At 43.1% G+C, this 70,370-nt stretch overlaps 4 protein-coding genes and 1 long non-coding RNA gene across 6 annotated transcripts in view; 3 read left to right on the top strand and 2 right to left on the bottom strand.

The window, feature by feature from the left end:
• Window positions 1-6,541, bottom strand: part of LOC116859032 (dynein heavy chain 3, axonemal-like) — a 9,336-nt gene extending 2,795 nt beyond the window's left edge. The window contains exons 1-4 of the mRNA XM_032844026.1: window positions 6,186-6,541; window positions 5,234-5,319; window positions 713-817; window positions 1-176 (exon numbers count right to left, since the gene is read on the bottom strand). The exon at window positions 1-176 is cut by the window's left edge and continues 47 nt beyond it. Of these exons, the coding sequence (XP_032699917.1) occupies window positions 1-176; window positions 713-817; window positions 5,234-5,319; window positions 6,186-6,210 (392 nt within the window). The 5' untranslated portion in view covers window positions 6,211-6,541. The remainder of the gene's footprint in view (window positions 177-712; window positions 818-5,233; window positions 5,320-6,185) is intronic.
• A 6,408-nt stretch (window positions 6,542-12,949) lies between these two features.
• Window positions 12,950-28,504, top strand: TMEM159 (transmembrane protein 159). 2 transcript variants are annotated; one of them, XM_032843975.1, is made up of 4 exons: window positions 12,950-13,219; window positions 18,419-18,587; window positions 20,218-20,356; window positions 23,424-24,322. In XM_032843975.1, the coding sequence occupies exons 1-4, from the start codon at window positions 13,124-13,126 to the stop codon at window positions 23,503-23,505; spliced, it is 486 nt and encodes a 161-aa protein (XP_032699866.1). In that variant the 5' UTR covers window positions 12,950-13,123; the 3' UTR covers window positions 23,506-24,322. The 2 variants fall into 2 exon arrangements, with proteins under 2 accessions (XP_032699866.1, XP_032699867.1); XM_032843976.1 differs by lacking the exon at window positions 23,424-24,322 and adding an exon at window positions 28,438-28,504 and having other exon boundaries at window positions 13,021-13,219.
• An 8,886-nt stretch (window positions 28,505-37,390) lies between these two features.
• Window positions 37,391-50,905, top strand: LOC116859004. Its single transcript, XR_004381067.1, has 5 exons — window positions 37,391-37,477; window positions 49,070-49,157; window positions 49,244-49,342; window positions 49,539-49,587; window positions 50,818-50,905. It is a non-coding gene; the product is annotated as an uncharacterized LOC116859004 (long non-coding RNA).
• Window positions 37,521-49,315, bottom strand: ZP2 (zona pellucida glycoprotein 2). The gene is made up of 18 exons (XM_032843973.1): window positions 49,254-49,315; window positions 49,076-49,164; window positions 47,753-47,836; window positions 47,274-47,368; window positions 45,537-45,689; window positions 44,691-44,740; window positions 44,173-44,317; window positions 43,345-43,441; window positions 43,069-43,250; window positions 41,969-42,095; window positions 41,145-41,332; window positions 40,970-41,061; window positions 40,744-40,868; window positions 40,399-40,588; window positions 39,650-39,785; window positions 39,482-39,578; window positions 38,779-38,862; window positions 37,521-37,666 (listed from the first exon to the last, which is right to left on the bottom strand). The coding sequence occupies exons 1-18, from the start codon at window positions 49,313-49,315 to the stop codon at window positions 37,521-37,523; spliced, it is 2,142 nt and encodes a 713-aa protein (XP_032699864.1).
• A 9,598-nt stretch (window positions 50,906-60,503) lies between the features above and the next one.
• Window positions 60,504-69,299, top strand: ANKS4B (ankyrin repeat and sterile alpha motif domain containing 4B). The gene is made up of 2 exons (XM_032843974.1): window positions 60,504-60,725; window positions 67,266-69,299. Exons 1-2 carry the CDS (start codon window positions 60,562-60,564, stop codon window positions 68,338-68,340), a joined length of 1,239 nt encoding a protein of 412 aa, XP_032699865.1. The 5' UTR covers window positions 60,504-60,561; the 3' UTR covers window positions 68,341-69,299.
• Window positions 69,300-70,370: the final 1,071 nt, after the last annotated feature.

The following is a 70,370-nucleotide window of genomic DNA, read 5'->3' as shown; positions in this document are numbered from 1 at the left end:
ACTGGCTGGTAAACCTTCAGCAGGTCCTTCAACTTCAGGTCTTGGGCCGTCAAAGAATAGTTGTTGGCAATGGAGTCGCTGGGTCCGCGGTAGTGGTGCTGCTCTTTGAAGGGGGCAGCCAGGGTCCACGATGTGCGTTGCATCAAGGGGGGATAAAAGCTGTGTGACATGACGGTCTGCAAGGGAAGATATACAGAGTATGATGTGGGGAATGACACCTCTTGGAGAAGCTTAAGCTTCACTCATGTGGATACTCAGGGAGACCCATGTGCCTTATGCTGTTTCTACCTTCTACAAACTCAGGCAAATGTTTCCTGGATGGTCACCAATTACTCTTCTCTGTCGACTATGAGCATGATTTCTGATGTCAAGGACAACAGCTGGCTTTCAATAAACCGTGTATCTGTGAGTCAGGTAATTTATTTCCATTGTCTTTATTCTTTACAGACATGGCTATAAGGCAGAAATGATGGAAGATGCAGAAGTTTGGAAAGGTTCAATAGCACAGAGAAGGGAGAAGGCTGGATCTTAACTCACCTTTGTGCTACGGGATAGCTTTTTTCCCCCACACAGCTGGAGTCTTTTCTGGTAGCAGAGGTGACCAAAGAGCAATTGACCTCACTTGTCAAATCTGACTGCTTATCCTTCACTCCCCTCCCCCACCCCACCCCTGCCCAGTAACAGTAGAAGACCAGTAGCTAGATGAACATACCTGATAGAGTTCAGATGGTTCCTCTCCAGCAGAAGCAGGCAGAGGCGGCAGTTCTGGCTGCATCTGGGAGTGGCTCATATGATGTATCGAGTCACTCTTGGTGATCTGTGGGAAATGGGAACAAAGCCACTCTTTAGGAATTAGGAAAGATTTCCAAACCTCTAGGTTGGGCATGGAGTAAAGAGATCCCCAAGAAAGGGGTTAGAGAGAGTTTTGTCCACTAAATGCCCTTCTCACCCCCATCCATCCATCCATTCATGGTATAGGTTTCATTTTTAAATTAGCAACCTATCTCTCCTCCAGTGTCCTTTCCTTGGGCACCTCTCTATGAGCAAATTAACATATATTTTCCCAGGAAGACCCCAAGTTACCCTATCTTGGGTCATGATTCAAGGGGCTAACTTTAAAAAATGGACTCTTGCATTTCACAAATACACAATTCCAAATAGAAATTTGCTTATGCAGGGGCATTGTGAGTATAACATACACATGAGCAGCTCTCTGCACTTCCTGTAAAAAGAAAAAAAAAATCACTTTAATGGTATGGGTATCTGAGTCCACCAATCCCTTCAGTGAATGTGCACTTAGGGGTGACCCTCAGGTAGGGGTGAACTTGTAGCTCCCATGGCCACTCTCAGTTCCAAGCACCTGAGCAGAGTTGAAAGCGAATGCAGTGTTGAGCAATTCTATGTGTGTTTCTGTCCTAGGACCCAGCCCGTGCATGCACGACCACTACTTACGTGGGGCTGCGATGGAGAAAGTGCAATGTGTTCCAACATAGAGGAAAACTGCAGGGCTGGGATTAATTTAGAGGTGTTTCTACATGGCTCTTTAAAGATGGTTTAGGGGATTTTCAAGGGCACTTTTGACTCTCCATGATTTTTCACCTTAGGCAATGACTTTGGACTGAACTCTGTAAGATGAGACATTACTGGATTGATTTGATTTACTTGAGTCAGCAAATTATGTCATGCAGGGTAACTGGCAGGGGTAGCAGACAGGGGATATATGAAGCAGATGTCAGCCACCCTCATGCCCTAACCAACTGCTCACTGATGACTCAACCTCAGAAAATATTAGCAATAATAACACTATCATTATTCTGAATTATTTCCTTCTAGCAACCTAGAACCCTATGAGTTTTTTTATACCCATGTTCAACCTGAAAAAAACTAAAGCTCAGAGAATATAGGTAACACATCCTAGCCACACAGAGGTGCTTTTAAATACACATGACTCCATCCCAACACACTGGAAACGGCAAGTATCACTAACAGGACAAGTTGTTTTAGGAAGTTGTTAAAATGAAACGAAAACATGCAAACCCATAAACACAGATATGGAGCAAGCCTGAGATCTTTAAAAACATACAACAGGCCCACTGGTCTGATGCTCCAGTTATTCTCAAAAATGGTGGCACACCAGACTCACCAACAGAACTTCATTAAAAATCAGGTTGCATGGGATTCAATTTAAACAAGATGAGTTTGAGACCTACAGACTTTGTTTGTAGCTTGGAGAGTTCACTTTGTTGATTTAAATAACTCTATCTCTCTCTCTGCTCTTGACCTCAATTTCGAGGACCTAAGAATTGATCAATTATCTCCAAGATGATTTTCTCTACTGAAATCAGTATCAGAGGGTGCCTGGTAGCTCAGTGTGTTGAGTATTAGACTCTTGGTTTGGGCTGAGGTCATGATTTCATGGGTGGTGAGACTGAACCTTGTTTCGGGCTCCATGCTCAGTGGGGAGTCGGCTTGAAGAGTCTCTCCTTCGGCCACTCCCCTCCCCCCACACTCGTGTGCATGCACGTGTGTGCACATTCTCTCTCGCAAATAAAATGAATCTTAAAAAAAATTATTGTCAGATCTGCACCAATCAGTTGAACAAAATGAGAAAACTCTGACATCAGCCTGAAAAGAACCTGGTCATGCAAAGTGGGTACCACACCATCTGGGGCAGATTTTGACAACACACTTCTAGCACCATGAAGTTGTTTATGATTTCCTTCAGGACCCCAGATGTACAACATATACTGATTGATAAGTTACAGCTGCCTGTTTTTTGTCTTTGCAAGCAAGGTTTTGTGGTCCATGGAAATCTTTCCCCTTAGCCTAGCTTTTAAATCTGTTTCAGATAAGATGTCTTCATTAAACGAGCAAAAAGCAAACACTGAAAGTTTCAGACATCTTGAGTAAGTGACCAGCAACGGTGGTAACGAGTAACTAACCCCCAAACCCTGACCTTTTGCAGTCGAGGAGGATGTTAATATTATTCAGGAGATGCCTTGGCCTTCACGCTTCTGCTCATGGTGGGAGTAAACGTGACATCAGCCCTGACACCAGTTGGGAAGTTATTCTTCCTACCAAGAAGTAGAACACAGCCATAAGTGGACATAACTGGCTCTTCTCCAATTTCAGTCCATGTTACACAATAGGCTGATCCCAGCCCCTGGCTACAGTGAAGGACATGTAACACAGGTCTGGCCAATCAGGGCACTCCGTCCTCCTAGACACAGTGATTGCCCAGGGACAGGCATGTGACCCAAGCTGGGCTGATCAGAGTCTTTCCTGACACTTTCACCAGACCTACTGAGAGAGAGGCACTCTCAACACCCATCTCTGCCTGATGCGGGAATAAAGCTCTCCTTAAAATAAAGCCAACCTAGAAGGAAGCATTAACAACCAGAAGGTGAAAGATGGACGCCCAGTGACATCAGCTGACTCCGGGATCCAATTTGGACTTCTCAATTACTTGAGCCCAGAGATTCCCTTTTGGGTTTGAGCCAGATTGAATTATATTTGTGCTCCTCCATACTGAGAGATGGTCACCCAAGGGGAAGACACAGAAGCAGCTGAGTCATCATACAAAGAGATAAACCACTCTTGGGAAAAGAAAGAAAAGCAAAGCATTTCGCAAGAAAGCCAACGTTAAGAATTTTACAGAACGTAATAGAGCAGAACCTCGGAAGCAGAACCTCTGAAGAACAAATTAAGTTTGAGCTAGTTTATAAGCACAGGCTAAGACTGACACACACAGAGCCAGAACTACTCTGAGAGCAGAAAACATCTCAGTGCATGGGACAGGAAAACCTATACACACAGCATCAGCAGATCTGGAAATCAATCCCAGAACAGAACAAAGATACTTTTCTTTTTTTCTTTTAAAGAGTTTTTATTTATTTATTTGACAGACAGATCACAAGTAGGCAGAGAGGCAGGCAGAGAGCGAGGGGGAAGTAGGCTCCCCGCTGAGCAGAGAGCCCGATGTGGGGCTCAATCCCAGGACCCTGACCTGAGATCATGACCTGAGCCAAAGGCAGAGGCTTTAACCCACTGAGCCACCCCAAAGATACTTTTCTTGATTGACCATACCTGGCTAAGAACTCTCTGTGGCATCTTCAAGGTGAAAGAGACAGTGATTTTTGTAAGAACTACGCAGTATGCAAAATGGTTTGTTAAAAATGTTAATGCTTAAGTGTTTTCTCTGGTAAACTGTAGGGAGTTTTCATTTTAGTAGTAGATTCAGCTATTACCAACAAATCCACTTTAATTTCATAAAGATCCCATTTAAAATGATCCTTTGGGCATGTTAGTGTATGGCAACCTAGTGGATCTTGGCTTTTAAAATCAAGATTCAGACACCTAGATCAGGAGGAACTATTACTTTCAGAGGGCTGATTTCTGACTTCAGATGTCCTTTGCACATTCTTCTTGGGGGCCATTCCCAAATGCTCACCTGCTGTAACAGGAACACTCAATTCTTAGTTAAAAATACAGATTTGGGGACCCCACTGCAACCCTTCTGGATCAGAACCTTTGGAAGTGAGGCTAAGTCTCTGTTTTCAAGAGGCTATCTAGGATATTCTAATGCACACCCAGTGTTGGGAATTATTGGATGGAAGAGATCATCTAATGGCCTTGGAAGGGAAGGGAAAGGAACAAGAGGCATCTGTTCCTAAAATTTACACAGCAAAACCTGAGGATGTTCAAAAGCCTAATTCAGCAAAGAGCATATTTCAAAGGACACACATAAAAATGTGGCAAACACACTTGCTCAGTCCAGGGGATCTGACATGGCAATTAGTAATTAGTCTACCATTGAAATATCCCCTTCCCGCCCACCCTCCAATTTCCTACATATTGAAAATACAGGTTAAAGAAAAAAAGAAGAAATACACCTCAAAATTCATACCTACCTTTGGAGATGAGCAACCCATGTCACTCATATTGTCCATTCTCACTGGACCTATTACAATATGGATAAAGAGCTCTCAGTTTCTTGGGAGACGATCCTCTCCTACCAGTGGCTCTGAAATTCACACTTCCTTATAGCATAATGGGGATGACACAGAAGATGGAACTTTCTAAATGTTCTGAAAGCTCTGTTCACAGGGCTGCCTCTCTGAGGTCATAGACTTTGGCCCCCTGGGGAGCTCCCTGGTAGAAGAAGAAAGGGAAGCTACAGAATGAAGGGACAGCACTGGGGCTCTGCTGGGGTTTTCTGCTATGGTTCCCACACCTCCTGGTCTGGGCAGTCTTTCCTTCCACTGAGCAGCTCCTCTCTTGGAACTTTTCCAGGAACACACCGAGTTCGCTGTAGAAAAACTGAAGCAGGGTTACATATTAATACAGAGAAGAGGGAGGAAAAACCCTACCAAACAATACCCTGGCAGCCTGAACTCTTCTCTCTCCTCTTCTTTGGGCTGTTTTAACACTGGAGGTCCTTGCTTACACCCAGGCTCTGGGGCTGTAACCAGGCTTCAGCGTCTGTTGCTAAGGAAGGAGGGGCCTCAGCTGTGCCCAGATACAAGACGGGGCTTGATTCAGCTGGTGTCTTCCTTTGCTGGAGGCCTGGCTGGGCAGCAGAAATTGTTGATGACAGAAGGGAAGATGGGACGGTGTTCAGCAATGATTGGGCATGTGGAGGTGAATGGCAATAAAAGACTGTGGTTTTGGTGAAGTCTAAAGGCAAACAGTGTGGTGGTTAAAGTCTTGGGCTGGGCACAGCTAGGTTCAGATCCCACCCTTCCCATTAATTAGCTAAGCTGCTTGAGCAAGTTGTTAATCTCTCTGAAGTGTCCTTTTTAAACAGAAGATGGCAACCATGTGAGTACCTGCCTCATAGGGTAGGTTTAAAGGTTAAGGAGATAATGTCTGTAAAACAATTCGCACATAGCAGGGGGATGACCAACTTGCCCCAGTTTGCCTGGGATTTTCTGGGTTTTAACAGTGTAAGTCCTGCATCGTGGGAAGCCCCTCAATCCTAGGCAAAGTGAGATGGTTTGGTCATCTGATACAGGACGCACTCTATAGACGTTGAGGCTAATGTAATCCTTATTATAAATGCAGAAAAACACATACCTTTGCACAGATGTGTACTCACAGGTTACAATATTAGGGGCTGCCCAAACATTCAAAGTATGTGTTCCTTGGTCGCATTCAAAGTTCTCTCAAAACCGGTTTAGACTTACTGAGCTCTCTTGGGGTGCCATGCATGCATTTCTGTTATTTCATTCCATTTTTCTCCAAACTCCATGTTGTTCCCATTTTGTGGATGAGAAAATCAAAATCGAGCAAGATACAGAACTTTCCGCAGTTGATGCGAGTCCTAAGAAACACGGATCCAAGTCGAAGCCTGTCCTCATGACCCCAGTCCTGTGCTCTTTCCACAAAGGACCTGCCCAGAACACAAACATTTCTGAGATCCTACCCTGAGCACTGTACAGCACCAAGTACTTCCCTTGCTCCTTTTTCTTACTTCTTCCTCAAAGTTGGGCACTCCATACTTTCAAAATAACCTTGTGCTTGCTCACCTCTTGCATTTGTAGTCTCTATCATCAGGCAAATACGTAGAGGCAGGCTTTTAGGCGAACAGGCTTGGGCAATGGCATGTAGGCGGGGCCCACAGCGACCCCCTCAGAAGACCCAGAATATCCACAGGCTCTAACTAAACAATGGGCTACTTACAACCAGACACAGTTACCAAAAAGGGGAGAATTCTGTCCCCACACCTCCCTCACCTTCCCCCTTTAAAAACAGCCCCCACCCACTGGCTCCTTGCAGACAGCCTCTCCTCTGCTGTCCCTGTCCCACCTACCCCTCCCTTGCAGTGTATTCAATAAACTGCTATCTCCTTTGTTTTGCTTCAGGAGGATTCTTTCAATGACTATGCCACCAGCTTCCACCTGATCGTCACCCCATATCTGGGGGCCCCTATCCAATCAGACACCATAATATATACAGTTTCAAATAGTATCTGGAATAAAGGAATTAGTGACAGGGTTTGAAACTTTGGTTTAGACAGAAATGGGGTTATAACCAGGCCTCCTATAACAGGGCATGAACCCAATGTCCCACCAAAACCAGCAGCTGTAACTCAACAAAGTGAATAAGTAGAAAGGGACTGGTAGGATGCTAATGAGCCTCATGATCCTGTGGGTGAGTAGGAGACATGTCTGCATCTGAAAGTCAGTGTACTTTAAGTCAACCTGTGTTCAAAAATAGAAAAACAATGATTATGGCTTTTATGTAGTTGAGCTCTATGTATCTGCTGGCACCGCGCTAAGCACTTAATGAGCATCATCTTTCCAAATCTACCCAATAACCCAGAAAATAAGTAAAATTATTATCCCAAGTTTTATAGCTGAAGAAACTGAAGCACAGAGAGGTTAAGTAACCAGCCCATAGTCACTCAGCGAGGTCGGTGGCAAAGTTGGGATTTGAACCTGACTATGGAATCTGTTCCCCAGCTTTAACCAAAAACATACATATGGTCTGAAGAAAGGTAGAAAATAAATAAAATAGCTACTAAGGAGAATGAAAATGCCATGTCCCCCCGCCCTACTCCAAACCTTGCTTACCTCATCTGCACCAGAATTGTCTGACTTAACTTTCTATGTAATGATTCCCTAGAGGGATGCAGGCTTCAAGTCCCTCAATCCCTCAACTCCAAGTACACAGGGTTGCTAGATAAAACACTGGATACCCAGTAAAATTAGAAGTTCAGGTAAACAACAAATAATTTTTTAGTGTGAGTATTCAATATTTGGGACATACCTACATTTGAAAAGTTATCTTCACTTTGAATTGGGTGTTCCGGATTTTTATTTGCTAAATCTGGCAATTTGGAGAGAAGAAGTCAGCTAGAGACTGGTTTGTCCCCATCTCTGTGATATTAACAGATTAGGGTCTCAATGTGTTGCTGGGAAATTTTCATACATTTCTTATTCAGAGCCCAGTGCTCCTGGCAGGTCTTTCCTAAGACCTGAAATGGTTGCTTAGCCAGAGTAAGTAACCTTTGAAAAGCATAGAAGAGGCTGCATATAGCTTTATTTTCTTGACCCATCAATGGTTGCCATGAGCCAAGTCCTGATGATATGGAGAAAGCTAAGATCCCAGTCATCAGGGACCCCATAATATGGTGAAAAAGGTAGCCAACATAAAAGGAAAAAAAAGCAAAACCCGGCTGTCCCAGCAATGACAGAGGTGTGCAGTGTTTTGGGGGGCGGGGGGAGGGGAGATAGAGGATTCATAAAGACACCTCTAGATGGCACCCTTGAACAAAAATACTCGGGAAGGCCCCAGTTCAGCTTTCCCAAGCCAGGTAAGGGCGGTTGTAATGTTTTGTTCTAAAGGGGAAAAAAACCCCACAACATTTTCTTAGGTGGGGTACTCATTATACTGCAGAACAAAATGCATGAAGCCACACAGGACTGTCTGAAACTTAAGAATCTAGGGGCATTTATCTGTCCATGTCCTATCTCCACCATCAGCTCCTCTTTTGCTGGCCGTTGTGGAATTAGATGGGATCTCTTAGCTCCTTTTTATTATTATTGTCCTCAAGCTTATTCCTTTATCCACCAGCCTGTTTATTTCTAGAGATATTAGTTGGTAGAAGACTGCACTATTGAATCTTTTTCAATCCCTCCTATACTCGATGTAGGTACTAAGTTCTTTACAGCTATTTTTGCATCCGTCCTCTCTAAAACCCTGTGATTGCTTCCCAGGCTGCTATGGATGCAGGTCACAGAGGAAAGGGAGGTCCACAGAGGTCCCTGGATGAAAAATGCCTGAGAACTATGCAGTAGCAGGCCAATGCTCAGGCAATGCTCAGGTCTGTCATTTTACAGATGAAACCCTGGACCAGAGAGGTAACTTATCCAAGGTCACACAGTAAGAGTCAGCCCTGAGATCAGGGTCCAGGACTGTTGGAACCTCCCTCCCACAGCCCACAGTCTATACCAGTGTTTTTGTTGTTGTTGTTTGTTTTTGTTTTTAGATTTATTTATTTGAGAGAGAGACAGGGAGGGGCAGGGGGAGAGGAAGAAGCAGACAAGCAGACCCCCCCCAACCCCCCCGCCCCAGCCCCGCTATGGCCCTCACTGAGCAGGATGCCAGAAGCGGGGCTCAATCCTAGAACCCTGGGATCACTACCAGAGCCAAAGGCAGATGCTTAACCAACTGGGGGCACCTAGGTGCCCCTATGGCAGTGGTTCTTAATAGGAAGATTGTGTCCTCACAGGACATTTGGCAATGTTTGGGGACATTTTTGGTTGTCACAACTGGGAGGAAGGGGATGCCTCCTGGCATCTAGTGGGTCGAGGCCAGGGATGCTGCTAAACTTTCTACAAAACACAGGGCAGCGCCTTCAATACAAACTTTCCCGGCCTCAAATGTCAATAGCGCTGCCATTGAGAAACCCTGCTCTATGGGACGGATATGGGGCCAGGGAACATGTGTCGTCGGGCTCCGACGTGGAGCTGAGGGACTTGGGTTTAGATTTTTTTCAATTATTAAAAAAAAAAAAAAAAAAACAGAGGAAATAACCTAACCCATCTTTAAGGATCTCGCTGGTTCACGTTATCTGTGTGAGAAGTAATGGCTAAAACCTGCCGGTCAAGGCCATACCTCATCCTTCGGTGTCCTGGGCTCCAGGAATGCTTCCAAAACAGGTGGCTCAGGTGTAGGTTATTTAGGCAGGGGAAGCCCTAAATCAATGCGCAAACCCGTGCTCCGAGGCCAGTCCACCTGTCTCGGCGGTGGCCCGGGCACTCTCACTTCAAGCCAGGAGTGTAGGATGGGCCTCAGTTTCCTCATCTGTAAACTATTCAGGGCCTGTCAGCGTGGCTTCAAAACGCCGAGAATTAGAGCTCACTTTGCGGAACGTGCAGCCGGAGGCCTCCGTGCGCTTTTGCCAGCTCCCCCCAGCCATGCGCGGGGAGAGCCAAATCCTGCGCGCGCGTAGGAGACGCCTGCAGACGAGGGGCGGAGGAAGGGGCGGAGGAAGGGGCGGGGCGGGGGCGGAGGAAGGGGCGGGGGCGGAGGAAGGGGCGGGGAGGGGCGGAGGAAGGGGCGGGGAGGGGGCGGAGGAAGGGGCGGGGAGGGGGGGCGGAGGAAGGGGCGGGGAGGGGGGGCGGAGGAAGGATGCAGCCTGGGCGGGGCAGGAAACGGGCTCCAGCTCCCGCCCTTGCCCACGGAGAGTTCCTCCCTTTTTCTCTTCCTCTTAGTTCCCCCACTCCCGCCTCCCTCCTCTCCGCCTGCAGACCCCGGCCAGCGCGGCCGACGGGACCGGTGAGAGCTCGTAGCTTAGATGCTAGGGTACAGCATGCCCGGGCTGGCTAGACCCCCCTCGCGGGGAGGGGCAAATGGAGGGGCGCCGGGGCGTGGGTTGAGCGGGCAACGGATGTCCTGAGCTGTGGCCCTCAGTTCGCAGTTTAAAGGGAAGTCTTACCCCTTCGAGTTCCCAAGACGGGCTAGGAGCGCACGCCCACAGGCGCGCGCACACCCTCACACACCCCACTAGATTTGGTAAAAAGGGTTGCCAGCTCCATTCCATCCCCGAGACCCTGACCCTTCTTGGAAAACCTGGAGGAGGAATCTCCAAACCCTCTCCCCACGATTAATGAAAATAGGTACCCTCTTTCCCACAGGACCCTCTTCTCTACCGAGGGACACCCCCTTCCCCGGTCACTGCAAAGAGGGTGCTCCAAGTAACAAAGGTGGACTCTTCTCCCCCAAATTAATGACTCCACTCCGGCGTGAACGCCCCTTTCTCAGCCTCCGTACGCTCTCGTGCGGACCCTCTCTCCACAGCCTCCTTTCCTCTTCACCTCTGCCCATGGATACCTAGAAGCTGGGCGTCTGGAGGCTCCCCCTCGTGTCTTCGAAGGCCGAGAGACTGGAAGCAGATGGGGAAGGAGGGGCCTGGGTAGGCCCTAGGCGCCCAGCATTCCTTTCCCCCAACAGTAGGTGCACCCCCTCTCCCTTCCAGCTGGAACGCTCCGGGTGGACGTTAGCTAGCCCCGGGAGGGGCGGGATGGCCAGTGATCTCTGGAGTCAGCCTGGAGGGAGCATAGAAGGCGGGGAACTTGAGGGTTGCCTCCTTGCCTCCAGAGACTTCTCAGTTACTGGGGAAACCCCTCTGTAGAGTGAGTGACAAGGGTCTCTGGGGTTGGTAGCCAAGTGGTTGCATTTGACGGCTGTGGCATTGGCATTCTACCTAGGTTTGTCCCATCCGACTCCCCAAACCGGTCTGGGTGGCCCTTGGGTTCCCTAGGCCTCTGGAGACCTGTAAGGGGAGCTGGGCTTGTATCTGCCTGCAGCAGAGATGAGATTAGGGGAGCTACGTCCTGGGAACATCCTAAATCAAAGGTTTGTGCCAGTTGTAGCTTCAAAGACAGAATATGGCTGTGGCGGGGTCAGTCCTTTCCTGACCAAAGGGTTCTTGTTTGACAACAGGGTTGTAGCAGAGGCTCTCTAGCTGGGGTAATGAAAATGCACTTTAATCTGCATTCTAGACCCTATAGGTGTTAATAAAGTAACTCCTCCCCCTTAACTCACATAATTGCCATGTTGTATAGTCAACACGGTAAACAGATATCAGCATCACTCAGTTAAATTTTGGCCACTGTGATAGGATCTTTGAGGCTTTTCTACTATCAGTAGTTAGGAGATTGTTTGTAAGGAAGAGACGGTGTCCGGCCCTACAGCTGTTCTGGGAAATAGAAAATAAGAACAAGGGGCACCTGGGTGGCTCAGTGGGTTAAAGCCTCTGACTTTAGCTCAGGTCATGATCCCAGGGTTCTGGGATCGAGCCCTGCTTCCTTCTCTCTCTCTGCCTGCCTCCCTGCCTGCTTGTGATCTCTGTCTGTCAAATAAATAAATAAAATCTTAAAAAAAAAAAAAAGAAAAGAAGAACAATATATTTGTTTATATGAAAATCTGACAAGGGTTAGAAAAACAGATACCTTACTGAACAAATTGGTTTTATAATTGCACGAACTTAGGAGAGTCCTGGAAATTAAAGGCTGTTGAGTCACAGAGTATGTGTGGCTTGGTCTGCCCTTGAGACACCCCACCCATTAAAAGGAGACTTACAAGTAAATAGAGAATGATTTATGTGGTTGGAAGCCAACCTGTACAGTGTGGGTAGTAAATAAAGAAATTGGCCACCATCACTGTTTAAGAAAGGCTTCCTGGGGAAAAGGCAATGGGACTTGAAATAGTGTATTCAGATTTCTACTATATTCTTTGCAGCAGTTTGTCAGGCTAAAAAATAAACATAAGTCCCCAGAGATAGTACCATTAACATTTTGGTATTAAATAATCTATATCCTTCTAGGTCTTTTTACTATGGAATGCAAAGATAAAATACATATATTCCTGGGACACCTGGGTGGCTCAGTTGGTTAAGCAGCTGCCTTCGGCTCAGGTCATGATCCCAGCGTCCTGGGATCGAGTCCCGCATCGGGCTCCTTGCTCTGCAGGGAGCCTGCTTCTCCCTCTGCCTCTGCCTGCCATTCTGTCTGCCTGTGCTCGCTCGCTCTCCCTCTCTCTCTGACAAATAAATAAAATCTTAAAAAAAAAATACATATGTTCCTGTAACCATATGGGATATCTTATAATTTTTTTCACTTACCTTGAATGTATGTTCATGTCACTAACTAGATGTCCACATCATCGTTTTAACAGCTATGCTGTACTCCATTTTATGAATTTACCATTATTTAACCAATTTCCTGCTAGTGGACAGTTAGCATCTTTCCAGCGTTTTGCTGTTTATACCACACATAGAATTGCACTGCACATCCTTCTTGTTTTGTTATCCCTTTTTGATTATTCCCTTCAGATTCCTGGAAAATAAGTTGTTGGATGAAGGCGTGTGCACTTAGAAATTCTGATAGATATTGCCATGCCACCTTCCTTCCTCCCGCACACCTACCATCAATGTGTGAGGATAATGGAAGCTTTTGTTGAAGTAGCTGGGTGAATACTACTAATGGTTCAAGATACTTTTTGTTTCACCAGTGACAGCAAGAGACTGGGTGACATGAGTGTTTCGACTCTGCCCTGCCCTGGACAGTTTACCGGTAGAAGACTTAATCCCTAAAGGACTGGAGTGGATTTCAGGATGGCAAAAGAGGAGCCTCTGAGTACCTCAAAGGACTTGAAGGAGCTGCAGAAGAAGCTATCTTTGTTGGTAGAGTCCATCCAGAATAACTCAAAGGTCAGTTTCCGATCAGGCTCTGTAATGGAAAAATCCCCAAATAACAGCAGCTTAAAGACCCATAGAAGGTTATTTTTCTTTGAAGGAGGAGAAATTTGGAGGTAGGTCAGGAATCTTTGTAATTCACCACCCTGCCCTCGTGTCTAAATTGTGATCTTCAAACTCATTGTCCAAGATGGCTGCTAAAGCATCAGCCATTGTATTCACATTCCAGGCAATAAGGATGGAGGAGGGAAGGGGAGAAAGACTTAAAAGCCACCTCTAATTTAAGATGACTTCCTGGAAGTCACACACACAGCATTTCCAATTCTATCTCATAGACTAAAATTTTGTTGTGTGTCTCCCCTCGCATTAAATGCGGTTCTTTAGCTGGTTACAGAGGGTGGGTCTCAGTCTATGCCACAGATACCAGCCTTGTTTTGTTTTGTTGTTAATTATCCCCTGTTACCCGGAGACTGAGGGGGGCTAAAGCTTATTTCAAAATTTGAGTCCAGGTTTCCACTAGAAACCCAGCATCCAATAGAAGTACGATATGAACCACATACGTAATTTAAAATTTTCTAGTAGCCCCATTTAAAATGTAAAAAGCGGGTGAAATTAATTTTAGTAATGTGTTTTATTTAGCCTAATAGATCTAAATATCATTTCAATATGTAATCCTAAAAAATGTCTAATGAAAAAAAGTTATGGAGATGTTCTTTATTCTTTTTTTGTAGTAAGTCTTCAAAAATCCAGTGAGTATTTCACACTTAACAGTATATTTCCATTTGAATTAGCCACTTTTCAGGTGTTAGTAGCCATTCAGTGACAGTGGGGCTTGAGATAGTATATTCTGCTTTCTTGAATTTTATCTTTCTTCTATATGTCATTCAGCATTTCGTCAAGGAAAACAGCTCTCAGAAATAATACTAACAGTTTGTTGTATTTCCCTCTAGATGTTTTTTCCTGTACGGAATACCCATAAAATATACATATGTATGTAACAAGATGAACTGGTTTGTGATCTGTTTTTTTGTATCAGATAGCACTGTTCCCCTCAGGTCTATATGAAGAGACAGGACTTTGCAGTCTAGAGCAATATACTCCATGGAAATCTTTCCTGGACTCATCCCAAAATGCCTCTGGCCCTCTTTATGGATTTAGCAAGCTATTTTTAAATCGGCCAAGCAGCTTTCTAGTCAGCAGGCTGAGACTCTTGTTACTAAAAGTTAACTTAGTAGGAAAGGTCCTTCTGCTCATCTCCTTGTGCATTTGGTTCTCATTAGATGTGTTAGTTATGTTCTCTGAGGTCACCGCAAACAACAGATGAGCAACTGCTGAACAAGTTCTCCTAGGGGAACTATAGGATTAGGTTCTGGCAAATTTCTGGTCACAGCATTTTCATCAGCTGATACACCTATAAACTGTTGCATGTATATTTCCATTTAAAGACAACTTATTCAGTATATGTTGTTGATTCATCAACATTAAACTCCTGGCCAATAGCACTCTAGCTCTTGCCTGAACGAAGCTTAATCACACACACATTTTCTCTTAAGGCAGATCACACCCTTCTTACAGTGAAGAACACTAGACGGTACTTCTGCCATTTTAAATGGTGAAATTACCAACAAAAAACGTAAGATGTGAGAAGAGATGGTACTAAATATACCTTGCAAAGGACAGTTGTTTAAAGAGCTGAAATAAGAGCACTCCCTAGTTTGACCTTAGCTGGGAACATGTGTTTCAGGTGACTTAAGTTTTCCCATGCTCTGTACATGTTCTTGAAAGCACCACAGATACTGATTTTGGGGCCTTCAAATAAATTTTGGTGAGTAGGTGAATGTGCAAATATAGAATCTGCAAGTAATAGGGATTGACGGTAAATTGATTAACCCTCATTGAGGAGTACTATATGCCAAGCACTGTGTTAGGGATTTGGCATGTTTTATTTAAATTTATATCCACATTCTGAAGTAGACTTTTCAAAGCATGTGACCTCTGCCTTCTTGGCATTTCTTTACTTTTTTGTCGTAGATTCTCAGTTATGGTCATTGGAATAGATATGGGCTTCCAGGCCAGCTGACTCCCAGAGTGATGGGACAGATTATCAGCTGGCTAAGCCCTGATGTTTTTTGGATAGTCCTAAGGCAGAGCAGTTTCTTTTAAAATTTGTTATTATGTTAATCGTATTAATATGAGTTGTATTAACTCAGTAGATTAATATTGAGGAAAAGGGAAAGCAAATCACCTGTAAACCCATCAGTAACAAATCCATTGATGGTGATTACTATTATTATTAGGCACCTTCAGTATATAACTTTCATATGTAAGTGGTTGTAATTATGACAGATATAGTCCTATATTTTTATTTTTGCTTGGTATTGCATATTGGTGTTTTTCCATATTGAATCTTAGGTCCTTAGAACAGTTGCTTGGTAATAGAACCTTCCATCAGATTGACCTAACCATAATTTATATAAACATCCACTTGTTTCCACGATATTTAGATGATTTCTTTCCCCCAGATAATTTTTAACCTTTCCTCAGAGTTAATAGGCCCTCATAATTCCAGAAAAGACCAGATGGGCTTCCACATGAAGTGTTTGTGAAACAGCTCCATAATTTATTCTAGGAAGCCTCTGGAATGTCAAGTCTTCATTGACATAGGCTGAGAGAGTCAGAAACCTGCTTGAAATAGCTTAAGCAGATGAATACTGAGACCTGCTGAGACTTTGGAGAAGTAGGAGGCTATCTTAGAAGCCAAGGGCTGGAAGTGAATCAGGGTCTGGCAGGTCACTGGGGTCAGATTTACTCTCAACACCCTCTCTTGGGCCATGTTTCTTCTGGTTGTAACTTTCCTTATGCATCAGATTCGTTCTCCTCCCGCTACAGCTTGGTTTTCTTGTTCTTCCATTCACATGAGCCATTGTGACTGCCCAGGTTGGCACCTGCAACTCCCTTTGTCTCCCTTAGCTCCCAGCTGAAGCCCTCGAAGCGGCTTGCTCTGGCAATACCTGATTCTTAGGATCAAGAGTCTGTTTTGGGGCACCTGGGTCTTGGGTCTTTAAACCCAGGGTTTGCTGCTTGTTTTTTTCTAGATAAAGGTTAAGCTTTAGTTAAAACTTAAAAGTTTAAACTTTAGTGCTTTGCAGTGGAAATAATATGCAACCAGTGTAGGGAATTTTAAAATTTGCTAGTAGTCATATTAAAAAGCATGAAAAGAAAGAAGAAAAATTAAATTTAGCACTATATTTTATATAACCCAGTATATCCAGAATAATATAATCTCAACCTGTATATAAAAAATGAATGATGAGATAATTTACCTTTTTTAATATGCTTAGCACAAGTCTCAATTGAGATACTAAATTTCCATTGAAAATACTTGCTCTCTATTCAGATTTCATAAAATTTACTTTTAAAAAATTTATTTGAAACATTCCTAACTTATGTGAAATGCAATTAAAAATATTCCAGTGACTGAAGCATCTGTCAGTTTTTAAATATAAATTAAGTTGAAAATCTAGTTCATCAGTCATACTAGCTACACCTCAGGTATGCAGGGGACACATGTGGCTGCTGTGCTGGGGGTGTCTGCGTGTAAACTCACAAGCCTGGCCTTTGAGCGTTCCAGCCTCATCTGCTCCCCACTGTGGATACTGGGTGTCTTGATTATAACGGATCAGGGAGAACCGTTCAGTCTATCGTAGGATACCTGGGTGGTTTTACTAAGAATATGTGTGGACTAGAGCCGGAAAGCAATCAAGACTTAAGACAGCTCCAGGGACCAGCTCCCCCACCCTGCACCCCCCATTCCCCACCCTTCTTCAGCTGCCTTAACAGGAGTCTCACTGGGTTCTGATGATCTGAGCCAGGCATCCCTAGTATAGCCCCTCTGGCTAGAGAAGCTGAATAGCCAAGTCTGCTAGCTTTTCTCGGGTAGGAGTAGCTAGAGGCAGTACAGCCAGTGGACATCATGCCTTTTGTTTATGGCCGGACTGGAAGTGGAATTTGTCATGCCTAGAGATTCTCCTAAGGAGGTATTGGTGAAGCCCCAAGACTGATGGCAGTGGCTTCTTGGAAAGACAGCCTTTTTTAGTTAAGCAGCATGAACCCTGCACTTTGATCACCATCAACTTGAACTGTAAAACCATCTTCCAGCTGGCCCCCAGATTCCCAGCATTGGAGTCTCTAAGAGGCATACGTGTTTTGGGTAGTGATACCTGTGATCACTGTAGCTTGAATTTCCTCTTCATTTCAGCTGCAGCCCTCTAAAGCCTTAAGGAAGGAGACCTGGGAAGTTTGTGATGGGGAAAAGTTCTGGAATGATGGAACCTTTTAAGAGAAAGGGAACGAACATGTCTATAGTCAGGAGAGAGACAGAATGGGGTTTAAGAAGAGGCCATCCTTGTGGATTTTCTAGGGTCAGCTCTGCATTAAAGCAGCCCTCTTCCCACTGAGCTATATCCAGAAACTCTTTTGCCTGGTGAAGGAAGACAGCGTGTTCATTACATAAGCTTGCAGTAGTCATCAGGCTGTGGCCTGACTGCGGTATCCATGTTGACAACGTGAAAGCATTTTTTCCTAACCAGGTGGCAGCCCTTACCAGCATTTGACATTTCGAGTGAAGAGATTCAGCTTTGAATGCCTAGATTTTGCCAGTTGGATACTGTGTGACTCTAGGCAAGTCCCATTGCTTCTCAGACTTTCATGTGTGTACAGGTCACCTGGGGAATCTCATTAAAAACCAGCACCTGATGTAGCAGGTCTGGGGCAGGACTTGAGATGTTGCACTTCTAACAAGCTCCCTGGTGATGCCAAGTAGCTAGGACTTAACCTTTCTGTGCCTTGGTGGCCTTGACTCTGAACGCTCAGCTGTGGAGTAGGAGATCAACTGTGTGTACATTACACCCACGCACACACATGCTGAGGGTCTCTTGAGAGGGTGTGTGTGAAGTGGTAGAGCTATGGCCAGGTCTTTCCTCCTTTCACAAGACTTGAGGTTGGGTGGGACCCTCAAACTTGCCACCTGTCTACAGCTGCCTTAAACTGTTGCCGGGGTGACTTATGTCTTGGGAGACTTGTTAGCATTGACTTGTTATGTTACCGATGAGCCATCCACCTTCACAGCCTCTGGTTCGACTTCCTGCAGCTCAGATGGGGTTCCTGGGGTTCAGACATGGCATTCAGTCCTGGCTCTTTCTCCTCTGCCCGCAGGTGATTGCCTTTATGAAGTCTCCAGTGGGTCAGTACCTGGACAGGCATCCTTTCATGGCCCTCACCGTGCTGGTGTTTGTGGCTATGTCAGCCATTCCTGTTGGGTTCTTCCTGCTCATCGTGGTGCTTACCGCCCTGGCTGCTTTTGTGGGAGTCATTTTACTGGAAGGTATATCCTGTTCATCTGTTCACTGCCTCGGAAAATGTTTCAGTTGGGAGCACAGTATGTATTGGGTACCTGCCACTCTTACCAAATTCTCCTGTTTTTGAAAAGATCAGCAGTGGCCCAGGCAGATTGTCAGTAGTTACAAGATGGACTTTGGTGTCCGGATTAGAATCCTACCTTCCCCAGTGTGATTTTGGACAATTTATTTACCCTCTCTGAACCTCAAACTCCTCATATATAAACTGAGGAAATAATAACACTGACTCAAAGTGTTGTGGTAGGGATTGAAACTTAGAGTCCTATGAAATATTTAGCAGAGCCCGTGGCATAGAGTGACTTGTGCACGAATGGTAACAGAGTCCAATTACTCCACACCTTGTTATTGAACACCTTTTGCATGCCAGGTGTCTTGTTCCCCCTTCTCCACCTTTCCTCCTGAGGTCATGCTGCCAACTGTCACCTTCTCCCTTTGTTGCTAAGGTAAAATTACTGAGAAGGCAGATCTGATTGGCTCAGATTGCCTTTTCGTATCAGATCCAAATCACAAGACGCTGGCTATAGAGCTGGTTGCCATTGTTTCATTGGTTTCCCAGAGCCAAGAGCACCCAGAGTTGTTTCCTGCTCGGGGGACCATAGATATGGCAGTTTGCTTCTGAAGGAGAAGGTGAGCATCATTGATGGATGAGTTAAATACAGCCTGGCAGAGTAGCTGTTGAGGAAATATTCACGAATGAATGGGTGGAGGGGTGCATGCGTACTGTGGCAAAAGTAGATTTAGAAGAAGGGAGCCACTTTTGGTCCTGTCATGCAAAGCTCTACAGAGGACAGGATTTAAAGACATGTAACAACTTTTGTTTCTTTTGGGGAAGGAAAGACTTACTGAACTGGAGGGACAGCGCATCACATATAAAGCCTTTAGAACAGTAGTCTAGAACCTGAGTGTGTGTAAGTCTTACTTGTTTTTTGAAAATGCAGACTTCCAGACCTCATCCAGAGGTGGTTTTTTAGTAGTTCTGGAGTGGGGTCCAGAAATCAGAATTTTTCACCAGCCTTCCTGAGGCATCTGATTCTGATACACTGGTTGTTGGCCCCACTTTGAAAAACATGGATCCAGGATTTTGTCAATCTTTGTAAAAAGCAGCACATCCATTTGTAGTCTCTGACTTCCTTTCTTTGCAGGGTCTATCCCTGAAATTATATCACTCTAGCCATGAGATGGGAGTTCTAAGGTGTTCGACCCCTCCCAAAGCAAGGAAAAGGATATTTGCCTTGCAGTGAGGCCCACTCAGGTTGGTTAGATGACCTCCTTTTTTTTTTTTTTTAAAGATTTTATTTATTTACTTGACACAGAGAGACATCACAAGTAGGCAGAGAAGGAGGCAGAGAGAGAGGGGGAAGCAGGCTCCCTGCTGAGCAGAGAGCCTGATGTGGGGCTTGATCCCAGGACCCTGAGATCATGACCTGAGCCAAAGGCAGAGGCCTAACCCACTGAGCCACCCAGGCAAATCGGGATTTTTAGGAGAAATATCACTTAAAAAAAAAAATTCTGAGTTAACTGTCATAAACATAATGGCCTGGGGTTTGGCAGCGTTGTTTGTTTTAGCTGACTTCTTCTAACTATGCTCTCCTCTAGGACTGGTCATCTCTGTGGGCGGCCTCTCACTGCTTTGTGTCCTCTGTGGCTTGAGCTTCGTATCACTCGCCATGTCAGGGACAATCATAGTGTCCTACGTCATGATCTCCAGCCTTTTTAACTACTGGTTTCCTCCCAGGTAAATACATAATAATGCAGTAATTAAATCTTCACCATTTAGGGGATTTTCTCAAATACCACCCTGACCCTAGCTGGATGTCTAGAAGTAAAATTGTGAGAGGCCAGAGTTCTATATAGTTTCCTATACACATCAAACATCAAATGAAAATTGACAATGGAGTTGCAAACAAAATGCTGTCATCATTCACCACACACAGTTAACTCATTTTGTTGTCGTGGCAATGCTATGAAGTAATTGTTACTGATTCCTTTTAAAAGATGCCATTAAATTTACAGAACTTCAAAATAAGGCATTTTTTTTGCGGGGGGCTACAAGAATAATGAGCCATTATTCCACTCACCATGCACATACCTCAGGGTGATACAGGGGGCCGTGAAGCTGCTATTCCCAATGTCCACCTTCATCCTCTTTGCTCTTCAGAATGTGAGTGTCTCACCACACTCGTGGTGACGGTTGGATGGTATGGATCTTATGGCCCCTAATGCCAACTACATCCCATCTGGAGCCTCTGCTGAAGGAACAGTGATCTCTTTGAATGCTGGAGGGAAAACCAGCTGTGTTGGAATTACTGTATGACAGTATGTTTGTCTGTAATGGGCTGCCCTCCTAAGGGATTTTCAGAGATGATTTTTTTTTTTTAATGCTTGATTTTTATCTTTTTCTCTTTGTTGGATTTAGAATCTAAGTCTCAAATAGGATATAACTCCATTGTGCTTCCTTTAAGCTCTTGCTTAATTGATGACAGTGGCTAATACCCATCAGGTACTTGCTCTGTGCCAGGGACTCTGTTATGCACTTTCCAGGCCCTATCAGCTCACGGAATCCTCACAACCACCCTGTGAGGGGGGTACTAGTTCCATCCTATGGCGAGGGAAATGAAGCCAAGTCCCAAAGCAAAGTGTGGCAGAGAAGGGACTTAATGCAGGTCAGTTGACTCCAAAGCCTCTTAACCAAGATTCCAAGGGACTCCAAAACAGGCATCAGCAGACAATTTCTGTAAGGGGCTAGAGGATAAATATTTTAGGCTTTGTAGGCCATGTGGTCCATACTGCAGCTCTTCAACTCTGCTGCTGCAGCCAAAAAGCAACAGAGACAATAAGAAAACAAGTGAGCATGACTTTGTTTGAATAAAGCTTTATTTACAAAAACAGGCAGCAAGCTGCATTTGCCCCAAGGAATTTGCCAACCCTTGCTCTAAAAGAACCAATATCCTGAATTTTGCTTTTCTGTAGAGTAGCCCTTGAACTTTTTACCAAAATGTTATCCTGTGGTTACTCAGGTTAGAAAATAAAATGTGAGGTGGGTATAATTTAAAAATAGCTCAGGGCTGGTTGTCATAGGATTGCCTGGTTGATATCCTGGGAGTTACATCCAACTTCTTAAAAAAACTTTTTTTTTTTTAAAGATTTTATTTATTTGAGAGAGGGAGAGAGGGATTGAGATAATGAGTGGAGGGGCAGAAGGAAAAGCAGACTCCCCATAGAGCAGGGAGCCCGATGCGGGATTCGATCCCAGGACCCCGAGATCACAACCTGGGCTGAAGGCAGACGCTTAACCTACTGAGCCTCCCAGGCACTCCCCCTTCCTAAAAATTGTTTTGATCACTGTCAGTCTTAAAGGAGTTAAAAGAAGAAATACGGGCTTAAATTTGGCTTATGAAAGCTGATGCTTCTGAGCCAAAAATCTCTCCCTGCCTCTGAACCCTGCTCTGCTCTACCACAGGTGTAACAAAATCTGGATACCACCTATTTGTCAATGAAGAGGTGAAAAAGATTTCCAAGATTTGTCCTTGATCTCCTTATACTCCCCTCCTCCTCCTAACCAAGGCATCTGGACCCATTGTTTTCACCAGGGCAGTGGTTCTCAAGCGTTTTGTTCCTGGACACATTTTGCTTCTTAAAATTACTGAGTCTTCTCAAGGTTTTGTTCATGTTGTTTTAAACGTATCAGTAATTACTGTAGTAGAAATTAACAAATTTGAAAAATATTTATTTAAAAAGGGACAGTATTACCTGTTGATATAAAAAACATCTTTATGAAAAGTAACTAGAGGCGCTTGGGTGGCTCAAGCAGTTAAGTGGCTGCCTTCAGCTCAGGTTATGATCCCAGGGTCCTGGGATCAAGACCTGCATCGGGCTCCCTGCTCAGTGGAGAGCCTGCTTCTCCCTCTCCCTCTGCCTGCTGCTCTGCCTACTTGTGCTCCCTCTCTCTCTCTGTCAAATAAATAAATAAAATCTTTAAAAGAAAAAAAGAAAACTATATTTCCAATACAAAATGAAATGAGTGAGTGGCATTGTTTTACATTTCACAAATATCTTTTTTTTTTTTTTAAAGATTTTATTCCTTTATTTGAGAGAGAGAGAAAGAGTACACATAAGCCTGGGTGCTGGAGGGACAGAGGGAGAGGGAGAAGCTGACTCCCCACTGAGCAGGGATCCTGACTCAGGTCTCAATCCCAGGACCCTGGGATCATGACACGAGCTGAAGGCAGACACTTAACCAAGTGAGCCACTCAGGCACCCCTGTATTTCACAAATATCTTTAATGTCTGCCTTAGTAGACGTCAGCTAGGTTTTGAAGACCCAGCCTCACAAGGGTATGGGTGGCAAAGGGCAGAAAAGCTTTTTCAGATAACTGTGGATGTTCTTCTTTAATAGTACACCAGAACTCAGTAAGTTGTAGTTTCTTTAAGGTTAATTGAAATGTGACCTTTTTGTACTTTGTTGTATTAACGTATCCTGGTCTGTCTTGTACTTTTTAAAGAACTTTTACCATACATGTTTTTGTAACTTAATGCTCTGCTCATTTGCAATACCCAAATTAGAATAGGGGGAAGGGGCCAGAATCCCTACCCCTAACCCAGTCACTTTAATATCTTATGCCCTCAGTTTCCTCATCTCTAAAATAGGTATAGCCTTAAATCTGCTGTGGTTGCAAGAAGCAGATAAACCAACAAAGCAAATAAACCAACAAAGAATGTCATATATTCAGCGTTGTGCACTCTGCACAGTAAAGCTCTTGAAAGAGGCCCTAGAGCTAACCATTTCTTCTTGTTACCAAACAGACCTCTGACACAACAAAACTCCAGGGGCGACTGTCAGCTGGCTATGAAGTCCGCAGACTTAGAGGGGCTCTACCAGGAATGACCGGCCCAGCGGAGCCAGAGCTTTTCCCAAGCACCTCTCGAAGGCTGTGGATCATACTCAGCCCTTGGCATTATGAGTCATAAGGGGGTTAGGTGGTCAAGCACTACTCGAAAGTGTCCTCTAGCTTTTTCATATAATCATAGGATCCCACTGGGGCCAGTTTGGGGCTCTTGTTGCTCTTGCAGGAGTCCTTTGGTTCTGTTGGTGGGCTCACCTTCCCAGGAGAATTAGCAGAGACTGGCAGTGGCTCTGCACTTCCTGGCCTGTGACCCGCCCTCCTTAGTATGCAGACTTGACCTTGGCCCAGTCCTGAGCCTCTACAGCCTGGCAGCTCCATCCCAAAGACTCAGATCTTGTGGCTGAGGGCCCAGTTTGGAGCAACTGTGGATTTTTTTTTTTCTTTTTTTCTTTCTTTCTTTCTTTCAGAAATGGGAGAAGCTGTTTATATCTTCACTTATTTGAAACAAGTTGGGGACAGAGCAGAACAGATTAAGCTCTTCTGCCTTATTAGCATTTTATCAGAAAAATCAGCAACATTTGGCAATAATGGCTCTTCAGACAAAGTTGGAAAAGTTAACTATATGGCCAAGGGCACTTTTGAAAAAAATCTAAAGATGTGGAGTACTGTTAAGTGCCGTTACTCTTTAAAATACTTGGACTTGATACGTTTGTATTGTCTTGAAGAACGTGGCTTGTTAAGCCATTTCTGTAAAAAATCCTATGAAAATGCTTAAGGACTAAACAAGCTTTTAAAGTCCTGTGGGATTTCTCCTTCAGTGGTCTGCTGTGGCATTTTATTAAATATTTATTTGGATGAGCTTTTTTTCTTCACTCTTTCTTTCACCCCCTAGACGTCAGATTGCCTTATTACTTCTCGGTGATTTCATGGCAAATCCCAGGTAATAGGGCTCATGACAGACACTCCACCCAAAGTAGCGTTAATGGGCGGGCGGGGGCGAGAGGGAGAGTTCATTTCATTCCACTGAAAAGCCAGGGGCTAGATCTTCAGGCACTCCTGGATCCAGGGGCTCAAGCAGCATCTTGAGGCATCTCTCTCCCTTCACCCGTCAGCACTGCTTTCCTCGTGTGAGCTGCTTTTCCAGCAAGGCCGTGCACACGTGGAGGTCCCAGCAGCTCTGACGGTACGTCCGCCTCACGGTTAGGGCTCCGTACCTGCACCAGTGGGGAACCTGCTCTTGTCCAACAGCACGGGCCGACGATCTGGGTTTGGCCCTGATTGGACAGACTTGGGTCATGTGAGCAATCCTGAACCAGTCACAGGGGTCAGGAGGGTAAACTATGGTGATGGGGCGGGGCTGGGCCATAGGTTCAAGCCGGAACCATGGGTGGTTTACATAAGCCCCACTGGTTTCACATGGGGTGGGGGTGAATACTACCAAAGGAATATGAGACGGAGAGGAAGTATTTGCTGGGCAGACAAAATATAAAGCCTGCTACTTGTGAGAGCAGGACATAAAAGCCTTAATCTGGAAACTTCTGAATCCCATGATAGCCACGCCTGTCCCTTAAAGGTGGCTTTCCTTCTTAGAGGGAAAAGAACTTCCTCTTCCTGCCAGCACGTGGAGAAGTAGTAATTGGTGTTTATTACATATTTCTTTTCTTCATGCAATTGTCTGCTCGCATCTGTCTACTGCTGTCTACCCAGCTGGGTAGTAATGATAAACGAAAAGGTCCCTGGCCTCCAGAAGTTTGCTTTCTAAAACAAGAATTGCTAAACAAGTGTATTAACTGTTGCTGCATAACAGTTTCCCACAAACTATAGACTTAAAAGAACATACGTTATCTCACATTTTCAGAGTGTTAGTAGTCCTGGCTCAGCCAGGTCCTTTGCAAAATTTCCAAGCACAGTGTTGCCAGGGCTGGGTTCTCATCTGAGGCTCAACTGGGGAAGGATCCACATCCAAACCCACATGGTCATGGGCAGCATCCCGTTCTTTGCAGGCTATATGGGAACTCACGCATGGCAGCTTGCATCTTTGAAGCCACCAAGAGAGAGATTCTCTTAGCAAGGCAGGCATTACATTCTTATGTAGCAGAAGCACATATGTGGTATCACATGTATCTTGTCACTTTTACCATATTCCATGGGTTAGAAGCAATCGCGGGTCCCAACCACACTCGAGAGGGGAATCACATAAAGGCATGTGCACCAGAGGTCAGGATCATGGACTCGACTCTAGGGGCTACCTGCTACGACCAGTAAACAAAATAGTAGATTGTGATAAGCATATCAGGAGAAAGTAAAAGGGTGACATACAACCAGGGGAGGCCACTTTCATCAGAGCAAGTAAGGATTTCTCTGAACTAAAGAATGAGAAGTTAATAGCCATGCCAAGGGCCGGGGGTGGGTGTTCCCAGCACAGGGCACGAGGATGCAAAGGCCCAAAGACCGGAAAAGAAATGATGTCAGTGTGGCTGGACCTGGTGAGCAAAGGGTAGATGAAAGAGAGACAGAAGCCCATCATTCAGGGCACCTTAGAGTAAGAAATTTACTCCAAAGAGCAAAGGGAAGATGATGCACTTTAAAGGGACATAATCAGACTTGGATTTTTAAAGATAACTCCATGGCCAATGGATCAGGAGATGAAGGCCAGTTAGGTCTGCAGAAGATGGTTATGGCACCACACAAGGATGGAGGTATGGAGACCTTCCTCGTTTGGAGAGCCAGCAGCATTTGGTGATTGGTTGCATGTAGGTGATGAAGGAAAGCAGAACATGGGATGACACCTAAATTTTTAAACTTGAGCCAAAATGTAGATGGGGATGCTATTTTCTGAGATGGGGCTGGGTGCATATTCAAGATCTCCTTTGCTCATATTAAGTCAGGTAGGCCTTTTTAACACTACTAGGGTATGTGAAGTAGACAGTTGGTTTAGAGTGTAAGTCTGGGCAGGGGATCTAAGATTTGGAAGTGTTTTCAGTGCTGAGAGCTTTACACAGCCATCTTATGGAATGCTGTCCCAGAAGTAGCCAAAAGATCGTTTTAAAATATATTTCTGATTCCATAAACATCCTTGCTTCAAACTCTGCAAAGTGCAAGGTGCTTTCCCTTTCCCACTGTACTTGGGTAAGACCCATCACAAGCTGCCTCTACTGGCTTCTCATTTTTTATATCCCATCAGCCTCTGGATTTTAGAGGTGAAACTAAAGTTTAGAGCAGAACTGACTAATTCTGCCAGAAAATGTGGCATCTAAATCATGGCTTTGCAGTTCAGGCTCTCCATCACATTGGCTAGAGCTCAAGGCCTTTTCTGATCAAAGTAAAATAATGTACAAAACCCAGCAGAACCCCTGCCCCAGAATAGGGCCATAAATCATAGTTGTCAAAACGCACAGTGCACCATCATTTAAAACTGACCGGAACAGAAATGTGTGAAAGGCTTATTGTCAGCCAGGCTTGGAGGAATTTTAGGACTCCCCGATTATTCAAAAGGTGCCTGCCTTTTAGGCATAGTTCAATGTGTGGCTCATTTGGAAAGGTAATTTATCCTTACAGCATGAAAACCATGACTTTATACAGCCAGAATGTTAATTTATCAGTTAGTTTGTCCAGGTGTCTTTTTTTTTTTTTTTAAGATTTTATTTATTTGACAGTACAAGCAGGGGGAGCAGCAGAGAGAGGGAGAGGCAGGCTCCCGCTGAGCAGAGAGCGTGATGCAGGGCTTGATCCCAGGACCCTGAGATCACGACCTGAGCTGAAGGCGATGCCCAATGACTGAGCCACCCAGGCGCCCCCAGGTGTCTGTTTTTGCCATGTGTCGGGCGCTATCTTAAACCCTCTACAAATCAATACACATTTTCTGTCAGTCCTCACTACTACCCATCTTAGAGATGAAAATGCTGACAGATTGAGCAGTTAAGTTGTCAAGGGCACATGGAAACAAGTGGGATGCAAGCCCAGTTTGCCTGACTGCAAAACCCACCCTCGTACTCAGCATGTGGTTCAATGTCAACTCCTCCACCTGCCTTTGAGGCCTTATGAGATTTGGACCCATGCCCTAATATATGCTGTCTCTGACAGTATACATAACCTTTGCCGCTGTGTCAAATGACCCCAGGGATCGCTGGTTTCATTAAATGCAATGGGAATGGTTGGCTCCCCTAGAGTTGTCCCCAAAGAGGTACCATTTCAACTAGCACTGTGTGTGGCTTCTGTTGTCTGTTCTGCATAGACCAGAGGATTCAGGGGTGTCTGGCTGGCTCATTCGGTAGAGCATGTGACTCTGGATTTTGGGCTTGTGAGTTTGAGCCCCACATTGGGTGTAGAGATTACCAAAATAAATAAATAAATAAATAAATAAATAAATAAATAAATAAAATGTTAAAAAAAAAAAAAAGAAAAGAAAAGGAACAGGAGATTCAGCCCAGAAGTTGCAACACTCTGGCAAAGGCATGATCGGGTGTGAGTTGTCACAAGGTTGAGTACTTTCATGGAGGTTTTGCTGTGCCTCCTTGAGCGGGAGAGTAAAGGTGGAGCTAGAGAGAGGGGGTAGAATTTGAGAATAACCTGCTTTCCCTTACCTATGCCATGGCACCGCCCACAACATGTGCATGCATGCATATACATATGATGAGTGATTCAATAGGCGTGCACGTGCGCACACGCACGCACACACACACGTCTGGAGTGATTGGTAAGAGTTATGACAATTATGAATTAATGAAGTGCTCTCTTTGCCTTCCTCGGGGAAGGGTGTGGGGATTACATACAAATCTGGTGGGCCTCTTGGGTGTGTCGTTATGGTGGATAGTATCCATCATGTGTGGCCGAAAAGTTGAAAACCAGTGATGCTGGAGCATCCCTTGTCCAAACCTCCCATCTCAAAAGATTTCCACCTTCCACAACCCAGCTCCAGGTTCATACCTCTGTGAAGTCATGTCTTGTTTTGTGCACTCTCTTTATACTTACAGCCCTCGTGGAACAGGTCTGTTGAGCAAGTGACAGACTTTCTGTGCATTGACTTCCTCAGTCTGTAAACAGAACGCCATCCGACTGGAGTCTTTGGGAAACTGAGGCAAGTGGTCTCTAGTTATAAAAGTGCTACAACACCATCAAACAATTATACCCCTGCTCAACTGACGTGTCTCTCATTTGCTGCTATTCTTTTGCATTTACCTTTCCTCCCACCCGCCCTACCTGCCCCCTCTCCACCAGTGCTGTGGGCATGGAAACAAGGCCTGCATATTCACTTTGGATAGCCTAGAACCTTATACATAGAAACCCCTGGACAACATTTTCCATTGACTAGAAAATACTGAGAGGTGTGACTCTAGAGCCTATATATCCCAGGACATTTGGCAGCGTGTGGAGTTTTTTTTTTTTTAAGATTTTATTTATTTATTTGACAGACAGAGATCACAGGTAGGCAGAGAGGCAGGCAGAGAGAGGAAGGGAAGCAGGCTCCCTGCTGAGCAGAGAACCTGATGCGGGGCTCGATCCCAGGACCCTGGGATCATGACCTGAGCCGAAGGCAGAGGCTTTAACCCACTGAGCCACCCAGGCGCCCCGTGTGGAGGCGTTTTTGATTCTCATGACTGTGTGTGTTTGGGAGAGGGGCTGCTCCTGGCAACCTTCTGGCATGCTCCTGGTGGGGGATGAAGCCAGGGATGCTATTAACTGTCCTACAATGCACATGACAGCCCCTTACAGAAAGAATTATTTGGGCACAAATGTCAGTGCCAAGGTTGAGAAATCCTGATGGAGACAAGAATTAAGAACATTAGGCTTCACGATAGCAGAGCTCATCTGGGATGAGGCTGGTATCGGCCAGGCCTGTACTAGATCTGCCAGTTACAGTAATGGTATACAGTAATGGTTTGACAAATCAGACATTTGTGAAAGATGTCAGGTTTCCAAAGACCTTTCATACATACCCATTACCATTTTTGACCTTTCACAACAGTTTTGCAAGTTCCCTCTCTTCCATCTTCCTGCCATACTCCTCAACTGGCACTGGGCCAATAGGTAAATAATTTGCCAAATGCCTCAGAGCTGGCTAGTGACTGTGCTACGAGAACAGCATCATTGGCTTCCAGCTCAGGCGTGGTTTGCTCCTCTCTCTCTGCTTTTCTGTTAAAGTAGAAATGACAAGGATGAGACATAGGGAAGGTGGGCTACTTGGCAGTTGGGAATTGGAGAGCCATCTAGGTTGGAGCAGACAGTGGGTGTCGTTTGGCTTCCCATGACTTGGGAGGAGACTCAAGGCCCCATACACATGCGCTAGGAGACCTTATGCCCCGACTTAGGTGCTGGAGCTTCAAGCCCCATGTGAAACCCTTAAAAACAAACAAACAAACAAACAACAAACAAAAAACCAGCAGGTGGAAATGGAACAGAAATGTTTCCTAAAGTCGGTGCTTACTTGTTGAGCCAGAAGAGGGAGCTCACATCTAGCAATCTGAAGCTGGCTCTGCAGCGAACAGCCCTGAGAGCTGAAAGAGACTTTGCACTTGTGCATCTTAAATGTTAATGTGCATCTGGTACAAGGGGTCCTGCTAAAAGGCAGGTCCTAAGTCTGTAGGTCTGAGTTTCCGCCAGCTCCCAGGGAAAGACTTCCACAGACCACACCTTGGGTAGCAAGGCCATAGAAGCCCTCTTCAGTGCTCCTTCTAAAGATGGGACACCTGGGGGGACCTGGGTGGCTCAGTGGGTTAAAGCCTCTGCCTTCGGCTCCGGTCATGATCCCAGAGTCCTGGGATTGAGCCCCGCATCCGGGCTCTCTGCTCAGCGGGGAGCCTGCTTCATCCTCTCTCTCTTTCTGCCTGCCTCTCTGCCTACTTGTGATCTTTGTCTGTCAAATAAATAAATAAAGTCTTTAAAAAAAAATTCTTTAAAGATGGCACACCTGAAGCCAGAGAGGGGCCATGACTCTACCTGAAGCCACTGTAAGTCTGCAGCACCTGGGCTGGGACCCATGTTTCCTGCATCTGGGGCTTGCTTCACAGCATCTTCCCTGCTCCTCTGACCCTAACAGAATGCACTGGGGAGGATCCATCCCTAGGTATGGAAGCAAAGAGACCATATTGTCTGCTTTGAATTCTTAACCTCAAAAATACAGTGCCAGTTACTTACCAGCAAAAGAGGTGTTTATTTGGGAATCAAAGAGAATCGCAATCTGGGGCAAACAAACTACAGCAAAACTGTAGGCAAGTCCACGGAATAAAGGAGAGGCACACCTATTCATTCATTCATTCATTCATTCATTCATTCATTTATTTGAGAGAGAGCGTGAGAGCACACAAGTGGGAGGGGGAGAGGGAGAGAGAGAATCTCAAGCGGACTCCACTAAACGGTGGAGCCTGATGTAGGGTTTGATCTCACCACTCTGAGATCATGACCCGAGCCAAAACCAAGAATCGGACAACTAACCGACTGCACCACCCATGTGCCCCAAGGCTCACTTCTTTTATAAGGAGAGAAGGGGTAGTTGGGAATGCTGTTATGAACTAAAAGTGCATTAGAGAAAACTGGGAGTCGAAAGTATAGTGGTTTCTCATTGGCTGTTGCCTAGAGGGTGGGGGTGGGGAATGAGGAAAGCAGCTCTTCCTCTGGCTGGAATAGAAGAGTGGTATCTATGTTCACAGCCAAGTCAATCTCTTCCTGTTGGGTCTGCAATTGATTCGGAGTGGTAGGGTGTGGGAACTCCCCTGCCAAAACTTCCTGGCTCCATTTAGAGGGGTTTCCCTTTTTTCACAGAAATCAAGTTTCTTTGTACTATATATTTGGTCAAATCACTTCCCTCCCATAAGGACCACTGGAAATCCAAAGATGAATAGAATAAGACTCTGGTTCTCTTGCGCTTTGGGGGAGCCAAAGCAAAGTAAATTTGTTAACAGAAGGTGTTCTTATTTGTGGTTTATATAAATTTGGCTATTAATCCAAAGGAAACCTTACACGTAACTTGGTGTGTTCTTATAGCTGCACATCATAGCCATAGCTGATCTCCTAAAAGTAATGCTGCTTTAATCCTGAATCATTTTGAATGCTTTTACCTGCAAGAAACAAACTACATCCCTTAAAAAAAAGGAATCCTTAGCATCTCACTAAACATGAAAGATTGTTAAAGAACAAAATTTCAACTGAGTAAACTTGAATATCTCATGCAAGTGAGTCATGAATCCCACCTAGGATGTAGAGGGGAGCTCTGAGGAGTTGTAGAAAATGGAAGGTTTCTATAGGAAGGAGGGTGGAGCAAAGAAGTTATTCGCTAAAGAAAAGATTGTTTTAGGCAAGGTCACTTTCCCTTAGGACAAAGGGCTGGGGGGGTCTTACACAGATGACCTCATCTTCCTTTGGGGAATGGAGGGCCCGTGTGACAATTACCTCATTAGTGCTGACTAGAAAAGTCCTGACTGACCAGTTAGGACTTCATTTCTGGGGAAGGTTAAAACTGTAATTGGATTAGGTATTAAGCTCTAGTTTGGTGACTTGGCCTACCACAAGTTACTCCCTTTGAGGGCCTGTGGTTTTCTTTTTAACAAGATGCAAGTGATTGCAGGGTTGATTTAGGAAACACAACAAAGTAATCAGGAATCTAGGTTTTCCATGTTTTTACTCTACCGTTCTCAGTGTCATTAGGCTGTTTCCTCATGGTTAAAGATGGCTGCCACAGCTCAAAGACTCACAATGTCACACCACCACATCCACAGACAGGAAGAAAAGGGGCTAGCTTTACATACCATTTTTTTTTTTTTAAACAAGGAAGAAAAAGAAAGATGCTTGCAATATCCCTTTAAATCTCATTGAACAGAAACATATGCCTCCTGGTAGCTGATCTGCAAGGGGAGTGAGACTTCATCTTGATTATTTAGCACCATCAGGGTATGTCACCTAGGGATATATTATGCCATTCCAGAACAGTCAAAGTTCTCTTATTAGGGAAGAAGGGGACAGGGAGAAAATGAAGATTCTGGGACCCAGTTCAATGTGTATGGGGGTTTCCCCACCAAGCAATTCTCTGGTGCCATTTGTCACTACCTACCTGGAGATAGCATTAGATACCACAGGTTAAGGGCTCAATCCTACAAGACTGTCCCTACCCACCCTACCCCGCTTCAGATGCCAGTCACAAGTCCAGGTACCTGTGGTCCTCATGGTCTGGCTACAGATGGGAGGTTCTGATGACACCCTATTGGGTTTGATTGATTTGCTAGAGTGTCCCACAGAACTTAGAAAAACAGTGTACTTACTAGATTACTGGTTTATTATTAAAGGATGTAACTCAGGAACAGCCAGATGGAAGAGATGCATAGGGATGGAGAAAGGACAAGGAACTTTCATGTCCTCTCTGAAAACACCATTTTCCCCAAATCTCCACATGTTCTCCAACCTGGAAGCTCTCTGAACCCTCTGCTTTGGGGTTTTAATGGAAGCTTCGTGTTATAGGCATGATCAACTGGCCAAGTCCCAGAAATCAAGAGGGTGAGACTGAAAGTTTCTACCCTCTGTTCAAGATTGGTGTCCCTGGCAACCAGCCCCCTTCTCTAAGTTATTTAGGGGCTTTCCCAAAGTCATCTGTTAATGTAACAAAAGGCTCCTTAATTGCTCTCAACACTTAAGAAATTCCAAGTGTTTTAGGAGCTCTATGCTACAGGGGGACAAAGACCAAATACATATTTCTTACTATAAATCACAATATCACAGGAAGAGAAAGGGGGAAGGAAACCTTTTCAGATTAAGCAGCCTATGCCAACTATTAGTCGCAGTTCACTCATGAGTTTATTCACAAAGCAAAGTTCCTTGGGTGTTGTGTGATCAAAGGTCAAGGTCAAGGAGAGGTTAGGCAGAATTCTAACCTCCGGCAGGGAAATCTACTCTCAAGAGAGGAAGTGGTACTTAGGCTACCCAAGAGCCCAGCCTACACACACTGGAGTCCATTGACTCATCAGGGGGAAGCTGCTATGACCAAGACTACGGATATGCCAGGATATGTTCTACCTTTTGCTGATCCCCTGTCCTCTAGCAGTGAGGTAGCTTCCCACTCCATGCACCACCACCTTCAAGCCAGAAGCAATGTAACCCCATGGATTTTCTGCTTACTGACTCAGTAGTGACTACTGTAGAAGGTAATTCTAATTCTGGTACCTCAGTGGGTTACAACTTCAATTCCCATCTCAGGATGGACTTGTGTTCTCAGCAACTCTTCAATTCCACCAGGATATACTATGGTTTAGAAATGAAGCTGGCTGCAATTTGAATCTGTCAAGCTCTTGAGACAATAAACTGCTCCCATGTTCTTAGTCCCTGTGTAGGAGCAACAGTGTGAGTTTGTAACACGTTGTCTGTGACAAAGTTTGCTGGCTTCTGCCTTTGTCTAACACAGCGATTCTTACCCAGGGGTGTATGCCAGAATCACTGGAGGAGGTTGATTTAGTTTCTTCTTGCTGCTGTAACAAATTATCACAAGGTGAGTGGCTTAAAAATAACCAATTTATTCTGGAGGTCAGAGGTTTGAAATCAGTTTCACTCGGCTAAAGTCCAGGTGCCAGTGAGGCTGGTCCCTTCTAGAGGCTCTAGAGGAGAGTCCTTTTCCTGAACTCCTTTAGTTCAGTGTCCATCTGTGGTCCTCAGCTGGTAGCCCCTCCCTCGTCATCATGGTGCATCACTCCAGTCCCCGCCTCCATCATCACATTACCTTCCCTTCCTGTCATCAGATCTCACCCTGTCTCCCTCTTATAGGGATCCCTGTGATTGCAGTTAGGGCCCACCTGGATGATCCAGAGAATTTCCCCATCCAGGATCCTTAAATTAATCATGTACGTAAAGTCCCTTTTCCCATGGAAGGGAACATTCACAGGTTTCTGAGATTAGGACATAGATGTTTTGGGGCCATTATTTGGCCTCAGAGCCTAAACATGCTTAGACCCCTCTCTCTAAAGTTTCTAATTTAGTAGATAGGGTCAGGACATGTATATTTTTCAAAATATGGGCCTGATTAAGAATCTCTCATCTAGCACATAGCTTTATCCAACCCTCAGTTGCTTATAATTTTATCCCTGGGGTTTTATTTAGATGACTCCAGTGCTGACTGGGCTGCTCAGACACTAAGACTTTGACTACTGACTATCTCATTGAACCTTCACATGCTTTCAGAGTAGGTTTTGTTTTTAAGACTTTGTCTAATCTCTACACTTAACATGGGGCTCAGACCAACAACCCCAAGATCAAGAGTCCCATGTCCTACTGAGCCATCTGTGTGCCCCCAAAATAAGTTTTTTGTTTTGTTTTTATCAAAATAGGTTTTATTCTCATTTTAAAGATGTGGAAATAGGCTCAGAGATTGTTCCACCTGCCTAAGGTCACACAGCAAGAGCGACATAGATCCAGAACCCAAACACAGCTCTTATTCTAGAACCTGGCAAATTTCATGAAACTGCCTGAGTCAGCAGATCAGGGCAGGGAAGGAAAGTTCAACATGACAGGGGCCTTCCCAAGGCATGCAAGTCCATTCCCAGCCCCTGTAACCTTTGCTGTTCAAACTGTTGGGTAGAGTGTTAGAATCCACATACCCCTCACCTACCTCCTGGGACCTGTGTTACAACTATGGCTCATCCCTACTGCATAAGCAAGATTGCAAACACGAGTTTGGTGAGGGAGCAGTCTCTCAGAATCTGAGCTCCCTCTCTCCCCACAGCACAAGGCTGCCTCCCCCACGTACAGTAGGAGGATGTCAACCTTTGGAAGTTGAGAGCATAACTTGAGTCAGTCACTTACTGTACTTTTTTCTGGCTTCCATGGCAACAAGTGTTCATCCCAGCAGCTGCTCCACAGTTGACTTAGCTTTTCTCCCAAGTTCTGCCCCAGCATTTGTGGCAAACATCAGAACCAAGCCCTGCTGTGGGGACAGGCTGGAGGCCAGGTCACCATGATCCTGACTTTTGACCATACACAAACAGACCAACCTGGAGAAGAGAGGCTCCAGCTCCTTCATCAAGATCATATATCTCAGACAAGCTACCCTAGGGCCTATGTTGCTCTTCTGTAAAATGTGTGCATTTCTAGCAAAGTGATGGCTTTAGGGACTCATTGGAGTTTGTATTTATTACCTATTGCTGTTGTAACAAATTCATATAAACTTAGCATCTTGAGATACAGGTTATTTTACAACTCTGGAATTCAGAAGTCCAAAATGGGGCAGTGGAACTGTGTTCCTTGAGTCTCTAGTGGAGACCCATTTCCTTGCCATCCCCAGCTAATATTGGCTATCCACATTCCATGGCTTGTGGCCCCCATCACTCTGATTTCTGCTTCCATTGGGACATCTTCTGACTCTGATCCTTCTGCCCTTTTTATAAGGACCCTTGTGATTGGGTCTTATTGGATAATATTCCCATGTCAGGACTCTTGGGCACATCTGCAAAGTCCATTTGGAACCATGTAAGGAGAATATTCAGATTCTGGGGAGTAGGAAGTGGACCTGTTGGGGTGGTCATTATTTAGCCTATCACTGGGGATCAGGAAGCCCCTTAAGTGGCCAAATTTAAATGCCATTTTAAAAAGTACAACATACGCGGGTTTTCCGGTTCTAATGTGGAACACTGTGCCTTGTCAGTCACAGAAAAGCTTGACTCCAAGATCATTTATCATCAGATTAAGGCTTTATTCCCTTCTAAAGCAATATCCCAAGAATGGCTTTGATGATTAACTTGAACTTTTGACTCTTAGAACTCTAGAAAGACCAGAGCTTTCACACAATGTGAGTAGTTTCCTTCCCCACACCATGGTTGAGTTCTACTGTATAAATGTAATCAAATAATTTAGAATGAAAAGGTGTATTGGAAGAGGAGGCAGAATGCATATCAAAAAGCTGCAGTATAGGGTGCCTGGGTGGCTCAGTGGGTTGGGCCTCTGCCTTCAGCTCCAGTCATGACCTCAGGGTCCTGAGATCCAGCCCCGCATCAGGCTCTCTGCTCAGCAGGGAGCCTGCTACCCCCCCTCCCCCTCTGCTTGCCTCTCTGCCTACTTGTGATCTGTCAAATAAATAAAATCTTTAAAAAAAAGAGCTACAGTATACTTAATATTCTTCAAATTTTAAAAAGCGAGACTATGACTACTCCCAAAAAAGTTCCCAACACACTGAAGACTTTGTTTTTACCTCCTAGCCCCGTACAGATATTTTAAAGCTTTTTGAGTTTTCCTAGCCAAAGCTCTCTTACAATCTATGCTTTTTCTAGTTGAAGGATACAAGCCAGTGCATTTCTGTATTATCTTGAACATAGTCTGTTAAGAGCTACAGTGTGAAGCAAACACTAGTCCTTTTGATATAATTGCAGTGTAGAAGCTGGGGGACCCTGAGGGGGAAAAGACACAGAAGGAAGGAATAATCGCATGTAGGCAGTGGGAAAGCCACTCTCCAGGCTCAGCTAAGGGGCTGGTGTACAGCTGTGGAGTCTTAACGAGACTAGGAATGTTGTAACTGCACCTAAGAAAACCAGAACCTTTATTCATTTCCATCCCCCCAGGGAGATTGCTGGTCTCGAATTGCATGATGAATACAGGGAACAATGTAACTGAAAACCTTTAAGTTCTTAGGCAAAGTTTCTTTCAAAAAGTAATTTGAGTTAGGAAATATGGAAGCAGAACACTAGATTAATTCCTTGGGAACACCTCCTTACCCTGCCCTTCTAAGGAAGGGAAATCATGCCCATGACTAAGGGTGAGCTTTCATCTCCACATCTTGCATATGTGAATGGAGGGGTGAAAGATGAGTTGCCTGAAGGCAGCCCCAGAGGGGGGCTGTAGCTAAGACATGCTGCTGGTTCAGTTTTCTGGCATTGCCAGTTTGGGGAGTGGAGGTCAGAGAAAGCTGAATGACAGGAAACAATTAAGTCCTGAGTTTCCTTATCCTCATCTACACAGCCAAAGCCCATTAGCATTGTGGAGAGGTTCTACATGCCCTCTACGAGTGTGACCCCAAGAAGCCATCCTTGAACTCCATGTAAGTTTAATGAGGTAAGAGCAAGCAGCTTGCTTCAACCACTTTATTTGAAAATCCTTAGTAATTTAACATCATGATTCTTTTTTTGCGGAGGTAGCTAATGAGGCCTAGAGTTGCCACCAGGCCTGCTAAGGCAGCCACAACCACCACAGTCTTAAAAGCAACATATCCGGCAGCCTTGGGCCATTTCGAGTCCACAGCATCTGGGAAGGAAGGAGACATTCAAGTCTTAAGATCATTTAAAATCAGAAGGCCTAAGTTAAAGTCTGAGGCTGCCCAGAGAAGTGATATGAAGCCTCACAGGGCTCATTTGGGAAGCTCACAACAAGGTATGTAGTCTTACTCCTGGAGCCAACCTCCTCCTCTCTCTGCTCTGCTCCCACGGCTGTTCCCACCTCCCCCTTGCTTCTTTTCCTTCTACAATCAGATGAGCTGACACCTGAAAAGAACCTTACTATTTCAGCCTTTTTAACATTATGGCACTAATAGAAATGATCCCAAGTGCATGATTTCTTGCAGGTTGTTAGGGATTTAAGGCCACTTACTTTCAAATTATGGGTCTGTAATTAAGACCAGCTGGGATCAAGATAGGAGATATTAACAACACAATCTAGTACAGAATGAAGTTTGGCAGGAGTAAGTCACATGCCTTCTGATTTAATAATTCACTTCTACAAAGATTCCCAGGGGTGCCTGAGTGTTTCAGTCAGTTAAGTGTCTGACTCTTGCTTTGGGCTCAGGTTGTGATCTCAGGGTCTTGAGTTAGAGCCCCCAGGATGGGCTCTGGGCTCAGCCAAAATCTGCTTGACATTCTCTCCCCCTCTCCCTGCCCCTCCAGTTTGTGTTCTAAAATAAGTCTTTAAAAAAAAAAAAAAAAAGCTATCCTGAATTTGTGTAGTAGGCAAAGATTTAAGAGGAGGTTTCTACTGGAGCATTAGTGACAAATTTGGAAATAACCTGGACACCCATGAATGAAGACTGTGGCTAAGACAGAGCCGTGTGGATGGAATCCTATATAGTTGTTAGCAGTGAGGTAGTTCTCTGTGCAGATTAAATGGTTCAAAACAAGTAAAAAAAATTACAGCAAGTAGGTAGAATATGTGATAATGATGTTTCCACTTGCATTAAAGGATTTTTTTTTTTTAAGGGGGCATTTTTGGAAGAGTACACAAGAAAACTTAGAGTTATGGCTAGGAAGAGAGACTCATTCTTTTATTACTTAGGATTACCATAGGCCTGTATTATTTGTGCATGGTTAAATTTAACAAAGCCAAGAACTGGAGTCTAGGAAGTGCCCTAGGCTTTAAATCCATACCTCTGAGTGAAGAGCCATTTGACAACAGGAGGATAGGTCCCGGGAGACTTACTATCATTTTCTCTTCTTCAGTGGTACCTGTGGCTGGGGACAGAGATGGGAGTTAGTATCTGACCTTGAGAATAGTGACCAATAAAGAGAGAGGTGTGTCGATGAACTTAAACATCTCTGCCCAGTTCCCTGCTCTATGTGGTTTTTGCCCACCTTTGCAGGAGAGGGCATATACTTTACTGTAAAAACAGAATAAACTCTCCAGGAATATCCCCAAGAAGATTAAGTTCCCAGTCCACCCAGACTCTGCAAGAGTAACTTTTCAGAGTCACCTGTGCAGAAGATCAGGCTCCAGTCCATGTGCCAAACCAGACTTGCTCATAGTCTGATCCAGAACTTGCCATCTCAGCCTTATCCTATGGGCAGGGAGGCAGTCCTCCCGGAGGTTTCTTGGAACAAGAAACCTGAGAACATTTCTTAGAACTGATAAGGAGTCCCAATAAAGCCCCCCCCCCCCAACTTTTTTTTTTTTTTTTCATTTTATGTGAATTGTACACTCATTGGTACCCACCAGCAACCCAAGATCAAGAGTTGTAGGCACTACTGACTGAGGCAGTCAGGCTCCCCACAGCCCTCATTCTTAAGGTTTCCAGTTCTGAGAAGATAAGTCTTGCTTTGAGGGCTCATGGTAACAAAGACTTGAAGTTTTTACCTCGCCTGTGTCTGAATGACACAGGGCAAGTCACAGAACACAGAGGGGAGTCTGGAGAGAGTTGATTGCAGATTAACGCGCTGCAGTGGAAGTAGACCTGGAGATAGAAGAGTCGAGTGGAACTGATGCACTTATATTCTGTCTGTCCCAGGCGACTTAATTGCTTACCAGGCTAGAGAGCACTTGGGCCTCAGATACAAAGGCAAAGGTCTTCACATCAAACCTCTGATAGTGATTAGGATAGGTCACAGATGAACCAACTGGATGGAAGGTGGTTCTGTGGTTGTCCAGATTGTATTCACAGCTGGGAGGTACACACCAGGGAAGAACATTAGCAACGTTATTCCCTCCCCCCGACACACAAGTTTGACTCAACATTTGCCCAAACTCAGCCACATGTATTCTAACACCTTGTGAACTGTTCTACCTTCTACCTGTGCCTTTTATTTAATACTTTCTGATGTGGTCTACCCAACAATATCAAGTCATGAGTTGTACATACTAGTTCTATTTTTCTAACATAGTAATACAATTTAAGTACTGATTAGTTTGCCAGGTAAACCTATCAGGAGCCTCAAGTTTTATATGTAGTTTTTACATTGGCTTAATTCTTCCTACTAATCTGAGCGCCTAGTATGTCCCAGGCAGTTAGACTGGTTACTAATGAACACAAAGATTAGGGCCCTTGTGACTGTGTTCTTCTGAAACCCAGGAGGGTTTTATCTCCTCTTCACTGTCACTTTTTTTTTTTTTTTAAGTTTTTTTTTTTTTTTAACGTAATCTCTACCCCCAACATGGGGCTTGAACTCACAACCCAGAGATCAAGAGTCTCATGCTTTATTGACTGAGCCCGGCAGGCTCCCTTTCGCTGGTAATTTTTCATTAACTGAGCTACCTTATGGGTGGAGAATACCTACCCATCCATGATAATATTCCACTGGGGAAGTGAGGCTGGGTCCACAGTGGGTGTTGCCCAGCAATCATCTAAGACCAGCTTGATATTGGGGTCAGCCCTATTAAGGACTCTTAGTTCCAGGTAAATTGGTTGGCGGAGGTATCTCACCACAGGGTACTCCTTGTCCCCATAAGGTCGAAGGTAAGATTTGTCTGAAATGGAATAAGAACATCTTCACTATACAAGTGGTTGATGGTTGCAGTAGGAGCTAAAGCATCACTACTATTCCATTAGTCTGGCAGCATCAGAAAGTTCAGGTTGGGGCAGAGTTCTCTGAAAGTATTTAAGCAGGGTTTCTTAGGCTCACCTGGGTAGGTTTGCATGCTCAAGGCAAGTGGACCTGGCCTCACGGAGGCCACTGGAGGAGGAAGGCTTTGGACATCAGTGTTTATTAGCAGGTCATCTCTGCTGTAGTGGCACCTCACAGTCATTCTGTAATGAATGTGGGGAGGGGCCAAGTGGTAAGAAGAATTTTAGGTTAGAAGACTGCTTTAACCTAACATGGAGCTTGAGAAGTAGCAATTTCATCACACCTGAATTCACTATCTCTGGAAATTGTTCGTGGAGGGAGATCCGCCCAGAGAGCATGTATTTCATTTTCATAGATGACTTTGCCGTCCTTGAACTTAAAATTAGAGGAAGGTTAGAAGTGAGTGACCAGTGATCTTACAGTCCAATCTTAACACCTCGAAGTCTGCTGGTACTCACCTTATGTCTTGTTCCACATCTGCTCAGGGGGATATGAAACACTGTCAGCCCTTGAGATGGAACCTTGAAGGTAGGCTGGCAGGTTGAGCCCCCCACCCTGAGGGTATCCAAATTTAGAGCTGGTTTTGTTTGGTGGCTGTAGACCTTGACATCCATAAACCCATCCTGGTTACAAAGGTCACCTATAACTAGATGGTGTTGAGAGTTTAAAGAAACATGCCTGCCATATTAATGGTCATCTACCAACCTTCAAGTGCGGATGAAAAGAACTCTGAGAAAACTCTGAGAGGCTAAAGTGAGTTGAGGGTCAGATTATGGCTTCAAGTGTAATGTCTTGTGTCATTATGTACCTTCTTTCAAGTCTCACAAATCCTGAGTGGTTTGAGGAAGGAAATGGGAGGGGGGTGGTTAGTTGATGCAGGAACTAGTTTCCCATTGGCCTGATGGGATATGGTAAATAAGTAAGCACAGGGACAGAGCCAATACTGAACAAAACCACATATTCCACATCCTTAAGCAATTTGTAGGCATTTGGGTGATGTCCTTTAAAGTTTAGTAGTCCTAATGACAGGTTGGAATCAATCTTATTTAGATAATTTGCTCAGGCTCCTAATGCAGAATATATCCAGGCTACTTAAACATGGATCCACTATAGTGAGATCTACACGTTTGTATATTTTGGAGATATTATCTTCTTAGGGCTCGGTCATGGCAGCTACAGGTTTCTGATCTGATCAGTTTCCTCACAATGTAAGCAATACAGAGTCTGAAACGCTGTATGTTTTCCCCTATACACAAGAGCTGAGGGAGAAGAGATTTCTTACCTACAGAAACCGGTGACTCACAGACACACTCAGGATAAACCACCATTGATACAGTCTCAAGTTTAAAGGTGAAGGTCAGCTTGAGTGAAGCTAAGTAGAACTGACGGGGTAGGCATTTTTCAGAGGACTGGAAGGAGACAAGAATGTCGATGAGCAGCTGCAGCCATGGGGGCCCAGCAAAGCCCAGAGTGAGGCAAGAAGGAAGTACACTGAATACCTGTAGGACACCCTCTAGAATTAATCGGGTTTCCCTTTAAACCAGAACAAGAGAGCCTATCACTTCTCCAGATCAGGATGCTTTCCTAGGCAGGAAATTTATTGCTTTAAACTCATGCCCTGAAATACCCAGCTCTGCATGCTCTTTGTACTAGATACTGAAGCCTGAATTAACAGATCAGATTCCAAAAAGCCAAGTAGTCTGCCAAGCCAAGTCTGAGTAAAAAGGACTCTGCAAATGTTGTCAGATGTTACTGCAAACCACCCATTCCCCGACATAAGATTACTCTCTGCTCTCCCTGGCAAATGCATCTGTTAAGAATGGCCTCAGTGAGAACAATTGAGGACAGTTTTGTTTGGATCAAGCCGCCCTATTAAAAATAGGGCATAAAAGGGTCATCATTAGCAACTTAAAAGCAGTGCAATGAATGGAGGGGGAAAAAAAAAAAACCCACACTCAAGAAAACTTCCATTGCAGTGGTTCAAAGAGGCTTGGTGTTTGAGAGTGAATGTCAGTTATTTAAAAATTCACTTAGGCAAAGTGATCAAATGAGGCCTTCCAGAATTTGAATCCATTATATGGATAATTAAGAATTTATGGTCAGGGCGCCTGAGTGGCTCAGTGGGTTAAGCCTCTGCCTTTGGCTCAGGTCATGATCTCAGGGTCCTGGGATCAAGCCCCACTTCATGCTCTCTGCTCAGCAGGGAGCCTGCTTCCCCTGTCTTTCTCTGCCTGCCTCTCTGCCTATTTGTGATCTCTGTCAAATAAATAAATAAAATCTTTAAAAAAAAAAGAATTTATGGTCAAGTCATCAACTGTATCCTCAAGACTGTACTTCAAGCTAGGCTTCCATAAAGCTCAGTGGTTCATGCTTGGAACATACTTTGATTTTGAGTAGGGTTTTGCTGAAGTGCAATCTCAAGCCCTTGGATTCTTCCTTATGGATCCCATGGTCATGCAGCTGGCTTAGAGCAAAGCTCCTGTTTTCAAAGCTCACAGATGTTAACTTCCAAGGAAACTCTGGTATGGTGAGCGTCACATGTGTGGCATTACAGTTCACGGGATCTAGAAGGAATGGCCGACATGATGCCTGTGATCAGCTTTAAAGCCCCGGAACAGTGTCTCCCACAACTGGAGTTGCCCTTTCCTAGGGCCTTACCTGATATACAAAGCACTCGTGTTATTAAGATGAGCTTCTGCCCAGTAGATTCTTGTATCAACTTCAGAGGCGCTGTGTAGACGTGCCTATTGCCTTGCTGAGGGTGGGGTTTGGAGTAGAAACAGTTTTAAAGACATCTGTTTACTTGAATTTCTAACCAACGCTGGAAGAATCATTAGAGCAAACATGCTTAAGTATTGGCACTATTTTGGCCCGAGTAGAATTTGAGCATCTTGTCTAGGGACTGTTCATCAGGTGTTCTAGTTTTAAAATCTTGTATTTCATAAAACATCTGGCAAGTTAGTGTTGTCTACTGATAGGACCTATAGGTGATTGCTAGGCAGATGTGAGCAAAAGCTGATTTTATGGTAACAGCATTCAGAGAAAGTGTTTGCAGGACATATAATCAATGTCTAACAGGACTGTTCTTGTTAAGAAAGCCCTTAAATGTCCGCCATCTTAGGTGCCAAGACCTGTTCCAAGTGCTTTGGCACATTAACTCATTAACTTCATGTCTTGATTGCTGGCCCCCAAAGCACCAATTCCTACGTAGAACCATATTATAGGAAAAGGATAAAACAGAACACCTTAATTCATAGAAGAATTTAGTACCACCTTCTATCACATTATAGAATCCATATTCATCTATTGGAAGAACAATCTGTTCTGTTTACCCTTGCATCTTTAGTTTTCAGTGCAGGGCTTAGCACATTAAGATACCTGTTAAATCAGTTGTATTCTCTGTTCATATGAACACATGGTTGAGAGGACACTTGGACTTAGAAATACTTGTCTGTGCTTGGGTGATACAAGGAGATTCACACCTACCACATAGTCAGTCACTCCGGTGGCATTGAATGACATTTGGATGCTCAGCTTTTGTTTCTTGAAGAAGATACTATATCCTTGGGTCATGGCCTCCTGAAAAGTCAGAGTTTGGACTTTTGCACCGTCACCAACCTCCATGATCCATCTCATCAGAGTCTTGGAATCCTAAAGACACAAGTTTCATTTAGAGAGCTGGTGCTCACCTTAACCCCAAGACTATTTGTCTATTTAATGTTTTATTTTTTATTTGTTAAGGTTTTATTTGTCAGAGAGAGAGAGAGAGAGAACAAGTGTGCACACAAGAAGCAGGAACCACAGGCAGAAGCAGGCTCCCCGCTGAGCAAGGAGCCTGATGCGGGACTCGATCCCAGGACCCTGCGATCATGATCTGAGCGGAAGGCAGACACTTAACCGACTGAGCCATCCAGGCATTCTATACTTAATATTTTAAAATCAGGATTCAAGTTAGGTTACTTTCACTAGAAAATTAAAGTTACTTAGGTAATTTAAAAAGTTACTTCCATACCGAATTTTCATCAGCCATGCCCGGAATAACATTGAAGGTAAACTGGAAAAAAAGAAACCATGATGTGAGGTTTTGATTTAGAGGAGCAAGTTTCTGAAATCACACTACCTGACAGCATGTGCAAGATGCCCAGAGCAACTGCTATATAGTTCTTACACCAAGAGGCCTGATAGTGGGCATAGTAAGAAAAGGCACAGGTCGACTCATGAAAACTAGCTGTCCAGCTGTCCTCTTAGGTATCATTTCATCTCTGAGCTTCTGATCGGAAGATCTAAGCTTCCTTCCAGTTTTAAGTTAAGACAGTGGATTTTTAGGTGCACATTTTTTACCTTCATGCATAGGAATCAAGAATTAGGTCAAACCACACAGTTCTATCATTGTTCTAACAAAACATGAATGTATTTTAGTTGTCCATTATCAATATTTGTTAGGTTAGACTATAAACTTCCTAAATAGGTGATTGGAATATTGTGCTTTTTAACTATATCCTATCATTTGGCATAGAACCCGGGACATGATAGCTATTCCATTTGCTGAATGATTATTATTAACGTGACTGCAGCTACCAATGGAATCTTTTCTACTACCAGGTATGATGTGCTGAGGACTGTATATACCCTCTCAATTTTTATCGCCACCCTCTGAGATATTATTGCCCCCTCTTTCGGACCTGGAATCAAAGGCTCAGTGTGGTTAAGAAGTCAATCCAAAGCCACCCAACAAATTAGTAGTTGAATACAGGATTGTAAGCCTGATCCTGTTCCTAACCCCAGCTCTGTGTAGACCAGCACATTTCCCCTGCAGTAGCCATGAGAAGCAGTCACCCTGCTTCACTCACAGACATGGAATCCTTTGTGCAGATAGTGGATCCAGCATGCTCCTGAGTTTCTTCTGCTTGCGCAACTGGACATCTGATGTGATATATGAAAGTCGTAGATGGTAAAGCAGTAGTATTGTCCAGGAGGCTGATGGCAATCAGGTGCTGGCCATGCTGTGTGTAAATGGCACGATAAGAAGAGTAAGTGCTGGGACCTCCATGGGAAAGCCAAATCCGTGATACCATTGGACCCAGCCGAGTGGTGCAACTCTTGAGGTTACCAGTACCACAGGTTCTGGAAGGTACCTCATTCCCGTATCAACAGACTCTACAACTAGCCCTTTTAGATATCCCAGGAAGACGCCAGTCTTGGCAGCAAATAGCTCCTTGAGCTTCAGGGATTGGAGTTCTATTTTTGAATTCTTGACATTTACCTTTGTCAGAATATCATAGTTCTGGCTAATTTGGAGTCTCTACCCAAGTCATTCTCACATGTATTGAGCACCTACATAGCAGCCATTGCTCCGGGTGGTAGAGAGAGCCAACTTTGGTATTTCCCCTGGTTTAGGGAAGTCATAGTCTCAAGTAAGGGAGAGTCACCCTTTTTCTATAAAATTGCAGTAAATATTTTAGGCATCTTAGGCCACATATGATTTCTAGCATATACTTTAAGTCCTTAAAAACCTAACTATTCTTAGCTCAAGGACCATTACACACATGCACACATGCATACCATGAGCTAAATGTGCCCACCCCCACGTTTTACTTTGCAAACCCTTGATCTACAGGAAATCAATCCTAAGCTCCCAAGTTGCTAAGGGCTATTTCAGAAAGGGAAAAATTACTAAAGATCCTCACCATGTAATTAGATGAAGTGGTCAGTTAAATACGCAGATTTCTACCATGTATCTCAGACCTAAGTCATCAACTAAAGGAACTAAAGGAACTAAGTCTATACTTTCCCAATTCCCCAAGGGAGTCTTTGCACACAAGCTGGAGAACTGCTTGACGGGTTTCTTTTACGGCTCCCAATAACCCTGATTAGGCAATACCGTTGCTTGGCAATGGAGAAAACCCTATTGCTCAGCTGCTGTTTTCCTTCCCACACCTGTTTTTATAGCATAGCAGTTCTGTTTGCCAGCACCAAAATAGCCTTCCCTTTCCCATGGAGGTTACAGATCAAAATAGCTCCTTTTGAGCGTTTGTTCTATCTTGTTGCTGTGCCAAGTTCTTCATCTGCATCTTATCATTCATCTTTAGATACCCTTTGGAGAGGGTGCCATGAGCAAGCAAAGAAAGATTAGCTCACTTGCTAGAGATCACAACTAGATAATGACAAAGCCAGGACTCACACCAAGCCTCCAACTTCAGGATTTCTCAACCTCAGCATTATTGGCATTTCAGGCCTGAAATCCCTGTCAGAGGGGGCCCCGTGTGCAATGTGGGGTATTTAGCTGCAACCTCAACTTGTACAGACAGCACCCCCACTCTAGTTGTGGCAGCCAATAAGGTCTTCAAAATGTTTCCAAACACTGCCAAATATCCCTTGGGCAGACAAAACAGAAAACAAAAACAAAACAATACAAAACAAAAAACAAAAAAACAACCAACCAATGTCCCAATGCTTAGGGACATTAAGCAACCCTGGTTGAGAGTAAAAGCTCTACCTTCAAGCCTATATACCCTTAATTAGTAGGGTTACTAGTAGTAACTACTAGGTTACTAATTCCCAAATCACTCTTCAAAGCTATTACTTACCACTCTCTTCGTACAGGTCTCATATGGGACATTCAGGGTGAGCTTTTCTGAGTCCAGGATGGAAATGCAGTTCCATGATTTAAAACTAATGGGATCTACAGAAGCCAGAGCAAAGAGCCAAAAAGTACATTTCAGTGGCAAAGTAAACCAAAGCTACATAGCCAGTCCTGCCAATCCATTTCTAAGTTATTTCAAACCACTTCACGTTTTATTGTTCCATCTGGTGATAGGACCCAAGCTTTGAGAGATGGTGTGATTTGCAACTAAAAAAATTCCCAGGGGATTCGGAGATAAATTTCTGAGGAAAGGCAAGGTCTTCCACTCTTGGTGGTATCATGCAAATCAGAGACCTCTAGGGCATTGTGGTAATTGGATGCCAGTTGCTCCCGAGTGTGTATTCTGTTCACCTGAAAAATGGGGCTAGCCTTGAGCCCAGGCCTTCCTACTAAGACGAAGATAAGAATATACACATTACCTACCCACCACAGATGCATGCCATTTTTCGGCGCCCAGATTGCTTGGAAATTCCACTACCATTCTATTTTCATTGCAAAAGACAGTACCTGAAGAGAAAAGGAAGCAACTGGAGTATATCTGAGCTGTAGGAGACAGGATTCCTCCAGAAGTATATGGAGGACCTCTTCTCCAATAGGTATCAAGGAAGGGTACCGTTTTTGAGAGGCAAAGCTTGACCCCCCACCCTCAAGGAGCTCACAGATTGGTGGAAAAGATGTACTTACTGTGCAAGATACTAACTATAAGAAAGATATCAAATGCCTGGGGCTTTCTGAAGTTCTAGGTTAGGTTTAACCACACATACAGAGACCAGGCTAGAACTTGACAGCAGAGCTGATGGAGGTGGGGATGGTAGGTCTGTGAAGAACTGGAGAAGAGGGGCGCCTGGGTGGCTCAGTGGGGCGCCTGGGTGGCTCAGTGGGTTAAAGCCTCTGCCTTCAGCTCCGGTCATGATCTCAGGGTCCTGGGATCGAGCCCCACATCGGGCTCTCTGCTCAGCAGGGAGCCTGCTTCCTCCCCTCTCTCTCTCTCTGCCTGCCTCTCTGCCTACTTGTGATCTCTGTCTGTCAAATAAATAAATAAAATCTTAAAAAAAAAAAAAAGAACTGGAGAAGAAATGTTCTTTCTAAACACTTTTGAACTTGCAATTTAAAAAAAAACAACAACAACAACAACAACAACCCTACATGGAGCACCTGGCTGGCTCAGTTGGAAGAGCATGTGAGACTCTTGATCTTGGGGTGGGAATTTCGAGCCCCACGTTGAGTGTAGTGATAACTTAAGTAAACTTCAAATACAATGCCCCATGTAAGCCAAAGGACACTTCTTAAAGGCTAAATTCTTTTTTAGCCTTTTTTTAAAGGCTAAATTCTACATATAATCTGCTACTCTACATCCTCTCACTCAGGGGAAAGTTTGAAAAGCTCTTATGAGTGGAACAATTTCAGTTTTGTCGGTTATGCTGATGCTTTCCTTAAGTACGAGTTTGGGTTTGAAAATGACTACTCCTGAAGTTGGGGGCTCAGTATTGTGTTTCACTGTTCTTTAGATAGATACCATAAATCTTGAGGTAATGAGGGAGTAGAAAGTAGTATGGGTGTTTTGCGAGATCTTTTGTTTAGCTAGTATAGCAAGCCATAGGAGAGCAATGGAAAAATCTTTTGACTTTATCAATGAAAGAAAGGGGTGAGTCGAAATTGTCTGAGCCGTATTCAGGTTTCCTAGCTATCTAGTTGCAACCTGTTTTAGAGATGCTAAGAGCATTTCCCCTCACCCTACAGGCATACCTGGGAAGACAGGATCTCCCAACTGAAAAGCACCTGTTGAGTTCACTGAAGTCACAAGGATGAAGAATAAAGAAAGTGACCTGTAGGTGCTAAAAGGGGATTGGAGAGGATTAAGGAGGAATGAATTTCAACAGATAAGGCCATCGTGTCCCCTCTCTCTACTGTCAGGATTACTCACCTCCAATCCGCTCTAAACCAGCTTGAGGGGCTCCCACACACTCCCTTCTGTCTGCACGCCATGACCAAATGTATCATCAAATCCGCCAGGTAGGTGGGTGGGCGCCTCTTTTTTTTATAGCAGAAAACAGGATGTGACCCTGCCCTCTCCCATTGGAGACACCTGAGTCTTCTCCAGCCCTCCCAGCTGAGAGAGAGGGATTTGGAACAGAAGAGGCTTTCAGGAAGGCCTGAAGGAAGCATCATTCTGCCCTTTCTGACACTTGTATTTCCGTTATTCTACCAGGTGCTCTGCAGGCTGCCATGAAACCAGAGCTCCCTGAAATTGGCTCCAGGTGAATGAACTGGTGTTTTTCTCCATAACACTGGGCAAAATTAGTTTCTTTGGGCAAAATATTTACAACTCCAATGTAGAGTGAAAGAAGGAGGTGGTTTTATTGAGGAATGAATATCTCTTGTTCATACCACCTTTCCTTGAAGTAATCCCCCTAGTCTCCTGGCTATTGGAGACCTTACCCTGGTAACTAACCTTTACAGAAAATGGATGGTATAAAGGGGTGCCTGGGTGGCTCAGTGGGTTAAAGCCTCTGACTTTGGCTCAGGTCATGATCTCGGGGTCCTGGGATCGAGCCCCAGATCAGGCTTTCTGCTCAGTGGGGAGCCTGTTTCTGCCCTCCCCACCGCCTCTCTCTCTGACTACTTGTGATCTCTATCTGTCAAATAAATAAATAAAATCTTTAAAAAGAAAAAAAAAGAAAATGGATGATATATTATTTACCCCAAGTATAAAAGTTAAAACCTACTGCAAAAAAATGCAGGCAATTATAGAAGGCTACAGAGAAAAGGAAAAAGTCACCTGTAATCTTGCCACTGGTAAGATTTAGGTATGTAACTTTATGGACTTTTTATACAAACACCACACACACTTAAAACCAACAACTTCGGATCAAAGTTTAAGTTATGTTTCATAACCAGCTTTCACTATTTTACATGGGGTGGACATTTTCTTTAACAAACATAAAGATTGCCATTACCATTTTTAAGGATGCCTCATGTTCAATGTCTAGATAAATCAGTGTTTAACTGTTCCTAATGATGGACATTAAAAAGCTTCCAATTTTCCAGTTCATCCAGGATGAATTCCTGGAGGTAGAAATTCTGGGTCAAAGAGAGTAGTGATCTAAATAAGAGTGTCATATTGTACCAGTGGGGAGTTTACACGTGGGAAAAAGGAGGCAAAGCAACTTGCCCCAGCCTGTTGACAACTGAGTGTCAGAGCCATGTTGAGAACTCAGATTTTCTAAGGCCCAATCGACATATCTTTTCATCATCTCTCACTGCAATTTGAGAACCTAGATGTCTGCAACCCTTGTTCTATTAATAGGTGATTAATGTTCAAATTCTGTGCAAGTTGCGGGGTCACATTTGCAATTATTGTGTTGTCTTCGTGGTGTAACTTTAGGAGTAATCTCCACTCCCCATTACAGGTTTCTGAAATGTAATTGTAGGTTAGGGTAGTATTCCAACCTCCTTGATCAAACATCACATGCATCTCTCATTAACAGCACAGATTCCTGGGTCTCACCCAAAAGCTGTGGAATCAGGCTTCAGGGGAGCGTCCAGAGTGGATGGATGTATTGTTTAACAAGCACCCCAGGTGAGTCTTAAGATCAAGGAAATTTGGCAAATACCTGGAGGGAGGGAGGCAAGAAAATGAGTGGTTGCTAGCAGTTATTAACTTCTTCATGGGAATTAACCGATTCTGTTAAAAGGAATTGGGGAGCCAGAGCAAAAGCCAAGATAAGCAAGTTTCTGTGAGTAGACGTGGTGAAAGGATTTGGATTCTGAGCAGAGGCACAATAGCAACAGTTAATCCTTTCCTCTGAATCGTATTTTCTGAAAAGTGACACCTGTTCTGCAAATGTGAAGGTATTCTACCATGATGGTTAAGACTATGATGGGAAGGCAGTAGAGGATGGAGTATGGAGGGATGATTGCGAGAGCCCTGGTCAGAATGTGGTCAGAGAGCCAATAGGCGAATGTGTTACTCTGCCTTCTGAGGTCCCACCCCCAGGCTCTTTCCCCCCTTTCCCCATGCTGTGCTTTTTCTCTAGAGTGTTAGGTCTTGCTTTATGAAGGGCAGCTCTGGTCTCAGCCCCAAACTCGGGGTTCTGGGAGATGAAAGGGCAGCACAAAAGCCCTGAGCGGGAGGCATGGAGAGAAGGAGGATCCCTGTGGGCACTGGAGAAGGTGGTGAGCCCACCAGAGACTTATTTCATTAGCACACTTCGCTAATCACTACAAGGTATTTCCTCTCCTCTCTGAATGGGTCTCTCCTGGAGTGTCTTGAGGGGACTTACCGCTTGCTAATCGCCAGGCATTTCTTGAACGGAACTTTAGGTTGTTATGCATAGGACCAAGAGTGTTGTTGCCCCATTTGGGCAGGTGCCCTCCTTACTTCTGAAAACCAGTTCTTACAAACAACAGTTTAAAATTCTTAAATTCCAAGCTTTTTGTCTTATTTTCTACAATATGAACATATTAATAGAATACAGCCTAAATGTTATCATCAGGAGATGGTTAGATGAACCATCATCAAATACTAAGATGGATCTGTGGATTCAGGTGATCTGTGGAGGTTGATATTGAAGATGTCCACAATGAAATCGGAGCTTGGAGGTGTATAATTGTTTTCGTATTTTACTTTAAAAAAAGAAAGAAACCGTGTGTATGTCTATACATTTATGTGTCCGTGCATGGGTATGTAAATGTGCATTTGCACTGAAAAGCCAAGAAGGCATTTCCGGAGAGCTAACCGTGTTACCCAGGGAAGAAGACCATGCAGGTCTTTAGGCGGTCCAGCCCAGTCCAGCTATGCTCGCCATTTATAACTATTGTCGGTTCCTATTGGTTTGTGCTCTCGTTCTACTATTGGTTAGAAATGTATGTACTATATCATGCGTAGAAATAGGAAGGTGGGAAACTCCTGTTTTCTGACTTTATTTTTTTCTGTATTGATTGAATTGTCTTGTGATAAAATAACAATTAAAATAACTTTAGGGGTTCCTGGTTGGCTCAGTCATTAAGTGTCTGCCTTTCGCTCAGGTCACGATCCCAGCATCCTGGGATCGGTCCGGCCTCCAGCTCCCTGCTCGGTGGGAAGTCTGCTTCTCCCTCTCCCACTCCCTCCGCTTGTGTTCCCTCTCTCACTGCGTCTCTCTCTGTCAAATAAATAAAGAAAATCTTAAAAAAAAAAAAAAGACCATAATATTAAAAAAATAAAATAAAATAACTTTAAAGTGATAACAGCAGTAACAGTAAATCTGAGTTGTATTTAAGCGAACAGTGTAAGCTATAGAATCAAAGGGTCGTGGGTTCCAACTTCCTGAAATAAAGGTATAACACCCGAGTGAGTGGATTTGGTTCATGAGGCTTCCAAAGTCCATATCCCTATTGTAAAATGAAGAAATGATGCCTAAGAGGTTTAGTAACTTGCTCAAGATCATATGGAAAATTAGTAGCAGAGCTCCAGTGATAAACTAGGTCTCAATGTCCATTCCCAAGCTCTAATTCATTATGATTTTTCTCTCTCTTTCTCCCTCTGTGTGTGTGCGTGTCTGTGCATGTATGAGGGGGTGTTTTAAAACTCAGTTTCAGTTAGCTTTAGAAGTACAAGATGGCATTAATTAGAATTTAGCAGTATAAGATAAATAAGTCTAGAAACTTCTACCAGCTATGCTAATAGCACTTAAAATAGCTTTCAAATGTCAGATATGAATTTAACTTGGGAAAATAAGTTAGACTATGTCAATGAGAATGTTCTTGAACATCATATGGTAGTTCCTTTAACACTGTAACTCTACATTGTTAATGTCATTTTCCCCTTTGGTTCTTTAGACAGATCCAAGTTGAATAAGCTTCCTGATAATCATGGGCTCAGAAAGAACTAGGACAAAGGCATACGAAGTTTCAGTGACCTGTAAATATAAGGATAGGGAAGCTTAGGGAAAAGGATGACAGAGATGGCTCAGAAGCTCTAAATAAAAATCTGTTTATATACAAGTATTAACATGAATTGCTCCACAGGTAGCTAGGGTAGTGGTTACCACAGAAATAGAGAAAAGGTTTCCTTGGCAATGCAGTTTATTCCTTTTAGTTGATGGAATATATGTTAAATACTAAAGTTCTGAAGCTGATGCAGAGATCTGTTGCAAAAGTCACAATCTTCCACTTCTTCCTATACTGCTGTCCCTTATAATATGCTTTGAGGTCAGCTTATTCCCTGTGCCCTTCCTTCCCCCCTTGAATCTGGCTGGTTTGACCAACAGAATGTGGTAGGAATGGCAATATGCCAGTTCTGAGCCTCGCTCCTTGGAGGTCTTTTTATTTAGAGGTAGAACCTCTAATTTAACTTAAAATGAGATCATTAGAGTGGGCCATAATGCAGTATGACTGCTGTCCTTAACAGAAGAGGAAATTTGGGCACAGACATACACCAAGGTTAGATAATGTGAAGACACAAGGAGAAGATGGCCATCTATGAGCCAAGGACAGAGGCCCAGAACAGTCCCTCACAGCCCTTAGGAGGAGCCAACCCTGCTGACACTTTGATTTCAGATTTCTAACTTCCAGAACTATAAGAAAAAAATTCTGTTGGCTAAGCCACCAAGTCTGAGGCACTTTATTGTGGTAGCCCTAGAAGACAAATACATATTCTCAGATTGAGATAGAACTGTGTGTGACTATAAAATATGTTCTCGTTTTACTGTAACATGGTAAGGGATAGGACCAAAAAACCCAAGTCCTAGTTGTTGTTACTTAGGAAAAAATGCAGAGAAAAGAAGTTTTAAGAAAATGCAGTCATTAGGGGCGCCTGAGTGGCTCAGTGGGTTAAACCTTTTACTTCGGCTCAGGTCATGGTCTCAGGGTCCCGGGATCGAGCCCCGCATCGGGCTCTCTGCTCGGCAGGGAGCCTGCTTCCCCCTCTCTCTCTGCCTGCCTCTCTGCCTACTTGTGATCTCTCTCTGTCAAATAAATAAATAAAATATAAAAAAAAGAAAATGCAGTAATTATACATCTATGATTGACCTAAAGAAGGGGGAGAGAGTTCTTACTTTTCTAGTAGTAGTACTTCTGCTTCTACTCTACTTCTGCTTCTATTTCCAGTAGGATGACTACTAATTTATGTTCATTGAGTAATGACTATACACCACACACTGTGTGAAGTATTTTACAAAGACTAACTCTATCTAGTTACTTGCAACAGCCCTGTAAATAATATTACTTGCAATAACTCTGTGGAGTTTTCTGTTCATTTTACTGGCAAGGAAATGAAACTCGGAAGTAATCTGTCCAAATGAACGTCAGAATCTAATTTCTGGTTTAGTGTCTGTCAGTCTCTGACTTAAGAATCTGTGTTCTTAACCGTTACTGTGTTAGAACTTTGTTTCAACACAATGCATGGTGTTCACATTTGCCTGGTTTCCAATCCAACTATCAGCTTTGAGAGAACTGAATGGTTTTGATGGTATTTGATGATCTGCTAAAGGGTACTAAAACATACCTCCCTTGTGGTAAATTCTGCCATCTTGAAACAAAATGGCAGCGAATATTGGTTTCCCAGTGATCATTGTTCTTGCAATTATTTTTAAGAACTTAAGCTTTGGGTAAGTATTCATGTCATATGAGTTTATTGATTGAAGTCCTCAATTCACAGAGCCACTAATTAAGGAGAAAGGGGAAAAGGCAAAAGAAAAAGGAAATTTGTCTAGCTAATAAAGCCAGCTGATTGAAGTGTAGAATTTAAATTCATAGTCCCTGCCTAGACTATCCAGTGTTCACATTTTAAAGAATTTGTTTTTGGAAACCTTTCTAAAACTCTCCACTGTTACAATGTAATGCCATCTGGGATTTAGCATTTATAAAATGTGTAGTTAAGAGATGCCAAGAGATTCCTCATGCAAACCAGATGGTACAATAACAGCTCTGTCTGTTTTTCTGGCAGAGAAATGGGGCTTTGAATGGCTTGAAACTTATGTGAATAAATTAAGCCCAATCAATACTTCAGGGACATCACAATTTCAATAGTCGACTTACCCACCTAAATATTTTCATAAATGTTTTCATTTGGAGAAAAAAAAAAAAAACAAAAGTGCAGACAATGGTTCCTTTGATTGCCTCATGTTTGTATTTAACAATGTTTCTAAGAAAAATACCACCAATGACCTTCAACATGGGAAAGAAAGTTTCTCTGTATTTTAAGAGTGGTATATGTGTTTAAATAAGAAGCAAGGTTTTTCAGTCTCTTTTGAATAGGAAAAATCCACATTAGATAGGTTGAAGAGTTTTATTGCTATGCAGAGGAGAAAAAAAATACATGTGTAAGTGACATTTTCTGGATAATGGACTTGAAAATGTCTTTACCTCAACAGGTAGGTTTCTCACAAACCCAAGTTCAGCACATAAAGTCGTGTATTTTTTTTTTTTTTTAAAGATTTTATTTATTTATTTGACAGAGAGAGAGATCACAAGTAGGCAGAGAGAGAGAGAGAAGCAGGCTCCCTGCTGAGCAAAGAGCCCGATGCGGGGCTCGATCCCAGGACACTGAGATCATGACCTGAGCCGAAGACAGCGGCTTAATCCACTGAGCCACCCAGGCGCCCCATAAAGTCGTGTATTAATGATGCCTTTTATGACCTTGCTTAATTCCTGTAAGTTTTCTGTGCAACAGGGCTTTTGTAATCCTTTTTAATTATTTTCACTTTCTGTTTTTGCTTTTATTTTCATTAGAATTCATAGTAAGATGCTCATTAGATGAAATAATCTTGTTAAAAGCAAACATTTTGCTTAGGTCTTTTCTTTTTCCTTATTAGGTGAAAATGTGCTTCCCTACCATACAAGTGAATTTCCTCTGTAATTAGGCATGAATAGCTTTGGAGAACAAATACAGGCTGCTTTTGAAAACCAGATCTCTTGAGGTTTAGGGGGTAATCTCATTAATAAAAATATGTGTTTCTGGATTGCATGAGCCATTGAATTTCTTTCCCAATTAGCAATGAATGGTTTTTCAGAACAAAGGACAAGTTTGGTTTCCACTTTGCTGGCATTGGTTTGCCTTGGTGTAGACTGGAGGTACCAACTACTACTAATCTTTGTTCCTTCCATCTCTCTCCCTGGGCAAAGGAACACACAGGGCTCTGTTTTATAGATAAGACAGAATCCCAGGTAAATTCTCCATCCAAGGGCTACTTCCTCTCAGCCAGGATTGGATTCCAGGGTAGATGGGACAACTGCTTACAACACTCAGCTGTCATGTAGCTGGGTGGTGGCAGGAGAGGCCAGAAAATGATAAACACAGCAGTAAAAAGTGGACAATGCCTTCGCTTTTTGCATGGAGGGGGAAACCCTTAGTGAGAGACTCTTTCCAAGTGCTTTCCCTGGGCGCCCAATTAACCCTTTTTTTCCTGGGTCATTGGCAAAAAAAAGAGTATTTGGGTCTATGGGCCTCTCAAAAGTAAAATAGTTAAATGCTTGAAATGTCAGGTAATAAGTGAGGGTTCAAGAAAACAAAGGAGGAAAGGAAGCCTACTCCCTTTGAAATTAAGTGGCAGCCAGAGGAACATATGAGTCCATAGCTAGATGTTTCTTTAAAGTTATACTAATATGGCAGAGTATAGGCAGGTGGGGGAAGGGCAGGTTTTTGTTACAAGAGACGTTGATGAAGGCCTTGCCTTGCTTGGTAATGGAACAATTTGGGAGAGGGTCATGGACATTTAAGTCTGACCCTTAAAGTCTATCCACCAGTGTATAGAGCAGATATTTTTCTCTGAGCTTCAAAGAGCCCAACAGCATACTGTTGGAACAGATTCAACTACTTATTTCCACAAGGCCAATTACCATCAAAACATAAAGTTATAAGCCACAGTTGCCCCACAATTACCTAGACCCCTCATGAACAGTTAGGGTCTAAATTATATGCAAATCTGTCTTATTTTCATTAATCTCTGCCCTCATCATCTCCTACCAATTTTTTTCCTTTGTACTTGGAGAAGTACAGTAGAAAATAAGAAAAAAAGACCAATTACTAAGTTTTAGTTCTCTGCTCCCTTAGCCACAATCACATGGCTTCTTCCCATTTATAAAACCATACTTTACAGTTTGTAAGAAATTTTATCTCATTTCACTTTCACTACTATAAGCTTAGATGATGATATGATCATGAGCAATATTCCCTGATTTTAATATTTTTAATATTTTAATATTTTTTCTTCACAAAGAAATGGAGATTCAAGTAGATGCTGTAATTTCTTCTAGATCATATGGACTTCAGGTCTTCTAGGTCTAAGTTCAACCCCCTTTGAAGAAGTTTTTCCAAGCAGATGCCAAAGGGTACCAGGATATTTACTATTAAACAAACAAACAAACAAACTCAGATGTCTTACTGTTTCACAGGAGAGTTTAGGTCCAAGTCATAAATACTGCTGGAGCTGAGAAACTTCCTTCTCCTCCATTTTTAACACTTCTTCTCATCTGATGTTTACTGAGGCCTGTACTGGTTCTATTAGGGGGACAACTTTTATAAAAATTTTCTGTTTGCTTGAAAAGAACATGTATTTTCTAAAGAGTATAGAATTCTACATAGGATTGTTAAATCAAGCTTTTTAACTGTGTTCAGATCTTTTGTATTTTTACTGATCTTTAGTCTGATATATAATGTCAAGACGGTGTATTAAAATCTACTGTGATTGTGGATTTGTTCTTTCTCTTCTAATTGTATTAATTTTTTTTTCTATTTTGGGGCTATGTTATAATGTACATACAAGTTTAGGACTATCATATTTTCTTGATTTTTTTCCTTTCATCATTACATATTATCTGTCTTTATCCCTAGCAATATTTTTTTGGCTTAAACTGTATTTTGTCTGATGTAAATATAGCTATACCATTTTTTTGGTCAGTATTTCCTTTTTATTAAGATTTGATTTATTTATTGAGAAAGAGAGAGTGAGTGCACGTGCATGTGTGTGGCAGTGAAAGGCAGAGGGAGAGAGAGAATTTCAAGCAGACTCCATGCGGGGTGCAGAGTCCAAAGCAGGGCTCTATCTCACCATCCTGAAATCATGACCTGAGAGGAAATAAAGAGTTGAATGCTTAACCAACTGAACCATCGAGGTGCCCCTGTCAACATTTTCTTGATGAAACTTTTCCATTTTTTGTTTTCAATTTTTCTGCAATTTTATATTTTAGCTCTATTAGAAATAAGATATGGCTAGGTCTTCTGACTGATGAACTTGATCCATTTACATTTTATTTAAAGATTTTATTTATTTATTTGACAGAGAGAGATCACAAGCAGGCAGAGAGGCAAGCAGAGATAGAGAGAGAGGAGGAAGCAGGCTCCCTGCCAAGCACTCAATCCCAGGACCCTTAGATCATGACCTGAGCCGAAGGCAGAGGCTTAATCCACTGAGCCAACCAGGTGCCCCTACATTTATTTTTATTACAGATAGATTTGAACAATTTTTTGGTTTTATATTATGCTCTTTATTTATACTAATTTTTCCATTGTTTCTTCCTTTCCTTAGGGTGGAAGTTTAAATTATTGATTTGAGATATTTCTCCTTTTCTGAACCAGTCATAAAATTGCTGATTTCTTCCCCAAGCTCTGTTTTACATGCATCCTATAAATTTCGAGATGTTGTGTTCTCATTTTCATTCAGTTTAAAAGAAATCTGGTAAAGAAATTTTGTCAAAAATATAAAGAAGTCTGGGGCACCTGAGTAGCTGAGTCGGTTAAGTGTCTGCCTTTGGCTCAGGTCATGAAACCATGGTCCTGTAATGGAGCCTCACATCCAGCTCCCTGCTCAGCGGAGAGCCTGCTTCTCCCTCTCCCTTGGCCTGTCTACCCCACTCCCTTCTGCTGCTTGTATACTCTCTCTTTCTGAAAAAATAAATAAATAATCTTATTTCAGAAATAATCTTTCTGAAATAAATAAATGAATGAATAATCTCTTTCTGAAATAAATCAATAAATAATCTTTAGAGAACTCTTGTAACTCAATAATATGATAATATCCCAATGACAAAAATGGCCAAAGAATTTAAATATAAGATGTAAGAATGGCTAGTAAGCACAGTGACAATATGCTCAACATCATTAATCAGTAGGAAATGCAAATTAAAACCAGAATGATACCACTTCACACCCACTGAGGATAGCCATAAACAAAAAGACAATAGAGGCTACAAGGATATGGAGAAATTTTCACCATCCATTGCTGGTGGGACTGTAAAACAACAGTCTGGTCACTCTTGAAAACAATTTGGCAATTTCTGAAAAAGTCAAATATAAATTGCCATATAACCCAGCCATTCCACTCTTTGGTATAAACATGACACACAAAATGAGGTATAAAATTATATGTCAAAAAAAAATTATATGTCTATACAGACACGCGTTTCAATGCTCATAGCAGCATTATTCATAAAACCAAAGAGGGAACAATCTAAATGTCCATCAGCTACTGGTTGAATAATGAAAATTTGGTATATTGGTATAATAGAATATTACTCAGCAATAAAAAGGAAGTATTGCTACATGCTAAAAAATGAATGAACCTCAAAAAATTATGTGAAGCTTAAAAAAAAATCTCTGGACAGAAAGACCATATATTTTACGATTCCATTTATATGTAATGCCCATATAAAGCAAATCTATAGAGACAGAACACAGATTAGTGGTTTCCTGAGGTTGGGCATGGGAATGGGGACTGACTACAGATGAACATGAGGAATATTGTAAAAGTGATAGATATGTTCTAAAATTTGATTATAGTGATACTTGCACCACTGTAAATTTGCTAACAATCTTTGAATGAATACACTTTAAATGTGAATTTCATAGTATATAAATTATACCTCAATAAAAGAGTTTTAAAAAATACACCCTCCCCTGAGAACTAGACTAGTTCTGAATTGTTTGGAAATTATTTTGTACATTCTGTGCCTAAATGACCAATATTACATTCAAGACTTGCTAATGGACATAAATTAAATGTGACTCACAGCACAAAAGATGAACCCAGCAGGCCTCAATACTCGATGTCCAAGCTATGCCAGAAAGGAAAGGTCCAAGATCAGGGCCATGAACCTTTCTGGCTGCCTTCCATGGGGGGAGGCTGGAATGAGCTTTGTCCTGGGGTGACGCTCTACCTTGTCACTGATTAACCAGCTTTGTAGGAAGGCTGCTTCACTGACAACCTGCTCTGCCTGGAGAGTGATATCTGGCCAGGCTTTGGCAAGCAGAAAAAATGTCCACTCGCTACCACCAAGCGGCTAGTGATAGCTACCTGGAACTTCTGAAAGAGGCTACTAAGAGAGATCTGAATCTTTCCGATGAAGATGGCATGACTCCCACACTCCTGGCAGCCTACCATGGGAATCTGGAAGCCCTAGAAATAATCTGCAGCCGAGGGTGAGTTCAACCTAGTAGTTTTGATTGGAGACGGTGCTTCTGGTAGGATTTTGCAGACAACAGCAAGAAACAGGAAAGTCAATGAAAATATTTTGTCCTTTACAGACTGTGTAAATAACTGGCTTTTTAGAGAAAGGGAGAAAACTGCCTGGACGTGCTCCTTTCACACTAACAGCCGGCACCACGGGGATGGCTTGTCCCTTATGAGCCACACAGAGAATGATTCTGAGCCCTTAGGCTTTGTTATCTGCCTCGGGGATGGGACATATATTTTAATTCTGTGCTTTTAAAAATATTTTCCCTGAAATGTAAACGGTTGACTCTTTAAAAATGAATCACTGTTCTACTTGACTTGAAGATGTCAAACTTGATTGGAACAAATGGTGTGTTTTTTATTTTTTATTTATTTATTTTTTGTCTGTGGCATTATGATCCCACAGCCTTTTATTAATATTCAGTCCTAACTCAAGCCCGTGATTCTTCGATGAAGTAGTTGGCTTTACAAGCTATTAAAGGGAACCTCAGCCTGTCTGAACTTTACTAGGTATTAAATACATACACATGACCACACACCACCCTCCAAAGTTCTAATGCTGGAATTAGCTAGCTCTTTTCTTCTGCTTGTTACCAGAGGGGCTAGGCAGTGTTGGCAACTGTAACCCAATACATTAAAAAAAGGAAAAAAAGAAAATGTTAATAAAGGCGCTAAGTGAGTTAATTTCAAATTCGTACATATTGATTTATATATATCTGCAATGTACCGGCCATTTTATTGGCCACTGGAGATGCTGGGATGAACAAGAGAGACACCATTCCCCTCCTCATGGTGATCAGATTTAAGAGAGGAAGATAGAAATTAAGTAAGTCATGTTTGATATAGGTTACAAAGGGGGGAAAAGGCAGCACTAAATCAGTAACACAGGCATCTATCCCAATCCAAGGAGTGTGGATAGGCTTTCCAGAGCCTTGGAACTGGGACTTGAAAGGTGAGAAGAAGCTGGCCAGAAGATGGAAGGAAGAATGTTTCCCGCAAGTGAGAGCGCTGTGCATTCCAGACACTGAAGCTGAGCATGGCTGGGTGTGGATTTCACTGGGAGAGGCCAGGATTTAAGGAGGAAGACCAGATCACAAGAGCCTTGGAAACTCTGTTGGGGAGTTAACTGAACTTTGTCCCAAAGACACAAAAAGCCATTGTCAGGTTTACTCAGGGTAACTGACGTGGTAGATTTGTGTTTACAGAACTTGCTTGGGCACCTGTATAGCAGGCACAGAAAATGTTCCGGGGCATTTTAGTGGTTGAGATGAGAGACAAATTGGACAAGGGCAGTGGCCACGGGTATGAGGAAACAGGGATGGATTTGAGTGGCAGTTTGGATGCTGAATCAATTACAGTTGACTGGATGTTGTGGTGGGTGGAGGAAAAGGAAGCTCAAGTTGAGGCCCCATGTTCTGTTGTGTTAAGTTTCCCTGAGGTACACAGGTTGAAAAAAATGTTGTCCATGTTTTCTTAGGTTCCCATATGACCATAGTTTAGGAGCTGTGTGAGATCAGTTTGCCAATTAGATTTAAGGGGCTTAAAAAGGGAAACAAATTACAAATTGAATTTAGATGTTAATCAATCATTCATCATTGACAGTGGCTCACCGTGGTAACCATTAATATCCAATATCTGGCTTTGTTAAAAATTATTTCTTTCTTTTCAAAATTTAAAGATGAAAAGCAGTAATTACATATGTTATCTTACACTTGGAAGATGGCCCCAATTAACAAAATTTCATTTTGCCTATAAAGTGTACATGAATTTTTTTAGTTTTGTTTCTTTTTCTAATGGAAGCAAGTGATATACCTCCCTGATTTTTTTTTTTTCAAGATTTTATTTATTTATTTGACAGAGAGAGAGAGAGAGAGTGAGGGAGAGTGAGCGGGTACAAGCAGGGGGAGCCCGAGGAGGAGAAGCTGGCTCCCTGCTGAGCAAGGGGGCCTATGCAGAACTCAATCCCAGGGCCCCTGGATCATGACCTGAGCAGAAGTCAGATGTTTAACTAACTGAGCCACCTAAGTGCCTCTTCCTCCCTGATTCTGAGTGGAACACACACTTACTGCAACATTTTGCAGTGTTATTAGAAAGACATATTTAGGGGCGCATGGGTGGCTCATCTGGTTAAGCGGCTGCCTTCGGGTCATGTCATGATCCCAGGATCCTGGGGTTACCCTGCATCTGGCTCCCTGCTCAGTGGAGAGCCTGCTTCTCCCTTTTCCTGCCAATCTGCCAACTTGGGCTTTCTCTCTCTCTCTGTCAAATAAATAAATAAAATCTTTTAAAAAAAAGAAAGAAAGACATTTAATAAAATAAAAATCAAACCAATTTTCACAGTCATTAACATTTGGGCATATATTCTTCCAGACTTTTTCCTTTGTGAACATATACACACAAGCACATTTTCTCCCCTTATAAAAGGCAATCATGTTATACAAACTATTCTAAAGCCTGATTCTAATTATTTAAGAATAGATTATGGACCATTTGAACTTTTTTTTTCCCATTTGTAACTTTAAAGGAGAAATCTACTCCACTGTTTTTTAACAACTACATGGTTATGGTTTCATCATAATTTATTTAATCAGTTGCTTGTTCATGACATTTAAATTTGAATCCAGTCTTTTAACATATAAATAAGTTGAAATGAACAACCTTGCTTATTCATCTTTGTACAAAGGTCTAATATTTCCTTAGAATAAACTCTTAAAGGCAGAATTGTTGATTCAAGAGAGTGCTATGTTTTAAAAGCTTTTGGCACATATTGTGCCAGGAAATTTGAACCACTTTATAATTCCTTCATCAATGTTTATTTGCCAATACACTTGCCAAAACTGAGTATTACTATTCTTTTTAATCCTTGCTTATCTGATGGGCAGGAAAATGGTAGTACATTGTTTTCATTTACATTTCTTTGATTATTAGTAAGTCCAAATATTCTTTATGTAGAAAAACCTTTTTGAAAGACTGATATTGTTTTCTGAGAACAGCTTCACACACACACACACACAAATCAAATTAACTCCAAAAGAAAGAATTGAAAAGGACCAGATGCTCAGAGTAAGTTAATATAAGCAAATTGCCTATTTAGTGACAATACCAATCCAGCTTTAGAAACTGGTGGGAATAGCCTGAGGGAAACTCCTGAATTATCTTTCCAACAGTTTCATCTATAAATCTGAAATTTTGCATTTGAAATTTTCTTAAAATGAGACCCATCTTTGGGGTCATCCCAAGGTTTTCTTCATGTTCTTCCTCCTATTTTGAAAGGTTCATTTAAGTTCTCTTGAGAAAGGAAAATTCCACTACTTTACTTGTCTCAAAGCATGTAGATTTAACCTAAACTTCTTACTACCCTGAACATCCCCACCATAGCTCACTCCGCTCAGTAATTTCTTTTTTAAGTTCTCCAATTCAATAATAATTTCAGCAAATTTAACCAGTATGTTTTTGTTTAGGTTTATAGTACCATCTTGGATGTTTTTAACAATCCTTCTTTGATGTCTAGAGTACTTAAGGAGTCTTTTAGATATGGTGCTTGGTTAAAATAAATAAAAAGTAAAACTACACCTTTGGGGGTAAGGCACTACGTGCCCCCCTAAGGTATACATTTATGCAAAGGCTGGAAGAGCTTTCCTTTGATCCAAAACAAATCAGGAGGTGACTGCCCAACAGAACGGTCTTATTTAGTATTTGCTTTCCTTAGATTAAATTTCATTTTCTTACCTTCCTCTTTGCCTGGATTTCTCTCGCCCCCATCTCCATGCACTCTGGTCACGCTGAAATGTCCTCCTGGTCCCCCAGATATGCCATGTTTAACATCACCCATATGGGCATCTGTTCACGCTGTTCTCTGCTCAGAAGGAAGTTGCCAGCGGCCAGCTTATGGGCTGGATCTAGTCCACAAATGTGTTTTATTTGGACTTCACAGTATTTTTCTTTCTAAATTTGAGCCAACATTTCAAAAAAAAAAAAAAAAAATCCCGCATGAAATTCCTGACTTCGGGCTCCGTTTGGAAAATGGAAGGTCTGGCCATATCGTGTCCGCTGGGATTCAAGGTGGCAGTCAGATACTTCTGAACGACAGCTCTCCTTTTGCATTGGAGCTTGCACTCAGCTATGACTTTTCAGAAAGAAGAAACATGGCTCCATTCAGCTACCTGCTTGGTTTCTTTGGGTTGAGTCAGACTTCTGCTGGGAGATCCAACACAAAGGACAAAAAGACACAGGTGTGGCCCTCCAAGGCCTATTATCTAATTAGGGAGATTGGCACGTAAATGTTGGACTAATTAAGTAAGATTTCAAGTGTTAAAAAGTTGCAGACGCTATTACGGTGCTATTACGGAAATTCATCAGATGGGTGTGAGGAAAAAATAAATATATGAAATTAGGGATTATGAGTTTAGAGACAAGGGAAATTATAATGAAGTTTATTGGAGATTAACTAGGTACCAAGCATATGTCTAATGCTTTATGTTAACTTTTTCACATAACAACTCCATGAAAATTATCCTCATCCTCATCCAGAGGAGAACACCGAGTCCTATAAAAGTTCAGCTTGAGGCCTTGTAGCTGGGCAGGTAGAAAAACCGAGGTGTGTTAAGGTAAGACTCTATTGTGCTGGAGACCATTCGACTTCAAGACAGGCCTGATCCCAGGTGTGCTGCCTGTGTCACACCAGACCAATGAGTTAGGCACTCAGAGCCTTATTTTATCCCTCTGATAATTATCCTGGTCTTTATCCAAGAAGGAGATGGTGACAGTTTTGGCTGGGATGGCACTGAATGTATAGATGCTCATAACTGAAGAGCGGGAGGAGATCAGGGGTTCCCAAGAGGAGTTATATATCTGATCCATTAAATTACTGGACACCGGTTGGGCTGCATTAAGCGGTAGGACTCTTTTCAATCTGCAGTGAGCCTATATATCACCTTGGGATCTTGTTAAACTTCAGATCCTGATTCAGGAAGTCTGGGCAGGGGTCCAAGATTCCGCATTTGTAGAAAACTAGCCGCCGCCGGCACTCTTAGTGAAGCAGGGACCATACTTGAGTAGCACGGAATAGTGGAAGCGCCCCAGAGCGTTGAGGTGGCTGTCGCAAGGGCACAGACCTTCTCTCCTCTTTCCACATCCTACTCACCAAGAATGTCAAGAGGCCTTCTCAGGCCCTCTTTCCTGACCTCCCACAGGGCCAGCCTGGGGAAAGTTTAGTGAGGTTCTGATTTGGTGATCTAGTCTAGGGTTGGGGAAGATGACCTTTAGTCCCTGTATTATTAGAGTTCTCAGCAGGGGTTTGGGCTTAAGGCCATAGCCATAGTAACTATAAGTTACTACTTTACTTTCTGTTTGTGTTTGTAACTCACCATCTCATAGGAGGGGTGCGGTTGTAGCCTGGGGCAATATTCCATTAGGCATTCATTCATCTCACACAGGTTTACTGAGCATTGACCAAGTGCCTGTTTCTGTGCTGGCATGGGGTTTCTGGCCATCTAACAGTGCCCCCAATTCCACCCCAAACTGTTATAGAACTATTCACATAGGGGACACTGTAATTACAGGGAAGTAAGTTGGGGAATCAATGGAAATGTTCTACCCTTTATGTGAATACTTGTTATAATAGATATGGTTACCTACCCAATATCCATTCCCCTCTTTTTGCTGATGGGATCCCAGTTTTGTTCAGTTATTTGTTTTCCTACCCGTGACTCTGGTGAGGTAACACTGTTAGAGTGAAAACCTGCTCTTACCAGCTCAGGAGAGATGATTCTAAGTTTTCAGAAGTCTGAAAGTCTGTTAAAGAGTCATTACTAAAAATAAAGTATTTAAACTTAAAATTTAACAAACTGTATTTTTAAATACTCAAAACTTAACACTTCCTAATGATTTGAGTACATTTTACTACTATCTATACTCTTAAGATTTTGCATATCTATTATACCTATATGTATGGTGGGAATAATTTATAAAGGTGTGGTACCGTACATCTCTTCCCAACTCCATGTCCAGTAATAGAACATTAGTAGCTTGGATTTTGCCATGGTGGGTGTATTTACAACCAAAAACTGGCACATGCTATAAATCAGAGATTTGATCTCCCCCCTTAACAGGTTGTTAAACATTTACCAGCACACCACTGGATAATCTTATCCCTAACTGCGGGGGAAGATTTTAAACTACTTAAGTTAAAAATGGTAGCTCTTTTTCTCTTCCTAGAGAAGAGAAATGGCATGTGACCCAATTGTGGACAACAAGACATGAAAGTTGCTTTTTTGGGAGAGTTCTTGGAAAGCTTTCCCTGCTTCTAAAAAGGAGATAAAAGGTAGAGATGAGCTCTTTCTGTTTCTGATCCTATGATGGCTAGATGTGATATAGCTGGACTTTCAGAATGCTGAGGCAGGATTAGCATTTTTATTATTTATTTTTATCAGTATTGCTATTTTTTTGGACCTCACATTCTAAGAAAAAACACTTTTTGCATGTATTTTTCATATTTTCTCTTCTAGAGGGGACCCCAATAGATGCGACATCTGGGGAAATACTCCTCTGCACGTTGCAGCCTCCAATGGTCATACCCACTGTGTTTCATTCCTGGTCAACTTTGGTGCCAACATCTTTGCCCTGGACAACAACTTACAGTCTCCGCTGGATGCTGCTGCCAGCAGAGAACAAAATGAATGTGTTGCTCTCCTGGATAAGGCTGCCACTGCCCAGAATATCATGAACCCCAAGAAAGTTATCAGGCTGAAGGAGCAAGCTCAGAAGAATGCCAGGAGGCAGATCAAAGAATGTGAGAAGCTCCAAGAGAAGCATGAAAGTAAGATGGCTCGAAACTACAACAAGGAGGAATCTGGGACTCTTTCCTCCTCCATGTCATCCCTTTCAAATGCTTCTGCTCCTGGTACATTTGGGTCCCTGTCTAAGGGCATTAAAGACACCTTCAAGATAAAGTTCAAGAAGAACAAAGACACAGCAGAGCAGGTAGGAAAGGAGAGCAAAAGTGAGCAGAGGAATGTGATGGAAGTGTTCAGAGAAGAGGAAGAAGACAGATTCTCAGGGGATTTCCAAGACAAGCTCCAGTTCTCAGAAGAGGAGGGCAGTTGTGTGCAACATGAATCCATTCTCAACCGTCCAGGTCTAGGAAATATTGTTTTTAGAAGGAACAAACTATCAAGTGCCGAAGACATCTCAGACAGCAAGAGGGAGTTAGGGTTTAAAATGAGCAGCGAATTGCTGCAGAGACAAAGAGCAGCAGAGGCTGATGAAGCTGAGGTTGGTAGAGAGGAAGAGGACAACAGCCGTGAAGACGATCTTCCTTGGGGTGAGGATGAAGTGGAGTGGGAGGAAGATGTGGTTGATGCTACTCCTCTGGAAATATTTTTGCAGTCCCATCATCTGGAAGAATTCCTTCCCATTTTCATGAGAGAGCAGATTGATCTAGAAGCTCTGTTGCTTTGCTCTGATGAGGACCTTCAGAGTATACAAATGCAGCTTGGTCCCAGGAAGAAAGTTCTTAATGCCATAAACAGAAGGAAGCAGGTGCTACAACAGCCTGGGCAACTGGTCGACACTAGCCTCTGATGGAATGTTGGGTCCACAGGGTGAGCCTGCAGCAATGGGGTGATGCTGTGGCCCACTGGAAACACTCAGGCAACACTCCCTCTGCCCAAAGCCAGACCACTGGAATTGGTTTCTAGAGTTTCAGAGATACCCTCCTAAAAAAAGAAGCCCAAATTGTACTCTGAGAAATACTCTATACCTGTGTACTCTGACCACCAGTGAGCAACTCAGGGAGACCTGGGAATAAGAAAAGGGTGTTTCTCTTCAATTGTCTTTTTGATATTTTTGTGTATAGAAAGTGTCAAATGGATGACAGAGAAGAGAGAAACTTTCTTTACTTTTCCAACTTTGGGCTTAAAAAGTATAATCTCTCATCATGCAAGTGTGGTGCATACTTTTTAATCCTCATAGCCTGGGGACTTCCAACTCCAGCTCTGTCCTTAGCTCTATGACTTTGTCTGTTGATGGAGACTTGACTTCCTCACTGGCCTGAGGATTCACGCCCAACTTGAATGTATCTAACCCATCGACAGATGTTTGCATGTTTACAAGTAATGGACATGGGTCTGTAATACTCCTTCCTGGGAACAGAGACAGAGTGGCACGTAGGGAGAGTGAAGAATGAAATAGAATACCGGGTACCTTTTATAAAATATGAATTGTATCTCCCCTAAATTCATATATTGAAAACTTAAGCCCCAACATAGCTGTATTTGGAGGTAGGACATTTAAAGAGTTGATTAAGGCTAAATGATGTCATAAGGGTCATAAGGGCCACAAATGGATGGTGTCCTTGTAAGAGGAAGAGACACTGGGGATGCACATGCACAGAGAAAAGGTCACGTGAGGACACAGCAAGAAGACAGCCCCCTACAATTCAAAGAGAGAGGCTTCAGGAAAAACCAAACCTTCCAACACCTTGACCTTGCACTTCCAGCCTTCAGAGATGTAAGAAAATAAATTTCTGTTGTTTAAGCCACCCAGTCTGGGGTATTTTGTTACGGCAGTCTTAGTAGTCTAACACAGTGCTGAAGCAAGAGGATAAGAGTGGAGAGAAAAGAAGGATAGTGAAAAAAAGTCTGACCTCTTTGATAATTTTCCTAAAGGTAAGTGGCTTCTGAGATTTCAAAAAGGGGGAAAAAAATCTAGGTCATTTGTAGGAGAAGGCTGATAATAAAAGGAAATTTTACATTTTCTTTTTTTTTTATTTTTAAAGATTTTATTTAGATCACAAGTAGGCAGAGAGGCAGGCAGAGAGAGAGAGGGGAGAAGCAGGCTCCCCGCTGAGCAGAGAGCCCGACGTGGGGCTCGAACCCAGGACGCCAGGATCATGACCTGAGCCGAAGGCAGAGGCCCCAACCCACTGAGCCACCCAGGCGCCCCGGAAATTTTACATTTTCATGCTTGTTATGTGCTTATCTTTTATTTACTGTTGTCTGTTATCATTACCACATGTCTGAATACATGTAAATTCTGCAATATAAATCAGCAGCATTGCTGCTGACATTTCTGAATGGCAATCCCAAATTCAAATCGAAGCCCGAATGAATAGCTAAGCTTCCCTGGATTTTTATAGCCAGGACTTAGATCAAGTGGAATTTACCATTGATTGTGTGTGTAATATAGAAACAGCTGTTCATCTTCAGTGTGGTTTCTCTCGCACATCTGTTTGGGTTGCTTCAAGAGGCACCATGGGGAGGATAAGCTTAAGGAGGATACAGATGTTTACATCTGATGAACAATTGGCTCATTCTTCCTCAATGGATTGATTCAGGAAGATTGTCAGTCGTGGAATAAATATGTTGCCCTAGGGGATGATTATGTTTACAAATACAATATTTTGTTGGTCTGGAACAAACGGAGGTTGCGTTTGTTTTCAAAAAGTGTGCACAAAAACGGTTGCCATATAGAAGACACCCAGAAAAAGTTCGTTGTATCTGAGCCTGCCAGTATCGTACCTCATTATTTTAGACGCCAGGATCCTCTCTCTACGTATTCCCCAGAATCTGCCTAATGAGATCTTGGTTCATAGGATATAGGAGAAGTAGAAG

The sequence above is a fragment of the Lontra canadensis genome, unplaced genomic scaffold, assembly GCF_010015895.1.
Source record: "Lontra canadensis isolate GAN:19392208 unplaced genomic scaffold, GSC_riverotter_1.0 scaffold146, whole genome shotgun sequence".
NCBI classification, from domain to species: Eukaryota; Metazoa; Chordata; class Mammalia; order Carnivora; family Mustelidae; genus Lontra; species Lontra canadensis.
Note: the sequence above shows the minus strand (reverse complement) of the source record. Positions and strands in the feature narration are given on the sequence as shown.

Excerpts from the sequence above, each read along its gene's own strand:
- TMEM159 (XM_032843975.1), top strand. The coding sequence starts at position 13,124 with ATGGCAAAAGAGGAGCCTCTGAGTACCTCAAAGGACTTGAAGGAGCTG. Across the intron at positions 13,220-18,418 it reads CCATCCAGAATAACTCAAAG|GTGATTGCCTTTATGAAGTC; the intron begins GTCAGTTTCCGA and ends CTCTGCCCGCAG. Across the intron at positions 20,357-23,423 it reads AACTACTGGTTTCCTCCCAG|ACCTCTGACACAACAAAACT; the intron begins GTAAATACATAA and ends GTTACCAAACAG.
- ZP2 (XM_032843973.1), bottom strand. The coding sequence starts at position 49,315 with ATGGCGTGCAGACAGAAGGGAGTGTGTGGGAGCCCCTCAAGCTGGTTT. Across the intron at positions 44,741-45,536 it reads GCACAAAGGATTCCATGTCT|TTTACCTTCAATGTTATTCC; the intron begins GTGAGTGAAGCA and ends CTTTTTTTCCAG. Across the intron at positions 38,863-39,481 it reads GTCATTCAGACACAGGCGAG|CCACAGGTACCACTGAAGAA; the intron begins GTAAAAACTTCA and ends CTCTGTCCCCAG.
- ANKS4B (XM_032843974.1), top strand. The coding sequence starts at position 60,562 with ATGTCCACTCGCTACCACCAAGCGGCTAGTGATAGCTACCTGGAACTT. Across the intron at positions 60,726-67,265 it reads GAAATAATCTGCAGCCGAGG|AGGGGACCCCAATAGATGCG; the intron begins GTGAGTTCAACC and ends TTTCTCTTCTAG.